The 72,089-nt window shown below is 36.5% G+C and overlaps 3 protein-coding genes across 5 annotated transcripts in view; 1 reads left to right on the top strand and 2 right to left on the bottom strand.

The window, feature by feature from the left end:
• Positions 1-11,716, bottom strand: part of LOC127125656 (cell division protein FtsZ homolog 2-1, chloroplastic) — a 12,007-nt gene extending 291 nt beyond the window's left edge. Inside the window, exons 1-8 of one of the 2 annotated variants that reach the window (XM_051054445.1) lie at positions 11,561-11,716; positions 10,567-11,333; positions 3,181-3,480; positions 2,683-2,773; positions 1,746-1,870; positions 1,009-1,101; positions 252-317; positions 1-176 (exon numbers count right to left, since the gene is read on the bottom strand). The exon at positions 1-176 is cut by the window's left edge and continues 291 nt beyond it. In XM_051054445.1, coding sequence (XP_050910402.1) covers positions 51-176; positions 252-317; positions 1,009-1,101; positions 1,746-1,870; positions 2,683-2,773; positions 3,181-3,480; positions 10,567-11,241 — 1,476 coding nt within the window. In that variant the 5' untranslated portion in view covers positions 11,242-11,333; positions 11,561-11,716 and the 3' untranslated portion in view covers positions 1-50. The remainder of the gene's footprint in view (positions 177-251; positions 318-1,008; positions 1,102-1,745; positions 1,871-2,682; positions 2,774-3,180; positions 3,481-10,566; positions 11,334-11,560) is intronic. The other variant, XM_051054446.1, reaches the window with a different exon arrangement.
• A 23,167-nt stretch (positions 11,717-34,883) lies between these two features.
• LOC127125659 (F-box/LRR-repeat protein At1g67190) lies at positions 34,884-36,824 on the top strand. Its single transcript, XM_051054450.1, has 2 exons — positions 34,884-35,066; positions 35,352-36,824. The coding sequence occupies exon 2, from the start codon at positions 35,389-35,391 to the stop codon at positions 36,649-36,651; it is 1,263 nt and encodes a 420-aa protein (XP_050910407.1). The 5' UTR covers positions 34,884-35,066; positions 35,352-35,388; the 3' UTR covers positions 36,652-36,824.
• Positions 36,825-36,893: 69 nt separating this feature from the next.
• LOC127125658 (protein ABSCISIC ACID-INSENSITIVE 5) lies at positions 36,894-40,677 on the bottom strand. 2 transcript variants are annotated; one of them, XM_051054448.1, is made up of 5 exons: positions 40,474-40,677; positions 37,636-38,732; positions 37,477-37,548; positions 37,348-37,377; positions 36,894-37,266 (listed from the first exon to the last, which is right to left on the bottom strand). In XM_051054448.1, the coding sequence occupies exons 2-5, from the start codon at positions 38,704-38,706 to the stop codon at positions 37,171-37,173; spliced, it is 1,269 nt and encodes a 422-aa protein (XP_050910405.1). In that variant the 5' UTR covers positions 38,707-38,732; positions 40,474-40,677; the 3' UTR covers positions 36,894-37,170. The 2 variants fall into 2 exon arrangements, with proteins under 2 accessions (XP_050910405.1, XP_050910404.1); XM_051054447.1 differs by having other exon boundaries at positions 37,636-38,754; positions 40,474-40,676.
• Between the last annotated feature and the right edge of the window lie 31,412 nt (positions 40,678-72,089).

Genomic DNA, 72,089 nt, shown 5'->3' on the forward strand with positions numbered 1-72,089 from the left:
GATGCAGTGGTAAACAAATGTAAGGAAATAAACAATTTGGGAAAAGAGTATTAAGCTCTTGGATAGCGTAAGCGCCCTTTCTTCTTTAAGAATTCTGGGATCTCAACCAAACTGCCATCAGTGAAAGTGGAAGCTCGCCGACTGACCATGGTATCTCCCTGTGTGAATTGACTGGCCTGCATTTTCGACAAAACCCAGAGTTATGGGTATGGAATCACAGAGGGAAGAAGAGGGTTGGGGGTAATACATACCTGTCCGGGTCTCCCTTCACTTTCCTCTTGACGCTTAAATCCCGTCGCAATCAATGTTATGCTCACCTATATAAAACCAAATGATACGGTTCACCATAGGTATACCATATACACAAATTAAAATAATGAAAATGATTGTTGGTACAACTTTTTCATAGAAGTTTGACATGAGACCCACCATATATGGACGTGTATTCCCTTTTTTGGCACTCAATTTTGTACTTATTCTTTTGTATTAGATAACATTGTTAAACTCATTACAGGACATGGTAGTTTAGTAAGTATTCAGACCTAGTCCTAGATGTCAGTAACATAAAAGAAAAGGAACATTGCAATCACCTCTCCGAAGATATACTTAAATAACACATATCTGACCTCTAAGTAATCTATATAAAACATTGGCTTTTCCTCAATTTCAAACACCTCCCTTCTATTCTGTAACAATAGCGGTGGTGCCTCTGTGTGTCATTTAAACAAACCTAATGAGAGATGGTGCAATTTTTTCGAACAAATGAGGGTGTTGAGTGTTTGATTAAAAATAGGAAGAGTATGACAGGTTTCGGCCAGAAGCTAGATTTCTTTGACATAAGTAACACAACAGAATTAGAGAATACGACTAAAGAATTTAGAACGTCTGTATCCAGGAATGTTGCAGTATATCTTGTGTTTCTTGGCACTCTTAGTCTTGACCAGGGTAATGTTGCCAAATGAGGTCATATAGAAATAACATTTAAGAGGTTTACATAGTTTTACTTACTTGACCACTGAGCGATGGATCTATTACTGCTCCGAATATTAAATTAGCCGTAGGGTCCACAAGATCATATATAACTTCTGCTGCAGCATTTACCTATTCATAATAAAGGCCCATTTTAAATAGAAGAGTATGATGAGTTTAATAGAAAGCAGATCATGAAGTAGCTAATCAGACAGTTCAGAACAGAATGCTTGTTCGCTATAGTTCTTTGGTCACAGCATGGATGTAATTGTATGCTTTAAATAACCATTCACTTCAAAATAATGTATGTAAATAGTTTGCTGGAAAAGTAAGATAATGGAACTAGATTACTGAATTACATGACAGGAGTTTGTTTCCGAGTTATAGAAAAAACATCATTTTACCTTCATGGGAACGACTTTCATGGGATGATCGTAGACCAGGCCAAATAGAAAAAATATTCGAGTAACATTTAAATTCTTGGGAATATTTTATTTTTTTATTTCTGAAATAGCTAGAATATTTATTTGGTTTCCAATGTATGCTCTCATAAATATATGTCATAGTTCTTAAAATGGCCTTATTACATACATGATAATTTATTCTGTTCGAATGTAATTTTCATATATACATTCGCATATTTTGAATGAACATAAAGAGATGCACTTTTTATGTTTAAAAAAAAAAAAGGGAGAGAAACATCATGTACACAGGTGTAACTATCAAATACTACTTAACTAGATAAAACTGTAAGAGCCAGAGGGGTAGCCAGCTACCTCAAACAATGTCAGATCACTTCCACCAGTTATGTTCCACACAATTCCAGTGGCTCTCTCAATACCAATATCTAGTAAGGGCGACTGGATAGCATTTAATGCAGCATCTCTTGCCCGTGTTTTCCCTTCAATGCAAAAAGAAGCGAGAAGATAAATTACAAAAATTAATAATATGTGCAACATTGAACCACAATGAGCTCATAAGTTCTGACCTAAGCAAAGGAAGGTATATGCCAATCAAAGGGTAATACATTCATATATATTTTAGTACAAGTTAACAAAAAGTGATGTAAAGAGATGAAATTTTACTATCGAAGAGCATTAAAGCATATTCATCATCAAAGTTCGTGCTTCTCCAGAATTTTGAAGTGTCTCATGACTCATGAGAGTTAGTTTTACAACCTTTAAATTGTTTTGGTTGGATTCTTTATGTTAAAGAACAGTATCAAGGCAATGCCACCTATCCTCTAAAACAACATTAGAAGAGAAGATACAAAAGATATACCATGAAGATGATAAGCTTGCACTCAAAGCTACCCCAAAGGAGCACTCTCCTTTCACTAGAGCTTTCTCTAGTCACAACTTAATTATTCAAAGCTACCTTTCACCTCTACCAATTGAGGGCCAGTTAAAGACTTTCTAAAAATAACCAGCATAACAACTCTGAACAACCACCTAAGAAACTTATCAACTTATTAACTAACTCTTAACTACACTAATTATCCAATATTCTATATCCTAACAGCTGTAGACATGTGCACCGTATGGTATGCTAATATAAAGTATGGTAGTCCTACATATATAGTTTGAGAATCACACCACACTCTACACATATTGCTTAAGCAAAATACAGGTTTCAGAGTAATTTAGTTGGGTCAACTAGAAGATCTGGAGTCGAGAGCAGCATTGCAATACTACTATTGGTTCACATACATACCAGTTGCAGTTCCTATCCCCATAAGTGAAGAACCTGCATTGGCCATTATAGCTCTAACATCGGCAAAGTCAACATTCACCAATCCAGGAATCTGCAATCAATTAAGGAAATTAACAAGCATATATAACTTTAAAAATCTACACTGTCAACTTTGAATCATGGACAAAGTATAATAAGGACATCTTGTTAGTGGGTTGACAGAGGTTGTTTTATCAAAAATCAAAACACAACTAAATTTGATAGCAAAAAATATCTAAATTCTAGTTAACAAATTAATAAACTGGTAACACAATTTTGAAACAACATTAAGAACTCAGAACCCACATGTGGATCAGGGGACTACCGGATTTGTCAAAACAAATAAAGACAATTAAGATTCCCATTCTTCCGTTCTTTTCCATTTACTACTTTATTACAATCAGAATTAGACTTAAAAAAACTAAACAAAGCAACAGCGGGAAAGTATGTTCTTGTCAAAAGAAATTTATGATTCCATACCGTTATAATATCAGAAATGCCACGAACACCTTGTCGAAGAATATCATCAGCCAGATTGAATGCTTCAGTTACAGGGGTAGACTGAGAAACTGCAGTCAGCAACTTGTCATTTGGAATAACTATCAGGGTATCAACATTATCTCTTAAGGCTGCAATTCCTTCTTGTGCTTGAACTGCCCTTCTCCGTCCTTCAAATGAGAAAGGGGTTGTGACAATACCAACAGTTAGTATACCCATTGACTTTGTGATACCAGCAATAACTGGAGCTGCACCAGTGCCAGTTCCTCCACCCATTCCAGCCTACATAAATAAGTTTTGATATTCAAGTAATACCAAAATATACAAATGATTAACAATTTAGAATTGCAACCAAGTCTGCTCTCAGTTCTGAAAAATTCACATAGGCCTTGACTAATAACCAAAATTCAAAACTATAAAATTATAAGAGAAACTATTTACAAATATTTAGAGTTTAATGAATTGGCTAGAAATATAATAGAAGATAGAACACTATGGCGCTGTTTGATCCATGTAGTTGACCTTACTTAATGAGATAAGGCTTGTTTGTAGTTGTTGTTGTAATCTAATAAGCTTTTTGGACTTCAACCCATCACAGTATTTGAAATTGCAAATGAAGCGAACCCGAAATAGAGAAACAATAAATTAAGAAAAACATATGAACAGAGGAAATTGATGAGTGCATTATTTCTGAAAGGGCAAGATAAATGCAAAAGGATGAATATTTTAATGCCCACAGAGCAAAGCTCCTACAGAGAACGATTCTCTATCCATAACTAACAAATGGTTTTCCAAAAAACACGTAATTTTAATTTGAAAGTGACAGGCTTCGAAAATGATATTTTGATAGCAATTTTTAGATAAGTTGACAATTTAAGCATAGTAATCTGTATGTTATCAATCTCGGATTGCAGCACGGCGTGGCCATCTTCAAAAGTGGAACGGAACAGGAGGTCAAAGCGGAACGGCTGATATTTTAGTGACGCGGATACTAATATAGTTAATATTAATGAACACATAATTGTTAAAAACTAAAAATAAATTAATCAAAATTTATGAAGTACTCATATTTAGAAATAAAAGTAAGAAGTCTTGAGCAAAACACATTTGCAAATGCAAATAAAATTCAATAAAGTAACCTTGTCATCCTTAAAAATGTAAAACTATTATCATTTACGGCTGACGCGGCCGCTATGACGCGGTGTCGTTCTGAATCCAATCCCATTATTGCGGTCGTTTCTGCCGAGTCACCCATATGTGACGGAACGGCACGGCCTGATGCGGTTTTCTTGATTTTGCTGTTCTGTTCCGAGATAACGGCCGGAACAGCCATGTTTAACAACATATCTGTCATGAAATATATTTTCTTTCACAAGTAAATGAGTAAATGACAAAGTGCCTTTTAAACACAAAATGAGCTTCCAATTGAAATGGAGATGCCAGCAACCCAGTTGTATAGAGATTGATGTATAAGGCAGTTTATAATTATATAGCAAGGTGCTCTGCATATAGTAATGTTAAAAAATATGCAATGGTTAAATTCGGTTAAGGGTAGTTTCCTCTAGTTATATTGTTACATATTTTTGTTGTAACCATTATTTTCATAAGTTGTTATTTTCATGTCATTCACATTATTGAAAGTCTAGCCACTTTCTTTTTCTCTATTTTGGCATTCTCTATTGATATTAGTTTTATCAAATATCCGTCGTGGCAGCGTCATGGCGGATATACATGGCGGTTTTTGGGCTCAGCGTAAATGATAAATATCGGCCGATTTAGTAAGTAATCTAAGGACTCCGTAGAAATATAGTAAAGATATCAGCAAGTTGATCCTTAGAACTAGCAAAGGAGGTTTTGAAGACTCCAGTAATAATCTTCTCTTAAAAGACACTCAACTTCTATATGCTTTCTCCTCATGAAAAACTAGATCGAAAGAGAGGTGCAAATTGATTAACACACACAAGTCCCATAGGACCGATTTCACAAAAACGAAATTCCTGCAGTAAATGATTCAACCACAAGAACTCACATGTCGCATGAGTCATGGCTCGATACTCGATCTTTGTACTTGATCGAGCAACGACAATTTGTTTTATGCTCTTCCATGAAATCAAATATTTCCACCAATGAAAACACATTAACCCAAGGTAGACGGTCTATTACTTGCATCTTCTGCCTAATCGGCATCTGAATATCTAATGATAATCTTCTCTCTAAGAAAGTGACACTCGACATTTATATGCTTTCTCCTCTCATGAAAAATAAATCGAAGGAAAAGTGCAAACTAATTAACACACACAAGTCCGATAGGACCGATTTCACAAAAACAAAACTCCTGCACTAAATGCTTCAACCACAAGAACTCACATGTCACATGAGTCCTGGCTCGATACTCGACCTTTGTACTTGATCGAGCAACAACAGTGTTTTTTTTTCTCTTCCATGAAATCCAATATTTCCACCAATAAAAACACAATAACCCAATGTAGACGGTCTATTACTTGCATCTCCGGCCTAATCGGCATCTAAATATCCAATGGTATCACTGTTGCATATATCACTAAAAACAAGCCCCTATCTGAGTTGTTTAACATTTTTCAATTATGATAACAACAACGATCAAGCTTTATCCCACTAAGTAAGGTTGCCTACATGGATCAATTTTCGCTATAATCTTCTATCCAGGACCATGCTTCTATCAAAATCGTTAATCTCGAGATCTTTCTTAATAACTTCTCTTATAGTTTTTTTATGTCTTCCGCTACCTCTAGTTGTTTGACTTCACTCCATCTAATTTACTCACCTTACCACGGAATCTACAGGTTTTCTCTCTACATGCTCAAACCACCTAAGTCTATTTTCCACCATTTTTTCTAATATAGGTGCTACCCCAACACTCTCTCTAATATTGTCATTTCTAATCTTATCATATCTAGTTTTACCACACGTCCAACGCAACATTCTCATCTTTACTACTTACTTTATTCTTGTGTAGACTCTTAATCGCCCAACATTATGTCTCGTACAACTTTCGAGCTCTTAGCGTTGTCTGATAAAACTTTTCCTTCAACTTGAGCAATACCTTTGTGTCACATAAAACTCCTAAAACCCTCATCCATTTCAACCACCCAGCTTGAATTTGATGGTTTACAACTCTTTCTACTCTCCGTTGTTTTGTATTACGGACCCAAGATAATTAAACAGTGTGACTTGTAGGATGATATGGTCTCCAACTTTCACCCTCTAAGTTAAAAACGTTTCCCCTTTTGTTGAACTCACATTCTATATACTATGTCTTACTTCTGCTTATGCGAAAGTCATGCGTTTCTAAAGCTCGTCTCCAACTCTCCACCAATCTCTCATTTAAATTCTTCTTCGATTCTCCACAATGACAATATAACAAAATATTTCCCCTGATTGTTTCAATTATTTCATGCTCCAAAGGCATTATACATTAATCTAGTTGTCCCCATACACCTCAACAAAATGTTGACGCTGAAAGAAAACATAAACATTGTTAACTTGACATTACCCGCATGCTTTTGAATGACAATGTACCTGTCAAGTTTTTGGGTGATGTTGTTCTTACTGCAGGGTATTTAATAAACCAAATGCCATCCTTTATTTTGAATGATCAGGTTCCTCATTCTTTATTGCATCCTATAGACCTCTTATATGTTGTTTCTCCTTCTGTCTTTGGTTGTACTTGTTTTGTTCATGATTTATCTTCAAGTCATGATAAGATGTCTCCTTGTGCTATCAAGTGTGTCTTTCTTTGTTACTCTCGTGTCGAAAAGGGCTATCAGTGTTACTCTCCTTCTACACATATGCAATGTTACAATCTTTGAGGACATATCATACTTTACCAACTCATTGCTCCTCTAATTGATTTAGATCAAGTCTTGTCTATTTCATATTTTGAGTCAGTTGAATCCACTCCTTTTCTTCTGATCCTCCAATTGTGATAGATAAGGCCTGCTCAACCAAGTCTCTACCAGCGTTGAACCAATATGGAATTACTTATGAGAGAAGGTTTGGACCATGTGATTCAGCTCCTGTTCCAGGTGCCTCCACCCGTACTTTGACTTGCCCATTATCAATCGTAAAGATGATAGTTCAAGCCGTAATTCTTATCTTATTTGTAATTGTGTCCTGCCATCCTCTATCTCCCACCTATTATGTTTTGTTTCTGCACTTGCATTTATTTCTATGTGCATTTATTTCTATTCATATGACTATACTGGAAGCATTATTCTATCCAAGATGGAGACAAGCCATACTTGATGAAACGTCAACTTTAGATTCTAATTATACTTGAGAGTTTGTTTCTCTTCCTTCTGGAAAATTTCTTGTTGGTTGTTGGTGAATAATTAATGTTAAAATGGGCCCTGACAGATATGTAGATCGATTAAAAACTCGTCTAGTGGCAAAGGGATATACTCAAGTCCATGGTCAATATTTATAGTGATATTTTTTCTCCTATTGCGGAGATGGTATTTGTTCGTCTCTTCCTGACCATGGCTGCCATGAAACACTGAACAGAATTCCAATTGGATATCAAGAATGCATTCTTGCATAGTGACCTTGAAGAGGAGATTTATATGGAGCAACCACATGGGTTAATTGCTCAAGGGGAGTGTAACCAGGTATGCGAACATGGTTTGGAAGATTACAACAATTTGGGATGACTCGATATGAATCACATCACTATGTTTTTATCGAACGTTCCTCATCAAACAAATATGCCTATCTAGTGGTTTATGTTAACGACATTTTGATTACAAGTGATGATTCTGAGGGTATCAAGGCTTTAAAACAACAATTATTCCCGATTTTTCAAACTAAGGACTTGGATCCTCTTTGTTACTTTTTTAGAATGTGTGGGTTGGGACTATCTCATCCCTATAAAATTGACTTGTAAGGTGAGGATTGCTCCCACTTATAAACAAATGTTCATACCATACATTGTCTGATGTGAGACTCTTAACATACCCCCTCACGCCCAGGACTGAACATCTGGAGTATTAACTTATATGGTGGGTGATCCTATAGCGAAAATCTAATAGCGAATGGCCCAACAGATTTTAATCTAGACCCTGATACCATTAGAATGTGTGGATTTGACTTAACTCATCACTTCAAAACCGACTTGTAAGATGAGGATTGACCCCACTTATAAACAAATAATCATACCATATATTGTTCGATATTAGACAATTAACACAATCAAAGTCAGATATTGTTACCTCTCAAAGGAAGTATGCTCTTTTTATATTTTAGAGGAAACATGTCTCCAGATTGCAAACCAATTGATACTCATATGGATCCTAATGTGAAGCTTTTACCTAATCAGAGGAAGCCCTATACTGATCCAGGTAGATACTAAAACTTGTGAGAAAATTGAATTATCTCACCATGACTAGACTATAGATATATCTTTTCCAGATAGTGTAGTATGTCGGTTCCTCAATTTTTCTAATAACAACCATTAGGATTTTGTTATTCAAATCCTTAAGTATATCAAAAGATCACGTAATATTAGAGCTTGTTTCGATCCTCCTTGAATTATTCATCACTTTCGTTATTGAGTTTCTGCAAAAGTTTGGGAATGTGTTTGTTTAGATTTTGAAGATTGGTTCTATTTAAGGAGAAAAAAAATACTTTCGTTGAATTGCTAAATTATTTATGGCATATCGTTTTCAACATTTTGTGCTTGGAGATCGAGAGTGGATTATATATGGTCTCGTTATATATGGTCTCGGTTGATTCTTTCACCGTTGATTTTGGTATTGATATATACCCCTTGGTTGCTTCTCTCTTCATTCTGTTAGGATTGATTTGGTTAAATTTGGTTTCATTTCATTTAGTATGGTTTGATTTGGTGTGAATCGATTTGGATTGGTTCGATTTTGTTCGGATTTATTCGATTGATTTTATTTAGTCTGGTTTTGTTTCGTTTGTTTGTAGTCCCTCCCCCTTTGGCTTCTACTCCTCTCTCAATCAGTTCTTTTATTTTATCGTTTTTCTCTATTTGTTCTTTTGATTGGTTGCTTCTCTCTCTATGAATTCTTCTATTTGACTGTTTTTCTTTCTATTTGGTTTGGTCTGGTTTCTATCTTTGGATGCTTTCCTCTCTATCTGTTCTTCTCTTTAACTAGGTTCATCTATTTGGTTGTTATAATAGGTATTTTGTTATAATTGGACTAAAGATAGTTTAATCTATTTATGTTTTGTTACATATTTTTGTTGTTTATTTATGTTATTCATATTATTGAAATCATAATCACTTTTTTCTTCCCTGTTTTGTTATCTCTATTGGTAACCATCAATAAGATATATAGTTAATATCTCAATTACAGAATGACAGTCGTTTAAGATTTTTGCACACATATTAAGAAATGCAATGATATTATCATAAGATATTACACTTTTACTAAATTTGTCCTATTAATGCATTGAAAGTAGTGTAAAAAGTAACAATTAAAGGGCATAATTAGAAAAGTAACAATCATTTTTACATTGAAAAATGAGAATGACAGTCATTTTAAAAGAAATTTTATTTACTAAAACAACGGTAATTATAAATCGGAGGGAGTAACAGTTAACAAGTTTTATCATTTTTTATGCGTTAGTTCTCATTGATAAGCATGTGCTCGGGTTCATTTTATTTAAGTGAAGAAGTGTGGACCGGCAGATATCCTGCTATTGTTGATAATTTTGTTACATTGGACAGTATAAACTTCTACTTTACCACTTATTAATATTCTCCTCAACAACAGTAAAAAAAACAGTCCAATACTAGTATTATTTAAAACTCAACATTGAAATGAATAAGAAGATCCTTACTTATAGTTCAGAATAATGGTGAATTATCATCTTGAAGATATATAAAAGTCCTAAAGAATGATTGACACGAGTAGCTAGATAACTGATGCATGATGAGGTATAAAAGTCTTATAACTCATCAAATACTTTAATACTTATACTACTATAGAAAATGTTACAAGAGGCAAAGAACAAACCTTCACACCAAATTGTTTTTAAAAAAATGACATCGCATTAGTGTAAAGCCCTCAGATATAGTCCCTTGATAACCCCTTTGTGGAATATTGAGACCTATTTCTCCTCACACTACACAATATATTAACACATCCATTCTTTTCCTATCAATCATACATTACTCTATCCTCCTCCTAGTCCTAAATTAACAACAACAAAAAAGTATTTTGGTATTGTAATAAATCATATAAATCATGTCTATATGTGGTAATGTTTAGACGTGAGCAGTGTACCAAAATTAAAATTCATAATGCAAAGCTGTAATGCAGTTAACAACAACCATAATAGAAGGAAAGTGATTGAACATACAGTAACAAAGACCATGTCAGCTCCATAAACCGCCTCTTGTATTGATTCTTTGCTTTCTTTGGCAGCATTCATACCAATCTCCGGGTTACCACCAGCACCAAGACCCCGTGTAAGCTCTTGACCAATTGGCAATCGGTTCTCGGAATTAACAGGCGACATTCTCATAGCCTGAACATCAGTATTAACAATCCAAAACTCCACACCATTCATGGAACTCTCAATCATACGGTTAACCGCATTCGACCCACCACCACCAACACCAATAACTTTAATCTTCGCTTCGTTGTAATTACTTGGAACGGAAATGTCTTCTAAGCTCTCCGCCACATCTCCACCCGACGTATCCTTTCTCTGTCTAGTAGGGTTGCTTCCTTCACCTCTAAGCATTGAAACTTCGGGATGAAGATCTAAAAAAGGATCTTTGCTATGATGATAGTGACCGATACTATGGGAATTCGGTAAACCAGTCGATTTCATTTGAAACGAACCGCACTTTCTGTTACCGCTAAAAAATCCACACTTATTCTCATGAATTTTGAAAAAACAGGGTTTGGTAATGTGAATGTGATGATTCTCTAACAACTTTCTTCCTCCATTAACAGCCAACACTCCTGCTGAATTTCTAGAATTCGAAGGTGCAAAACACGTTGCCATTCTTACAGTATCCAAACTCATAAGTTCTAATTAATATACCAAATTAGGAAGAAAAAAAAACAGAAAATCAATAGCAAAAGTTGCAATTCGGTTACAATTGCTTCTTCTAACGCCTGTGCATGAAAATAAAAACAATAATCGAAAAATTAGGGTATGAAAAATGATAATTAATGAAACTACACAATGGTATACGTTAATTAATTACTTAAGAATAACGAAAATTGTACGGTGAAAACGATGATAATGATGAGAATATGAAATGCAGAAAAAGCGATTCGAAATTGAAGAAGCGCAACGCGAAATGGTAAGATAAGAAGAAAAAGTTGAGAAGAAGAAAAACCTGAGAGAGTATGGGAAAGTGAGAGTGGCGTTCGAGTGGTGAAGCAGAAAAAAAAAGGGTTTGTAAGTTGAGAATCACAACAAACAAACACGGCCTTAGCTGTCCGGCTTTGTTGATAATGAAATGAGAAATGGCCTGGGGGTGTGACTCACGTTTTTTTTTTTCATTGTTAAAAAGTAAGTATTTTAATTAAAAGTGGAAGAATATTAAATGTCTTCAATTCAATGCTTTTAAGAAAATTGCATCCAATTAATAATTTTATATTTTATTAATATTAAATTATTTGAATTAAAAGTGCATGAATTTTTTAGAAAGTGTACATTAAAACACTTTCTCTTAATAAACACTACTTTCCCTTGTGTCAAAATAAGTCTCACGCTTAAAAAAATCATTTGTCTTAAAATATTTATAATTTTTATTAATATAATTTTTATTTTTATTTTTTAATTTATACATATAATTTACTATTCTTTTTATTTTACATTAATACTAATTCGAATATATTAATTAGTAAAATATTGCTAAAATTATTATTTTCTCTTATATTTATTACATATTTTAACTAATTGAAAGTGTAGTATCTATATGACACTTATATTTGTTCGGAGTGGGTATTTTTTACTTTCATATGATATCTATTTTTATTGGGTAAATTTTAATTGTTTAATTTTAAGATGTTTATGTTTTTTTAAATAGAGAAAAAATCAATAAAAATTTGTATATTTTTGATGATTCAAAACAAATTAATAGTGCACCACTCACACATGTACAAAAAGATTAGTTGATTTTTTTTCTAAGGCGATTTTTAATAAAGCGTAGCGAATTTTGATAGATTTCTGTTTAGGTTGATAGGGTTCATTTTCACTGATGTATAATTGATCCAATAAGGTTTTAACTCATAATCCAAGGATTAGGGACCTACTTAGAGAGATTCTAGCCAAATTTCACTTTGTAGGGCCATGGGTCGGGGACGGGGGAGGTCGAAGAAAAAAGTTTCATCGCCAACGATTCTTGCCACATTATTGCAACAAAGTATAAGGAAGGATGATTCTGAGGGAGGCTCCAATGTGGAAATCGAATCCAATTCGGTGGAGAGTTGTGATGAGAAAAAGGAAACCCTATAAATTAAGTCACCCGAAGTTATGAAGAATGCCACTACTGAAGAAGAGGAATCAACACATAAATTGTGGGTTGATATCATTATGGGAATAAAATGTTAACGAATGATGCAACTATTGAATTCGTAGCTCCAAATATTATGGAAGGTGAAATTAAAGTTGATATTCAAGAAGCTGATATTGAATTTTAGGTAAAGTTTTAGGACTCAGCCTTAATCATGTATGTTCTAGGTAAAGACCTTAATATGAATCGCAACTTTCACTTATTCAATTTCTAAGGTAAAGACATCATCACACAAAGACAAAGATTTGGTTGTTATGAGCGGGACCTTACAACATTCAAAATATGTCCATGGTTCTTAAGGATTGGAGCCCTAACTTTGATTTCAAAAGGGACATGGTGCGCACATTGTATGTTTAGCTAAAGCTTCCACACTTACCTTTACATATATAGGGGCTAGATGCTTGGGGAAGATAGACGGTGCCTTATGCAACCCCTTATTTACTAATGAGTGCACTGTGAATAAACTGCGAGTGTCGTATGTTAGGATCCTGGTAGAGATTGATGTTACACAGAAATAGAAAAAAAGCATCATCATTAAAGACAGTGCAGGGAAAAAGAGAATCCAACCTGTAGAATTTGAATGGAAGCCAATTTATTGTGAAGGCTGTCAAAAGGTGGGGGGATCAGTGTAAATCTAAGAACAAGAAATAATGGCATGCCAAACCTCCTCAAATCAGTCAGACCAAACCAGTGGAGCCTAAAGAGTACATTGAAGAGCCAAGGACTTCTAATTGGGAGAATATGAAAAGTAATGGGAAATACAAAGGCAAATGGACCCTTATTGACAATTCGAATGAAGACATTACTTGACAAAATGGTTTTGAAGCCCTCGAAAATGGAGGTCCTGGAGGCACACATGAGATGATTACATGATTATGTCATGGAATATGAGGGGGATAAACAATTCAGGTAAGTCTCATGAGGTCAACTCCTGCCTCAATGTATTGAAATCTGAGTTAGCTATTCTTATAGAAACTAAAGTTAAACCTCATAATGCAATGAAGGTTAGGAACAAACGTGGTAAGAATTGGAATGTTGCTGATAATTACTCTAAACAGAATAATGGTAGAATATGAGTCTTATGGGATGATACTAAAGTCAAGGTGACTAACCATGATTGCTCCTCTCAGTATATCCATTGTAGAATCCACCATTCAAACGGTGAGCTGAAAAATTGGCTAACTGTTATATATGCCTTCAACACCCTTGACCAAAGAAATAAGTTGTGGAAGGATATTGAAAACATTCACTCTGGCATCACAGGCCCTTGGCACCTCATGGGTGATTTTAATAATGTTATGAAGGCTCAAGATAGGACTATAGGGAACCTGGTCAGTATGAATAAGTACAAAGATCGTGTGGACATGATGGAACAAACTGGCATTCATGATAAAGATAGTATCGGAAACCATTTCACATGGACTAACAACCAAATTAATTGGATGATATATTCGAGGATAGATAGAGTCTAAGGAAATATGGATTGGAAGCAATATAATAGGGATACCATGCTTCATATTATGAATTATGGGGTCTCTGATCATGCCTTACTCTGCTTGTAAGATCAAGATCTTAGAGGCACTATTAGAAATCCTTTTAAATTGTCCATGCCTTTAGTGGAATCTTCTATGTACATTATTTGGAAGAAACAATGTTTTAGTGTTAAAGTCGCTCAATACACATAATACAATCATTTGGATTTTGAGGTGGGGCAATGCACAGTGGGAAAAAGGTTTCTGAAAAACCGTATTGTGTCAGATCAACACATAATGTCATATGCACATGTTATGAGGTGACCCATTTCAGGGAAGTACAATTATTTTGTTTCGGTGTCGGTCAACTAAGGCAAGGAACAAGAGACTCATAAACTTCATCAAAGTTTTATTTCTTTCCGTATAGCCGTGTGTATGATTCTTTATGAGTCCTTAATTCTTGGATAAGTTGATGGCAGACAAGTGTATGATTATCTTCTCATTTACCAAGTAAATATGAAATAGCTCGATAACCGCAATTACTGTCCCCCTCAACATTGATGATTCGCTCGATGTATTTGTACATAAACATCGACATCTCGTCAATGAATGGAATCTTTGGTGGAGGTAGTGTAAGAGGTAGTTTGCTAATTCTAGCTCATTTAAAAACACTTTTTTGAGATTTTGGAGTTGGTGAGTTCCGAAAAACTCTGTCAACATATTCAAAATACGAAGGAGACTACATCGTTGTATTGTCACTCGGTGTAGGTTTGAGCTTCTTTGGAGCATCTTTTGTTTTTACCAATTGTGAGGGTGGTTTCAAATTGGTGGTTTCCAGATAAGAAATCTTTCTCAATTGTTCTTTGATGTGGAGTTTCATGTTATCATCAACTTTCAAAAAATCTTTCTTGTATCAATTCTCATTCGGTCAAAATAGAGATATTCGATTTACCATCTTTCATTACACCATCATCATCAAACTTAAGTCTCTTCCAATGAGTGCAAACCTCGTTCATTCTTATCGGGCTACCAAGTTTCACCTTTTTTGCAATAACACAAGCACATGGGAGACCATATGTTTTCACAATTGTGCATCCACACTTTGTGCTATCGGAGCCTACATTAGCTCGTTTAGCCTCGTAAAAAATATAATTCAAACCCGCTCAAGATATGTTGTCGACCAACTGAGAATAAAGATTGTTGTCTTTAAATTTGTGTTCCAAAACTGTGATGCTCCGACCAAATGATGTATGTATCTTATTATGCTGGTTCTGAATCAGTTGTTCACGAAGTCCCAATATCTACACAAATCGCCCTTACTATTTCCCAACCAATTCTTCAATGTAGCATGGTCATACTCAACTCGGTTAGTTATTGTATTTCTAAGGTGTCTAATCTGATCGGTCCAAGCACAAACAATTTTCTCATTCACCTGGTCAAGAATTGTGCTTTCAACATATTTCAACAAATCAGAATACTTTTCACACACTTTCCTGAAATGCATAACGAAATTGGCATATAATTCTTTTGTGTAAGAATTTACTATATGATTCCATGCATCCATTATTTTCTCCACAACCACACATGCCTTCACCATTTTTCCATATTCGGACTCTATCTGTCTTGTTCCTACCTACCGCAGGTTTAACCCGACTTCTCACATTCTTTATTATGTGATATCTACAAAGTAATGCATAAGAAGTAGAAAATACCTTTGTAACCGAATTCATCAAGGCAGTATCATGGTCGGTAAAAATAACTTTAGGCATCTCGTATTGGTCCTTCAACATTGCCCAACACACCTCTAAGGACCAAAGTGAAGCTTCTTAATCGATTTAGTGACGCATTATCATGGATCAGAGGTTGCGATCGTGGTGCCTCTTGAATCAGAGACATTAATCTTGAACCGACATTGCCAATTGGTGTCGATCTTGAACCAACATTGATATCCTATAGTATGGCAGATCAAAAGGGGGGGGGGGGGGGGGGGTACCTGTATGGTTAAAACTTTAATGCCCAAATCAATTAGGGTTTAAGATAATCATAGTGAGAGTTGAAATTATAGACTATGTACCTAAAAACCCCATGTGAAGGTATTTATACCTTGGGTGCAATGGAGTAGGCATAATAAGTGCTCCTTTATCTTATTAGGCCTTTGGTCAGCACAGAACAATTCCTTCTAAGACTCATATGACACTCTAGATTCCAAGGGAGCCTTTAGCAGTCATGGTCGACCTTCATGAATGGTTGTCCAAGCGTCAGTTGGCATGCACTGCTTTAGATTTGCCAAAGCATGATGGGGAATCGTGAGCATTAAATGCAGTTCTATCATTGAAATGTTTCACAATTTTCTCTTGAATTGTGACCTGAAAAGGTAGATAGTGGTGTGACACTACTTATTGTGAACTTGAGTGTACTTGAGTTTGGTTATTTTCCTAAGATGAATCTGACTATTGATCCACACTTGCTTCTTACTTTCAATCTGATCCACCTGATTGTCTTTGCTTATATAATGATAGAGGAAGTGTGGAGAAACTTTTCGCAATCTTTTAGACTGAGTTTCCTTTGTTTCCTTTTAGTCTTTATCTCTTCCTTGAGAGTGTTTTTCAAAGAGTAACAGTTGTCACGCATTCAAAGCTTTAAAGCTTTGACTTTCAGACTTTTTTTTTGCTTTACTATCTTCGAATTTACATTTCAAGGTACTTTCTCTTCACTTCATCTTTTCATTCAAGCATTTACTGTATCTTAGTTACGATGGGTGATAACCATATTAACATAGAGAGTGATTTTGAGGGTAGTGTTTCTTCCTTTTAGAAAGTTTTGTCAGTCGATTCTGCTGGAACTCTCCTTTTAGAGAAAACCAGTGGGGGTAAGGATCATTTTGAGAGACCAATGCCACCTTTTGTCTCGATTGAGGCAAAAATAGAAGATGATTAGCGAAGAATGTAACATGTTGATAACTTCATCCGGTTTTATCGAAGGAGGAACGATCGCGAGCCTAGCGATGTTGAGATCATGAATCATCTCGATTATCAGGGGAATATCCTATGTTGTATCTTGGATCAGTTCCAGTGATCACTTTAAAGTTGATGAATGATCCCGAAGGGGACTTCGGTTAGTTGAGTCAAACAACACCGATAGATATCATTGGATGGTCGCAAAAGTGGTTGGGGCTCCTTCTAATCTAAACACTATAAAAGTTATAGAAAATATTGACATTAAGGTCGACAACCCCTTGGATTAGTTTATTCTCCCAGTATGATCGGTGGAGAGGATATGCAACTCTTTTGAAGGTTAATCGGTTCTAATGTATGAATGTCTCTTCACCAGGTTGGGTATACATTTTCCCTTTTCTAATTTCGAGGGGGTCGTGATGAACTGTTTGAGATCTTCCCCATTGAAACTTCATCCCAAAGCTTAAGCTTTCATGAAGATGTTCCAAATCTATGTCGAGCATAAGTCTTGGGAACCTTCTTTGGACCTCTTTTTTTATCTCTTTTATGCGGCCTTCACCTCTCGGGATCATGGACTGATCTTCTTTCGCCCTTAATTCCCTTAGTTTGACCTTTTCACCAATAAATAGGTGACTTCCTTGAACGTTTCATGTTGTTGAAACTCGTTACTCAAGAAGCTCACTTTGCATTCGATTTGTCTTCGACTCCGATGAGATGCACTCGTTATTATAAGAGCGGTTTGTTAAAGTACTGGTTTATAGCTCGTTTCCGACGGCCTCTTCCTTCTTATAACTATGGTTTATATTCTCTGTCCTTCGAGGAAGTGAAATGAAAGAGGATATGTGTGCTTAGTATCAAAGGCTCGTCTATGAAGAAGAATTTGATCTTGACGAAGTATCCCCTTCTCAGCAAAAGAATAAGTGGATTGATGCCTTTGCGATTATCAATGCCCCTAATCTTGCCGAGAGGCGAAAACTCTTTGGTGAGGATGAGGACCTGGTGTAACACCCTGATTTTTTATTTATATTATTTTAATTGAGTTTTGAAATGTTTTTTAGTTATTTAATTATTTAACTATTTTATTTGAGTGTTGGGGTGCTTTATTTGATTTAATTGGCATTTTTGGAAATTATTAGATTTTTGGTAGAATTATTAGAAGTTTTAGTTAATTAAAAATAATAAAATTAATGAGATATTTGCTTTTGGAAGGAAAATAGAATTATAATATAATTAGTGGGACGAAGAGAGATATACCAAGAGTTGAAGGGATGTGGTGGAAATAATAAAATAAGCATGTATGGTGTTTTTGATCAATTGTGTTTATGGTTCATGAGAAATAGATGATATAAATGATGATTTTGTGTCGAATTGATGTGTTCATTACTATATAACTGATGTAAGATGAATTGTTGTGAATTCTGGATTTCTAGGATCAAATTAGGAGCTTTGAAAATGCTTCAATGGTGAAAACGTAGAATTTTGTGTTCTGCACATCGATGACTCTGCGTCACCTTGGGTGATGGTCAGGCTGTCATTATGTCAAGGGAGAAGATCAGCTCGACCAAGATGACGGGCATCGGCGAGGGTGACGGACTGACCGTTTACCCTCTACGATGAACACCCTATGTTTAGATTGTCCGAGTGGGTGACAAGTAGGGGTTTTGGGGGATGACGATCGTCAGCCTTGCGAGGGGTTAACCGTCAGCCCTGTGTTAACCTTTTTGGGTTGTTAACTTGTTTTTTTTATTAGATTTTATTTTTGACATCTTTTTGATGCCGACTTGATGCTTTAGATGAGAAATGGTGAGCTTTATGGAAAAATTGCATAATTTAATTATCTTGATAAATTTTGATTAAAATGTTGAGTTGGGTTGAGATGTGTGGTTCAGAGAAGAACTATGGTGATGGTCTTGCTTTGGCAATGATGTGGATTCAGAGAAGGATTAGTGATGATTTGTGCATTGATATTTTTTTGTTGCATTTCATGCATCATGTATATTGGAGACATGTATACAGACTTCAGTCTAGGGATGAGTTGCTGGTTCAAAAGAGGGGATTAGTGACGAGTCTGGGTTCAGAGAGGAACCATGTTTAGAGAGGAACCATCACTAAATGGATGAATCATTAACATAACTTTGATGTCCAAATTTGATACCACATGCATTGGAGTAGAAGAGTTGATGCATTGCATACATATCTGCACTATGATTGGGTAATTGTTGCGAATGATTCATATGATTGGTGATTATTATGAATTGTGCTATTTTTTGTTGTATTTTTCACTGCTACATTAATGAATGTATTCTCACCCATGGTTGTTTTGTTTGTGGTGTCTTGTATACTCGTGGTACAAATACTTAGGTAGAGGAGTACTAGCTGATGTTGAGCTTAAGGATGGTGTATATGCATTGTTCATTATTTTACTTTTTTAGTTTTAGTTTAGTTTCCGCTATGATATGTAACACTAGGATGAATTAATTTGTACTTTTATGCTTTAGGAGTTTTGATTTATTTTATGAAGTATTTTGTGTTTGAAACAAATAAATGGTTTCAATGTTTTTTTAGTTCCGCTGCTGATTTATGTTATAATTTTGAGGAATATGCATGTTGAAAATGTGTAACACCGATGTTGAGAAAAATTATATGTTTTATTTTCATAAATAAATGGTGTCAGGGTTTTAGGGTGTTACACTTAGGTCAATTTTTTTAACAAGTGTAACTTGTATCTTGCAGCTAACATGAATCAGTTGTAGAAGGTTTTCACGCTCACCAAGGATCAGGGTCTAATGACCGACTTATCTGACCGAGTGATAAAGACTTTTGTTGTTGTTGTTGTTGTTATTCCTACTTCGTCGATTCAGGCACCGATTATAGTTGTTGCTTTGACAATAGTTGTTACTACTATCTCGAGTATAACTCTTGTGGTGGAACAACTGACCACTACGGCTATCGATTTCTCTGTCTGTGAGCCTTCACCATCTCTTTCTCATATCAAGAGGAATCAGGGTGGTAGCCTGCCCAATTTTGTTGAAGGAGGTTCTTCTAAGAAGACTCGTTTGACATATGACACTGAGCCAAAGGCTCTTACTTCTTTCTTTCGGCTTCCTGGTATTCTTCCATCTCGAGTACCCAACACTCAGGAGGAATTGGATGTTGTCGTTGCCATTGAGGACCTAGATTTTGTCTCAAGTCTATTTGAAGCTGACATACGGGGTCTTTTTGCAGATACTTCTTGTAACACCCCGATAATAATATGTATTTATTTAAATTAAATTAATAATATGTTTATTAATTTAATTAGAATATTTGGATTATTATTATTATTATTATTATTATTATTTCGGAATAATAATTATTGGGATAATCATTTAGTGGAATAATATTACTGGAGTATATAAGCTGGAATAATAAAAAGTCCCAATTTTTGGAAAAAGGTTTTCACGTGAAAAGGGAAAAGAGGCAGAAAGGGCAAAAAGCCAGAGAGCGAAGGTTGAAGGAAGGAGAAGCTTAGAGCTCGGAAGCTGCCGGATTAACTCAGGTAAGGGGGTTTATCATCGATTAACGGGTATTATGGGATGATATGTACTGGGTAGTAATAGACCATTTGTTTTACCTCTGATTTGGATGATATATGTTGAATTTGTGAACTTTTGAGATGCACGAAATTTGGATTATAATTGACGAAATTCGTAGGAATTAGAGGTAGAGAGGTTAGCAATTTATGAAATCGAATAGGATATGATTCGTGTAGATGATATGGACGATTATTTTGTGTAAATTGGACTGTGGAAGGTTGGATCGGATAGGTTTCGTAACAGAGAAAACCATAGCAGATCTGAGAATTCTGGTCTCTGGTCATACGCGTATGGCACTAGGCAATACGCGTATGAGATGTTGGTACGCGTATGGGGGGAAGCCTTACGCGTATGGGTGGAAAAGATGACATTTTCGAACGTGCATTGGTCTCTGTTGGTACGCGTAATGGGAAGTTGTTACGCGTAGCATACGCGTATGAGACATGTGGTACGCGTATGAGTTGGGCGAGGAAATGCGCAATACGCGTATGAGAGTGGGTATTACGCGTATGGGTTTGGCCAGGCGTGGGCAATACGCGTATGGTAGAGGCAATACGCGTATGGGCAGAGTTGGGATTTTCCTGCACTGTTGTTGTGCAGTTTTTGGTGGTTTAGGCCGAGTGATGCGACTTAGCTGAGATATGATGTGATAGGGATCATTTCCCGTTGTTTTGAGTGGTATAGGTATTAGTAGAGTGTGCTAATACTGTGTTCGATTATGTGGCATGATATGATATGCTTTTGTGATTAATTATGTTGATAATGTGTGATGGTATACATGATGATGTGAATGTATACCTTTGTGAATAGACTGTATTATGGCTTAGAGTGTGAGCATGTGTCTATTCCTGATTATTGTTGATGTTGCATTGCTAGGTGATTAGCAAGCATGTTGTGGCCCATTTGGGGTGGTAGCTAATTCCCATGGTGAGGAATTAGTGAGTAGATCATTTGATTGTTGTTGTTGTTGATGTTTGCATGCTAGGTGATTAGCGTGCATTTCATGGCCCATTTGGGGTGGTAGCTAATTCCCATGGTGAGGAATTAGTGAGTGAGTCACTATGTCTCAAATGAGTGGGACTAGTGAGCTTGGTAGCCGTGCCTGGATTTGGACGGTGAGGTTGAACTATATGTTCACAAATAGTCGGTACCGCATGCATAGAGTCTCATTGCATAATGAATGTATGGCATATGATATGAATGGATGTATTCCAGTATCATATGTGTGTTATGTGTTGTGTTGTTGTGTGTCGTGTTGTTGATGTTGATTATGGTTGAGAATCTCCTGTTGAGTATGAGGTTGAATTGTTGCTGAACGCGTAGCCTGATTAGGGTGAATTAATGTGTTAATTACTTGGCATTACATATTGTTCTATAATGCTTATTATATTGATTGAGGAACTCACCCTTACACCTATTTTTCAGGTGACGAGAAATGAGTTGAATAGAAGCTAATGCTTGGAGTTTAGAGTAGTTTCTTATGGGTCATGCTCTGATAGATGTAACATCGGGAGGGAATGTTTTTAATTAATTTGATATTGGTTGCTGAATGATTTACATGTATTGTGTTACATGTTTTACATTGATGTTGAATTTTACTCCGCTGCGAATTATGCAAAAGAACCTTATTTTGATTAAATAAATGAGCATGACAGGGTATTCTGATGATTGTTGTGAAATGATTGTGTGACACCCTTCGGGGCATAATTACTCTGATGAATATATTGTTATTTTAATTATATTAATTTGGGGTATTTAGAAGGGTGTTACACTTCTCGCACTCTATTCAAGGTCGGATCCCTGGTTTCAATGGTAGTTATTGAACAAGAGGTTGTGTTAGGCTCTAACAACCTTGATAGGGAGCGGGGTAAGTTGAAGGAGAAGTGTGAGACCCTTGAACGGGAGGATTCTACAACAGAGAAGGAATTGGTTGAGTTACGGGCAAAGGATGAGCTTATTGACTTTTTATAGGAAGAGGTGGATTAGTACAATTTTCCATCAACTTTAGCTGCTCAGATAACGAAGTTGAAGGATTCTCTAGCAAGGGAGAGAAACATTGGAAGAAGACTTCTGAATATGCGGCGAAAGAGTGTCGTGAGTTCGAAGCGGATAAGAAAGCTCTTCAGTAGAATAAGGATTATCGGTTCAACATTCTGACAGGCCTTAAGGAAGAGGTGGTTGTTGCATAATTGAAATCTCTAGAGTCCTTTTTAGTGGTATGTAAAGTCTGTGTATCGGGTCCAAGATCAAAAGTTTGAGTAGACGTGAGGAATTTACCCCGACCTTTCTATTACTGCTAACCAGCTGGATCCTTTTCGACCAGCTCTTGGAGTGGACGTCGAGGCAGTCCGGGCATATTGGATCCATAAATTGGCGTTTGAGGGTCTTTTTGGCCCCCTTTTTCTTCTGTTTCTGTTTTGTTCCTATAAGATTTTACCAAGCTTTTGGGTTTATGCTTGTAAATAGTATTTATATTATGTATACCATTATCTTTTGCATGCTTGTGCTTTTTGGTTTCATAGTGCTCTCTTTTTAACTGAAGTTTTCATCCGGTTGAGAGCCGAGGAAAGTCATAGTTTGCTTTTGAGTCATGCAGTTTGCATAGTTTGTCTATTACAAATAGCGGTAAATAATATTTGTTTAAAGTGTAAATGACCTTAAGCATTTCACGAAGCCATTTGTTTTATTCATGAGCATGTCACGTTAAAATGTACGTGTTATCTTGGTGAGTTGTCGGACCAGCCAAATGTAGAAATAATAAGAATGTGCTTGTGTAGGCGGGGTATTGGCTCAACTTTGTAAGTATAGAATGCACAATCTAAGAGGGGGTGAATTAGGTTTTAAGATTTTTTTACATTCTTAAGCGATGGTGCTTATGTTTTTATTTTTTTGAAATTATTTCTACGAACTTATTAAGTAAAGTGCAAAAATATAAATGCAAAAATGTAAAGAACACAAGGATATATCCTAGTTCCCTTTTCTAGCCATGTGTACATCTAGTACCCTCGCATCCATTGAGATATTTTCTAATATGTTAGATCTTTGCACAAGTCTTACACCAAGTAAAAGTCAAACTATATTTGTAAATGCTACTAGCAAATTCAACAATAAGGAATTAAAAAAGTACAAGTTATAAATCATCACAAAAAGTCTTATGATATAAATAAATTTTATGTCAATAAAAGGAATCATATTTTTAGACCAACTTATTTTTACTGTAACGCAAAAGGTCACACTTTTAATGCTTGTTACATAAGAAATTATGGTATTCCTTATGATGAGTATCTATGGGTGAGGAATGAATCTAACCCAAGAGGACCCAAAGAAAAATGGGTACCTAGAAATTACTATTAATTGATTTGTAGTTACTTGAAGATAATATGCTAGTATTGTCAATTCAAGATTGATCTTTCAAGATACTAGACCATGTGATATGGTAGCTCTAAAAGTTTTATTGAATGAAAGATGTTTTGAAGAAGCATCAACTTTGATATCAACTTTGACTTTAGATGCTAGTATGTGAAAATGATAAATTTCTTTTATGGTTAATGTATCATTTCTCTTATATTATTACACTCATTTAGATTTTACTCTTTTTCTTTTTGATAATGTCAAAAGGGGAGGGGGAGAAGAGAGATTGTTATTTTTGTTATTTTTCAGGGTACCAAATACAATAACATAAATTCCAAAACAAATTGGGAGATATGCAAAATAAGGAGAGATATACAATATAGGAGTAGAAATCAAGTGTTAAACAAAAACTTTCCATCAATATATTTTGTCATTGTAAAAAAAAAAGGGAGATTGTGAAGAAGATGTTCATCATCTATCTTGGTTTAGTTTTGATGAAAAAAAATATGAAGGCAAAGATTGATGAAACTTATTAAAGAAGAAAAAGGTTGAAGTCTATCTAAATTAATTATCAAGATTTCAAAAGTCATTGGATGTTGAAGTAAAAGATTATTTGATCACGAAGAAAGGTATTCAATGTCAATTCATTGTATATAAGCTTTAGGTGCTCAAAAATCTTCATCTATTCTTCTATAAAGTTTCCAAAACATTCATGCATCAAAACATTATATTTCAAGTCTTTTACGAAGAAAAAAAATCAAGATTTACTTGAGTATAATCGATTTCACTATTCATCCAATCGATTGGACATCCATTATGCCATTTAAATTTAAATTTACTTAGTTTTTCGTAAATTGTGGTAGTTTGGAACCGTCACAATTTAGTTAGATTTACTTAGTATTTACAATTTGAATTTATTATGGTTTTTTATGGTAGTTTGAAATTGTTTCATTTTTACTATTTTTTGAAACAACACACTAATTCGTAAACTGTGGTAGTTTAAAATTTCCACAATTTGTAAAAAAAAATTTAAACAACACACTATTTTGAAAAATATGAACCATTGTAATTTCCTTCATAGATGAACAAAATATACTCTTCCGATTTAAAATCCTCCTATTCTTGGATACAATTCATGTTCTCTTTGATTTCAAACAAATTTAGAAGAAAAATCACTATAACAAATTTTATAGAGAAAAATTTAGTAGACTTCCTATTCTGCATACACATAAATCTTCTATTTTGTACTCCGCTTGATAAATCATAAGAGTTTATACAATTTTAAACAACTCAAATTCAATTTATTTAACTGTTTCTTCAGCGGATATTATATTGTCTATATCATAAGAACGTGGATGTCTAAATTGAAGATATAGGAAAATTAAAATGTTATGAAAAAAAATTAAAAATTAAAAATTATAAAGCAAATAATATTTTAATAGTTATTTAAATAAATAAAATTTGTTATTTTATAAATTAATTATTAATAAATAATAATTTGAAGGAAGTTATTAAAAACAACACCCAAAACAAATTTTTGGTTTGAAAGCGTCGATGAATTACTTAGAACATTTTATTGTTTACAAGAATTGCTAAATGAAGTATTAATAAAGTAATGGTGAATAAAACTCAAATAATAAAATAAAGGTTAATAATCCTCAAATTTTATATATAAGATAAGAGTTTTAAGGAGTCACAATAGATTTTTTTTACGTATAATGAATTGCTAGATATTGGTTATATAGAGTAGTTATATAAAAATATCAATATTTTAATAATTTAATCAATGAAAAAAAATTGTTTTTTTTTGAAGTTTGTGGCAGAAAATTGGTGTTTATTAAATAATTAAAAGAAATTAAAATTAAATGAATATAAGAAGTTAATGATAGTGATAATAAATAAATAAATAAATAAATATATAAAATTACAAATTTATCCTTTATTTTAGCGCCAAAAATTGTCTATAAATTTTAGTAACTTTTATATATAAAAAGTTGTCTATAAAACCTAACAAATTTTATATATAAGATGAATATAAGAAGTTAGAGGTAGTTGGTAGGGTGAATGATAATAGATAAATAAATAATATATATATATATATATATATATATATATATATATATATATATATATATATATATATATATATATATATATATATATATATATATATATATATATATATATATATATATATATATTCTTTATTTTGACGCCAAAAATTATCTATAAAATTTAACAACTTTTATATATAAGAAGTTGTCTATAAAACTTAACAACTTTTATATAGATAATAATAACTTTATGATAATAAAATAACAAAATCTATTTTAAAATAATAATAAAAAAAGATTAATTGATTATCATGAAATTTTAAAAGTCAACGTTGTCTATGCAATATGTCAACATTTAAATATTGTCAAGTATATATGGACTTGTCATTTGATTTGACAATAATAAAGTTGTGAAAACCATTCTTAAAAAGATAAATGTGCCTCAATGAGATGCTTCAATAATAACATCAATATACTCTCACATCATGTATAAGACCCCTTGCCTAACAAGCATCTTTAAAGTGTTGAAAACAACATATATGATATTTATATCTTTAAAACATCTCAGAAATTTACAATAATTCAATAAATTCGGCAAGTAATACGATTGACCACTCCATAGATGAACAAAATATAGTCTTCCGATTTAAAATCTTCATTTTCTTGGATACAATTCATGTTCCCTTTGATTCTAAACAAATTTAGAAGAAAAATCACTATAACAAATTTTATAGGAAAAAGTTTAGTAGACTTCCTATTATGCATACATATAAATCTTTTATTTTGCACTCCGCATGATAAATCATAAGATTATACAATTTTAAACAACTTAAATTCAATTTGTTTATCTATTTCTTCAACAAGTACTATATTGTCTATATTGTGGATGTCTAAGCTCAAGATATAAAAAAAATTAAAATATTATGAAAATAATAATTAATAATTATAAAGCAAATAATATTTTAATAATTATTTAAATAAGTTAAATTTATTATTTTATAAATTAATTAATTATTAATGAATAATAGTTGGAAGGAAGTTATTAAAAACAACACCCAAAACAATATATTATATTTTTGATTTACTTAGGAATCCAAAACCACCTATTTTATTTTTGGTTTGAAAGACTCAATAAATTACTTAGAAGATTTTATTATTTATAAAAATTGCTAAATGAAGTATTAGATAAATAAAGGTAAATAACCCTCAAATAATAAATTAAAGGTTAATAATCCTCAAATTTTAGATATAAGATAAAGGTTTTAAAGAGTCACAATGGATTTTTACGCATAATAGATTGCTATAGATTAGTTATATAGAGTAGTTATATAAAAAGTTTTAAAAAATAGTTATTTTATAGAAGTTTGTGGCAGAAAATTAGTATATATTAAATAGTTATGAATATAAAAAATTAGTGGTAGTTAGTGGGGTGAATGATAATAAATAAATAAATAAAAATATATAAAATTATAAATTTATTTTGGTGTCAAAAATTGTATATAAAATTTAACAATTTTTATATATAAGAAGTTGCCTATAAAATTTACCAACTTTTAAATAACCAACATTTTCAACTAAAATACCAAAATAATCAAAATTTCAAAAAACATACCAAAATAATCACCTTTTTTAACTGATGTGCCAATTGAACTGACGCATCCAATTAAAATCCAAAGGAGACGCCATTGGAGTTGGTGCATGCTCCCATTGGCATTGAACTTATGTGTCATGCTTCTTGGCGCATGCATCTGTGGTTCAGTGTGTGCGTCCATGCATTTGGTGCATGCATGTGTGTTTGTCATGTGTATGTGGCGCCTAGGGCATTGACGCATGTATTTCATGGTTCATTTATAAATAACATGTGCATCTCCCATATTTTTGCAGACAACTTCTTATCCTCCAACCCCATTTTCTTTGATTCTACTTCAACCTCCTTCAATTTTTTGTTCTTTAACCATGTATGAATACATTCATAAGAGAAATGTTGATTTAATCTTTTCAGCAGTGAAACCTCCGATAAAGATTCGACTTTGGAATATAAAATCGTTTGAATGTCTTAATCAGGCGTTGAACCATTGGTTAGATGGAGAAATTGCATATGGTGAAAGGATTAAATCGCCTGCACTTTGGGCGCCTCCTTTGGATCTTAATTGCATATGTCAGTTCAACTGGTATATCAGTTAAAAAATGTGGTTATTTTGGTATATTTTTTGAAATTTTGGTTATTTTGGTATTTTAGTTGAAAATGTTGGTTATTTAAAAAAAATCTATATAAGAAGTTGTTTATAAAACTTAACAACTTTTATATATAAGATTAGTAAAAAGTGACACAATATCAAAATTTTCTATATGAAAGCCTTTTTATGAGACAATTTGAAATTTTGCTTTAAACTTTTTAGTTTGGTGGTGTTTTAGAAAGCAGTAAAATGCAGAAATATAAAGAACACCAGAGATATATCATAGTTCTCCTCATAATTCAATAGTGCTTCAATCCCTTATGTAGTAAGAGATTTCAATAAATGTTAGAATCTTATACAAGCCTATCCTAGTCACTATACATAAGTTACTAACTCAATCAATAAGGACAATCCCCTTATGATTTTTACAAAGTGAAAGAAGAGAACAATCCTCTCTTTTCCAGTCTCTTGCTTCCAACAATCTTGGAGAGCAAGGTATTCACACTATTATGAATTTTCATATAAGGAATTGAAGTTGAATGATATGTATCAATTGCTAGAATTGATCTTCTATTTCAGTAAGCAATTCACAAGATATTATACAAGTGTTCAAAATTAATGTTGAAACTTTAAATGATGCAATGTAAGTTTCATACAAGCTTGTATCACAAGACACTTGTTTGAAAGTTTGAGAGAATAAAGAATTTGAATTGCAATGAAAGAGGTAAGAAAATAAAATATGATATGTAAGGTATTTATACTACCATAATACCTTATATGAAAGTGCATGTAATCATGAAAAGATGCCATGTTAAAGGGATGTAAAAATAAGTTTGTTATAATTAGATTTTGAGTGAAAAAATATCACTGCTTCAATGATAATCGGTTAACACGATAAGCGTAACCAAATACACTTAAAGCAGTATAACTTAAAAGTTAAAATTTTCGTATGTGTTACCGGTTATCAAAAATAGTGTAACCAGTTACACTTAACATTGCAAACCAAAATATTCCAAAAATGTGTTCATGTAATCGGTTACAAGAAATGGTGTAACCGATTACACCTGACTTGTTTTTGAAAAATGCTTAAGAAATCAGTTCCAAACATGTGACATATGAAGCAAAAATGAATGTATGCAATATGTAAAATAATCAACATGATTTTTTGTAAATTATATCTCAAAAAGATGTGATCAAACATTAAGTTCGAAAGCTAGTCTTCAATAATGTTGAATGTGATAGAACACTTAATGCCGTAGCTTTGACCATAAGGCTTTTTCCATTCTTTGGCTATAAGCAATGTCTTCTAAGTTGTCTTCATCAAAACCAATAATTGGAGAAACTTAACTTCACAAAAATAACAGATGAACTATGTTAACGAGAAAACTTCATGTAATCTCATAAAAATATAATATAATCTTCAGTTATTTATAGATAAATAATAATATAATATCTTTTTTATCACGTAAGTTTAACTCGGGATTCATTTTGGTCTTTTAACTTAAAAAAATATTCATATTGATCACTTAACTCTTCAAAACGTATCAAGTTAATCCTTTTCATCTAATTAGCGACGAAAAATCTCAAAAATCAATCGCTAAATTCGTCGCTAATTAGACAAAAATGACTAACATGATACACTTTGAAGATTTAAGGGATAAGTATAAAACTTTTTTAAGTTAATGGACTAAAACAAACCCCGAGATTTGTTAAATATGTAATTCATTGTGTTAAGCATACTGTAAGATTCGATATAGTCGAAGTTGATTATATTCGATAGTAGTCGAAGTAGATAGTTGTCGAAGGAGTTAACCTCGACATAGTTAAACTTAACATTTATTTTGTCTAGCTAGTTAGTTAGTAGTTAGTTAGAGATTACTTATAATTCGTGAGGTACACTATTATTGTAAGAGTACAGAAAAGCATAAATTCAGTGAGAATAAACGCAGAGAGAAACTCTGCAGAATTTGACATATCTTCTTCCACTTTCTCCCAAAATCCTAATTTTTATTTTATTCCCCAATTCACTTTTCAAATCATTGTGCGGCAGAATCAACTTACAATCAAGGTATGGTTGAATCGCTCAAGTGATGGGTGAGGAACAAGAGGAACGATCAATCAGAAAAATCAATTCTTTTTTATCAAGATTGATTAAAATTATCTCCAAGGTTAGAGTTAATTTTAACATCTGGTATGTAGAACTCTGATTGTGGTTCTTGGGAGGCATAACACAATGAACGATCATTTTCCAGCAAATCTTCCAATCTTGAATGGTAAGAATTATGAAAATTGGTGTAAGTAGATAGGTGTTATTTTCTGTTATCAGGATCTTTGGGATCTTGTGAAGAACGAAGTAACACCAATTAGAGATAATGCTACATATGAATAAAATACGCACACAAATATTTGAAGAAGAAAGATTATAAAGCTCTATCTATAATCCATCAATATGTTGATCCATACAACTTTGAGAAATTTGATGATGTAGACTCAATAAAGGAAGCATGTGACATCTTGGAGAAATCGTTTGGAGGCGTTGAGAAGGTGAAAGAGGTGAGTTTGCAAACTCACAAAAGAACATATAAATTACTTCAGATGGAAGAAAGTGAAATCATCATTAATTTCTTCACTAGGGTAACATGGCTGGTGAATTAAATCAAGGTGTGTAGAGAAGTGTTGACATCAAGATAAATATTTACAAAGATCTTAAGGTAATTGACGTTAAAACTTGATAATGTGGTAGTAGCCATAGAAGAATCAAAGGATTTTTCAAGCATGACAAAAGAAGAGCTTCAAGGGATGCTTGAATTTCATGAACTAAGAATGGCTAAAAGATCTGCAAGCAAGACAAATAGCGATGTAACTCTATAAACGTATTCAACAAAAGAAAAGAAAGACAAAGGAAGATGATGTGGTAACAAAGGTAGAGGAAGTTACAATAATTTGACTAATAGAAGGAACCACTACGAAGGTAGTTCATCAAATAAGAGACAATCTTCAAACTAAAGCAATCACAAATGTGGTGCTGCAGATTAAGGAAAGAGCATGGAAGAAAACCTGATAAAAGTCATATTCAACATTACAACTGATAGAAGTATGGACATTATGCAAGTTAATATCGAGGAGGCAAGAAAGAAAATTAATAAAGTGATGCAAGACTTGTAAAACACAAAGAATAAGAGACGTTGTTGATGGTCACAATGAAATATGAAGAAAGATTCAAGGATAAATGGTACTTTGACTCAAGTTGCTCGTCACACATGACTGGAAGGAAAGATTAGTTTGTCAACATAAGTCCCTCGATGAAGAACAAGGCAAAATTTGCAAATGACAATATCCTGACTGCTGAAATTATTGGTAATGTTTTGATTATGAGGAAAGATGACAAAAGGTCAGTAATTTTCAATGCATTATACATACCATACATGAAAAATAATTTTTTCAGCATATGGCAAATGATTGAGAAGAATTACAAAGTGTTGATCAAAGATAAGATGAGGGAGGTTCTCGACTCAGGTGATAGGTTAATATTGAAGGCACCCATGTCTCAGAATATAACCTTAAAGATTAAACTAAATATGATGGAGCACAAGCGTATGACAACCGTAACTAGCAGAGATGAATGACTATGGCACCACAAACTTGGCCATCTCAATTGTAAAGACATCATAAATCTAAAGAGAAGAAACATGGTTTTAGGATTACCATAAATTGACATTCCAAATAAAGTGTGTGAAGAATATGGTCAAGCAAAACAACACAAGAATAACTTCAACAAAGATGCATGGAGCAAGTCAAAGGAAATTCTTGAAGTTATATATTCGGATTGTGTGATCCTATCCAGGTAGATTCGATTGAAGGTAACAAATACTTTGTCACATATGATTTCAGTAAAAAACACCAGATATATCTAATCAAGAAGAAAAGTGATGTGATTGAGGTGTTCACAAAGTTTAAATATATGATGGAGAGACAAAATGGTCTAAAGCTTAAAACTTTGAGGACTGATGGTGGTGAAGAATATATGTCAAAAGATTTTGATGAATTATGTGAGAATAAGGGGATTGTGCATGAGGTGTTTGGATCTATAACACATAGACATGTGCCCGATCAATTGAGAAGGAAACTTGATAGCAAGTCAAGCCAAATGATCATTATACGATATAATTATACTGGTGGATATAAATTGTTTGATCCATTGGACAAGCAAGTTGTGATCAATAGAGACGTGATCATAGATGAATTTAAGGAATGGGATTGGAAAGATAACGTCAAGAAGGATTCAATGATAATTTTATATGATGAACCAGCTAGTGAGGCTGATAGACAAGTTCGACAAGAAGAAGTCAGAGGTCAAGCAAACACAAGCAGACCTTAAAGAACAATAAACATCACTATAAGGTTGAAGGAATGTGTGATTAGATCAGATGATATGGCTAATGATGAAGGCAAACTTATTCATTATGCTTTATATGCATATACTAAGCCATTTAATGTAATTGAGGCATTTAAGGACTCGAAATAGATGCAGGCGATGAATGAAGAACTGAAGTCCAAAGAAGTTAATAATACTCGGTCACTAGTTGAATTGCCATAAGGAAAAATGAAATTGATATGAAATGCATATACAAACTAAAGCTGGATCCAAAAGGAGAAGTAACCAAACACAAAGCAAGACTAGTAGCCAAATGATTTCTTCAGAGATAAGGAATCGACTTTGATGAAATCTTTGCGCCCATTTCTAGGATTAAAACAATCAAGTTGGTCGTTGGTCTAGCAAACATGAATAACTGATATATGTGTCAAATGGGTGTGAAATATGCATCCCTGAATGACCCTTTAGATGAAGAGGTTTATGTAGCATAACCAGTTGGATTTGTGAAGCAATGCCAAGAAAATAAGGTATACAGGCTGCATAAAGCCATGTATGGACTCAAACAAGCTCCAAGAGCTTGAAATAAGAAGATATATGGCTTTCTAAGAGAGAAGAAATTTGTGAAGTGCATGAAGTATATGTCAGAAGAAGTAGAAGTGAACTGCTTATACTATGTCTCTATGTCGATGACATGTTGATAACAGGAAGTTGCAAGAAGGAGATCAAAGACTTTAAAGGTGATCCGAGCAAAGAGTTCAAAATGCCTGACCTGAGCAATATTTCATACTTCCTTGGCATTAGATTCTACAAGAGCGGTAAGTGCCTTATGATGCATCAAATAAAATATGTAAGTGAAATACTCAAAAGATTTGAGATGAAAGACTGCAATGCAACTTCGACACCTGCTAAACCAAGATTGCAACTATCGAAGGACTTAAATGAAGATGATGTCGATCCAACTCAGTACAAAAGACTCATTGGATGACTAATATACATTTGTCACACATGGTTTGATCTAGCATACAATGTAGGTATGATGAGTAGATTCATGCAAAAGCCAAATGTATCACACCTTTCAGCCACAATGAGGATACTAAGGCATCACAAAAGAACTCTCGGCTATGACATTTTGTTTCCTGCAACAAATGAAGGAAAAGAATGCAAACTACTGAGATACACCGATTTGAGTTGGTGTGATGATGCTAAGGATAGAAAATCCACATTTGGGTATGTGTTTATGCTAGGTGGTGCACTAGTTGCTTGAAGTTCAAGAAAGGAACCAGTATTAGTGATGTCATCATGTGAGGCTAAGTACATAACTGTCTCTCTCTGTACATGTCAAATAACATGTATGGTGAACCTGATTGATGAGATTTAAGGAGAATACCATAGATTAATAACCATGAAGATCGACAACATGCCTTATATCAACCTAGCCAAGAATCCGATAACACATGGAAGAAGCAAACACATTGAGATGAGGTTTCATTATCTTCGAGAGCAAGTAGCGTATGAGAAACTGAACTTAGAACTCTGCAGAACTGAGAGTCAGATTGCAGACATCATGATAAAAGTTGTGCATGTTGAATTGTTCAAGAGATTGAGAATAATGGTGAATGTAGATAACTTATACACAATGAATTAAATGGTGTGTTAAATATATAATTCTTTGTGTTAAGCATGCTATAAGATTCGACATAGTCTAATTGATTGTATTTGATAGTAGTCAAAGTAGATAGCTGTCAAAGGAGTTAACCTTGACAAAGTTAAACTTAACATTTATCTTGTTTTGTTAGCTCGTTAGTTAGAGATTACTTGGTGTGCAAGTAATCTCATATATAAATATGGAGGTACCCTATCATCGTAAGAGTACATAAAATGAGAAATTTAGTGAGAATAAACGCATAGATAAATTCTGCAGAATTTGACCCATCTTCTTCCCCTTTCTCCCAAAATCCTAATTTATATTTTTTTCCCCAATTCACTTTTCAAATTATTGTGCAGCATAATCATTTTACAACTAAGATGTAGTTGAATCACTCGAGTGACGAATGAAAAACGATAAATCAAAAAGATTAATTTTTATTCATTAAAATTAATTCGGATTATCTTCAAAATTAAGATTAATTATAGCCACTGTTACACCATAATTAATATATAAAAGAATGTAAGTACAATTTGTCAAGATATTTCGTGATACGTATGATTGATTTGTCACGTGACATTGCACACGGTTTGGTTTGAAAACCCACTCAGTATGACCTTTGCACGCACACACTCTAGGGAAAAAGCTGCTTCTCTCTATTTTCTACGTTCTGTTTGATCGGTTTTCAATTTTTCCGACGACCCTTTTCATCATTCACCAAGTAAGCCCCTTCTAACGTTTCTCTTCCGTTTAATCTTTTCCCTTATTACACCGTTCTCTTTAATTCTTCACTTCAATGCTAACTTCATATCCTCTGCAACAAAAATTGCTCAAATTTTTAAATTTTTAATGACCCAGATATTCATTCACTCGTATAACTCTCCTTTACTTTCTATAATCTCACTCCCTTGCTGTTTCACTCATAAAGTTGCGATTTTTACTCAATTTACCACACCTTTATGAATTTATACTTACATTGAGTTTTTTGTGATTTTGTGTGTGTTAGGTTTTGGTAAATTCTGTTGATTATTGTTATTATTACTATGGAGAACCTTCCTGTTGAAGTGATTGGTATCATATTATCCCGTGTTGGGTCTGCTAGGGATGTTGTGATTGCATCCTTAACTTGCAAAAAATGGACTGAAGCTTGGCACAATCACCTTCACACTCTTTCATTCAATACATCTGATTGGCCTATATATAGTGAAGTTTGCTCTAGTCACTTGGAAATGATCATCACTTGTACACTTTTTCAGACTAAAGGGTTGCAGTGCTTAACTATTTTATTGGACGATGAGCATGAGTTTATTGTTACTTCTGTCATTGCTTGGCTTATGTATACGAGGGATTCGTTGCGCGAGCTGCGTTACAATGTGAGAACATCTGCAAATTTCAATTTCAATATAATCGAGAAATGCAGCAGGCAGAGATTGGAGGTTTTGTCGTTGGCTCGTAATCCTATCCCGCGCGTTGAACGGTATCATAAGTTTCCTTGTTTGACGTCGTTGTCGTTGAGTTTTGTTAGTATATCGGCGTTGGATTTGAGTCTTTTGGTTTCTGCTTGTCCGAAGCTTGAAACTTTTTCTATAGTTGAGCTGGTAATCACTATGTCAGATTCAGAGGCTTCCTTAGAGCTTAGTAGCTCTTCTTTGAAGAGTGTCTTTGTTGATTCATTTGGTTTCGATAAATTTGTACTGGAGGCGGATTCGCTCGAGGAACTTCATCTTAAAGATTGTACCTTTGACGTTTTCGAATTGATTGGTAAGGGAAAGTTGAAAGTCTTGAAGATTGATGATGTGAGTGTGATCGATCTTGACATTGGGGAAAGTACAGAGAACCTCGAGGTTGTAGATGTCTGTAACTTCACAATTATGTGGCCGAAATTCTATCAGATGATCGCGAAAGCGTCGAGGTTAAATAATCTCAGGCTGTGGAGTGTGGTTTTCGCGGACGAAGATGAGGTTGTTGATATTGAGAACATTTCTGTTTGCTTTCCTAGACTGACTCACCTTTCCTTGAGCTATGATTTGAAAGATGGAGTGCTTCATTATGGCTTACAGGGTTTGTCTTTTCTGATGAATGTGACTGTGTTGGAACTCGGATGGACTACAATCAGTGATCTTTTCTCAGTATGGGTAGCAGGACTCTTGGAAGGATGTCCCAATCTAGAAAAGTTGGTTATTTATGGTTATGTTGCCGAGGTTAAAACACTTGAAGAGTGTCAAACTTTTGCTAGATTTTCTGAATTCATGCTTCAACTAGGAAAGAAATATTGTCATGTAAAGTTTGAGTTTGAATATGAGTAGTAGGTTTTGCCACACTCATTCACTAAGAAGAACATGAAGGTACTTCCATGTCCCATGACTTGTGTCGTTTTTCTCAAGTAGTTGAAGCATTGTTCAGTTGTAAAGTTACAGTTTTTTGTTTAGTTTTGTTTATGATAAGCATGTTGACTATGAAGCACAGACACGTCTTTTCAGACTCGGTGCTACGTAAGTGTCAGTCATATATCATAGGTGGTAATATATTGCAACTTTAAACAAAACAGTTCACACATAACAAGTTAACTTCAAACATTAACACTACTATATTGTACAAATCTGAGTAACTAGTTATATATCAGTTGAAAAGAGTCATCCAAATTAGATGATTCAATCCTTGCAAACAGTGCAAAATTTGTTCACTGAATAACTTCACATCACCATCCAAATTAGATGTTTCTGTCTCTTTTATTTTAACTTTCTTGGTTCTTGATTTGCATCATGCGCCATTTTCTCAGTTAAACTAAACAAGAAGATCCACTCATGCAACATGTGATGATTTCTTCACAGATGACAGCTTGTGTTCCTTCTTAAGCCTCTCAGTTTCTCTCTTGCTTTCTGAGCTTTGGTTTGAACCGTCGCGTTTGTTTCCTCTAAACACTGCACCAGGTAGTCACAAAATAGAAATTTAGATGCAATTTCTAGTTGATAGTTTTTAGTTTGGATTATCTCAATTGTTACCTGCTGTCTTCTTCGCGCCTCGAGTTCGGCCTGAAGAATAAAAGAATCATGATCCTTGTCAGTATAATTGAATCACTAAAGAAAAACTATCAACCTTTCTGCAAATGTGTTTATGTTGTTTGGCAGTACCAGTGCTTGTTTCAGTTGAGAATTCTCTTCTCTTAACTGGTTCAGTTCTGCTTCTAATTCAACTGTATATGCCTAATAAGTTAAGAAAAAAAAAAGTTTCACAAACGAATCTAATTCACAATAATTGCTTAAAAAATAATTGCTTAAAATTTCAGGAACCTGTTTTCTGGCTCTAGATCTTGCTGCTGACTCTCTATTCTTAATCATCCTTCTCTGCCTTCTCTCCACTACCCTTTCAACAGGACCATCACCCATCCTCTTTCTTCCTCTTAAACCACTCATGTCAAGTCCAAATTGACCACCCGAGTTTTCGTTACCAATCCCGTCGGACGAAACCGGACTAACTGGTCCGCCCATTCCCATAGTTTGTGCCACTGGCATTCCATAACCACCCACTCCTCCGTTCACCACCCTCCCTCCGAAACAAACGGCCGGTGGTGCTGGATATCCGGTACCTATATTATCTCTTTTACTATTCCCAGGATACCCCGAACCCGAAGGCTCTCCAACTGCCCCACCCCCTTGAGCCACCGCTTGGTAAGTTGGTACAACCACATTCCCACCGCCTCCGCCAATAGCGAAAGGAGCAGCCTGAGCCATTGTAGCGGTGTTATTCGGATACAACGCAGTGTAATGCTGCTGCGGCCGGTGAGATGATACTGCAGGAGGTGCCATTGCAACCTGCATAGCAGCCTGTTGTTCCCTAACCACACCTGCTTTCACCAAGAAATCCTCCAATGTCATCTCTCCAAAAGTCGGTTGTCGAGGGGTAGACTCGGTATTATGAGCAACATTGCTGTTGTGATGGAGTTGTTGCTGTTGCTGTTGTTCTCGGTGTATCTCAGACCAAACCTGTTCTACAGTCTTCCTGCAAAGAGGTGCAGGAATCGACAACGAATTTTGCCGAGGAAGACTCACCTGTTTACTAATCCCCTTCTGAATCACAGACAAGTTGTTATTATTATTGGAACCAGCTTGTTGCTGGTTTTCTTCTGCATTCCAAATACTACTCAGAAACTCATCCATATTCATGGAACCGAAATTCTTGCCACTTTCACATAGACTATGCTGAAACTCGTCCAACGTGAGCGAGTATATCGACGACGACTGTCTTCCAAGTGACGAAGACATGACATTATTAACATCGTTCCTGATCGCTTCTTCTTCCTCCCTCTGCAACGATTCCACCTCGCCTTGTTGCCAATTCATCTCTCCCTCCCTTACCATCATTTTCCTCTGCTGTGATGTGATCAGCACTGCATACACCAGATCATATACCTGTCAATTCTCATAAACAACATAATATAAGAATTTGAAATCAATGCATTGCAAACTTAATAAAACCAGAAAGAAAAAGCATGGTTAAACGACAAATAAGTCAACATAAGCTTTTTATTTCTTGTTTGATTTTATAAAAGAAAAACAACAAAGAACCTTAACAAATGTTAGATTCCTTTGTCAAGTTGCGAAAAAGTGGAATACTTGAAGACAATAATACTATAATACAGCCATTTTGCTTCTGTCATGTATTTGAATAAGGACTTTTAATATTTTCCAACTCTTGATTTATTGTACATTAATAGGATGAGAAGTTGTTGAATGGTATTAAATATTGTTGACATTGTAACTTTTTATTTATTTTATGACAATGAATTATTCTTTTTACAATTAAAAAAATAAGTTGAATTCCAAATAAATAGTTATAAATTTGTAGAATTATTTTGATATTTTCAATATTGAAGTTTGGTGAATAAGTTAAGGGTTGGTGAGGTGGGGCTTAACTATGTCACACTCATTCATTTTTCTCTTCTATGATGGATGCAAAAAGATGCCCTTAATTCTAATACATCTTTTATTCATATATATTTTTTTTAAAATTATTTAATGGAAAAAAACGAAAATCCAATTAAAATGTCAAGAAATTTGAAATTCTCTCTCACATGTATTAGTTATTTTTGAATTTTTTTATTTATAAAAAAAAATCAATTTTAGAGATAAAAAGAAAATTAAGTAGTTTTTTTCTTTCAAGAAGATATATATAATTTTTTAAATGAACAAATAATTTATTCAAAAGCTAGATAATATTTAAAAATAATAACAAATTCTTAAAAAATTAAAATATTCCATTCTAATTTAAAATAAAATTAACTATAGAGACAAAACTAATTTTATTTAAAAAAAATCAAACATAATAAAATTAATTCCACCTAAAATTATTTGTCTCTATCAGAAGTGAAAAAAAAACTTCAAAATCAAATATGCTCAACCAAACACATTATTAAACTATCACATCAAAAGTAAAAGTCCCAACACAAAGTCCATTTTGCTCATAAGTTTTAGCAAACTATGGTATTTATTGATTTAGACATATCAAATCAAAATTTAAATTAAACTTTAATATAAAAATTCTATCTGTGAATCCGTCTTCTGGAACAAACTGATCTACTCGAACAAACTATAAAAATTTAATCTAACCCAAATCAATATGTTATTATGTACAATTCCAATTCATATATATTTGATCGATTTGGATATCGAATTATTCTAAAATCAAACTGAACTAAACTAAATAAGCATGCATGCGTGCATGTTTCCTTTTGCCACCCTAATCAAAAGCACTTAATCTTAATCCTATAATAACTTGAGCTTTATCATAGTGAAAAAAAATCTCTATTCACATGCATTGAAAAAACAAAGAATTTTTTTCTTGTTTTTCCTAAATTAAGTAGTGAGGAATATTTGGTGTATAGTAACTTAGTGGCCAAATTAAATCTATATACTTCTATTCTACCACTATTATAAACAAATATTTTCTCTCAGATTTATTAAATTAACTAATATATCTAATCAATAAGTCAAATAGCTCAATCACTCCACAAACCTGTAAAATGAATAGCATCTTAAACCATAACAAAAAAGAAGCATTATTAGTCAAAACTAGAAAGTTGATCCCAAGATCTTGAAGCACATAACAAAGTATATAGAAATAAAAAGTACCTGGAAATGCTAGGAAGGTAGATACTAATAACTTGTTTTTCCAGCAATGTCAAAAGTCTTAAACCTTGCTTAAAAAACTCATGACATAGAAATTGAGAACTCTAGGTAGAGTCTGAATATAGTGAGCAAAGAGTGTCCTAAAAAATATATATAGAAAACATAGTTTAGTAACTATCTTAAGGTATACCCCACAAAACAAGACATTGAAATGAATATTTAGAAAGAAAGAACGCTATAGACAGAAGAAAATTCAGAGGGCAAGTTCCCAAGTTCGATCACATAGTTTGCCACGTAAAGGCCAAGTGTCGATTCTGCACCTTCAAACATGTCTTTAACTCAACACGTATCATGTTCATATTTTTATATTCTAAAAAATTCTTCAACAATATTGTTTAGACTCTATTTTTATTCATATTTTTTAATAGAAAGTATTAAGAAGAAAATTTATCATTTAAGTTTTAAGTCGTTTAAAATTTATTTTTATAGTTAATTCTAAATGTTTTGTAAATAAAAACAAATAGCACACATTTCGAAACACTATAGGTTAAATAAGACATGCTAGATTAAAAGTTACATAAATTATACATAAAAAATATGGATATTATATTACATTCTTCTATATTTTCATTTTAAATTTTAGATTTTTTTTATAGAAGTGTTTATGTAGTTGGAGGAAAGAGATTATTTTAAAATTTAGATATTTAAATCGATTCTTTTAGTCATTTTAAATTGTCATATAGATCAAATTGTCACTCATAGTCTATAAACCATCGCACGAGCAGTAAAAACATATGATTGAATTTCTAATTGCTATTCCTTTTTATTCACGGATGGACTTGCAAGTTCATCCCGCAACCGCATCAGAGAGTTGTCTGCAACGTTACATTAAGAGTTTGTATTAATATATGAATTTAATTGATATGTATTGATAATGTAAAAATCGCAATTGTAAGACTCCAATTTTGACCCTAAGATCCCTCATGCCATCTCATTATTTGCATTGACTTTAGGATCACACCTTGACATCCTCCTTACCCCCCATTCATTGGATTTGCATTAGGAGAGATCACCAAACACTTTTGATTGTATCAGATTTGTTTTTATTTGTTTACTAACCAAAATAGCAAAAATATGTCTGTGTAGTTTTGTTTCTTTTGGAGATAATGTGTGTGTCCACTTATGCCTCATTAAGCTCATATCTAGGGTTTGAGACCCTCAATGAAAGAGATCAATCAAGGAAATCTTCACAATGGTTATAAGTATCATATATGGATTCCCATGTTCTTTATTTATCATTTTAATCAAGAATTCATCAAGAGTTTGAAGCTTGTTTGCCTTGGAAGCCCTAATTCATCTGGGTATCTTGTGTGAATTCCTCAACAAGTTTCTTCATCAATTGATCAAAGATCTCAAGTGATACTTCATTACACATCATATTATGCATATATGATTCTCCATAAGCCCCAAAGATCAAAGGAACTTCAAGTTTGCAAGTTAGTTCAAGGAGGTTGACTAGAAAAGTCAATTGGTCAAATCTAGAGTTTCCTAGATCCTATCTCCTACAAGTTTTATGATATGAAAATTATTCAAAGATAAAAGTTACTCTTTATGATATTCCAAACAACTTTCATGTTTGCATCAAGATCTAATTTTGCTTGGAAAGCCATTTTTTATGGTGAAAGATTATAGGCCATTTTGTCTGTGTCCTAGATGGAAGGTCCACTTCCAAGAATCATAACTTGCTCAATTTTTATGATATGAAGGCCATACAAGTTTCATGATAAATTTAAATATTTCTTCTCCAACTTTGATTCTTTGAGAAATATTAAAATATACTTCCAAGGGCATGTGCTAAGAGGAAACATTATAGGTCATTTTGGGCCATCATCATTGAACAAGCAATTTTCCTCAACTTCTAAAATCCATAACTCCCTCATGCAAGATTCAAATGATGTCAAGTTTGTGACCAAATTAAATAGAAATGAAATAACTACAACTTTTATGAATGAACCATTTTTATTTGAAGCTCATAGCAAAAGTTATTCAAGGTGGAAAAAATGCTCATTTGGCTTTGTACTTAGAAATTTTTTCAACTATGTTTGATTTCTCCAACTTCCACCTCAAACTTCATCATGATCCAAGCTCCAAATAGAAAATTATTCAACATAAAAGTTGTTCCCCTTCATGTCACCTTTCCAAAGAGTCCAAGATCATGACATTTGGAGCATTTTTGAAGGACTTGCACATGGTTACGTTGCATGGTCCCATTTGGATGATCCTCATGACCAACTTTCAAATACTTTTGCATGGCCTCATGTTAAGATTTCAGCATCACTTATGTACAATATTGGACCTTTCCCAATCATTTCATGGGCCTATCACACGCCCATGCAAGCATGCACACTAACATTTCCATTTTTGACAATTTTTTGGAAGTGTGTAGAAATGAATCTTGGAGCCTATAAATGCAAGTCTTTCTGCTCATAATTGAGGACACCTAGCAAAGCTTTGCTCTTGAAACCTTCCCACCCTATATTGATAGGATAATCTTGAATATTTCATTATAAATCGAGTTTCAATTTCACTTCTGTTTTGAAGTTGAAACTCCAAGAGTCCAAGCCATTTGAGCTCTCATTTCACCTCCTATAAGCAAGTAGAAGCAAGCCCAAGGAAATTGAGATCCAGATCGAGCTTCATCACTGCAAACAGAAAGTGAATTTTGTGAAACTTTCTCTCTTCGATTCTCTCTCAATTCTACATCATTTCAATTAATTTTTGATTGGCTGAAGTCCTACCAATGTAGGCAACAAGATTGAGTTGCTTTGAGGTCAAATCGAAGTAACTCAGATCACACACCTCAAATTTCAAATCCATATATCTTTCAATATACATGGAATTGGAAGAAATTGAGGTCAGATTTGGACTCCTGAGGATTTTTCCTTTAAATTAGTGTATTCACTTTCCATTTTTGTAGAGGTTGGTGGTGGACCAGTTTGGTGAGGTCCACCGGAGAAGAAGACCGGAGCTAGGGCTCCGGTGGTGTGTTAGCATCCTTCTAACCATTTGATTATGTTTGAATGTTTTAATCATATCCCTTGGTCCTGATTACCATGCGTGTGACGCATTTGACTTGGTGTATCGTGGACAACACACACATGGCCATCAGATCTGCCACCTAAATTAATGAGGGAGATCTGATGACCCTTGTTTTTTCTAATTTTTTTTATTTTGTGATTTTTCTTTTAATCCACTTCTTTTGTAAAGACTTCAAGATTGCACATCATAATTCTTCTCCCTACAAACCTAAGATGAATGGGGCTATTGAAGCTGCGAATAAGAACTTCAAGAAGATTAATGATCAAGAGTTGGTAGAATGATTAATGATTATTGTATTCAGTGTAGCCCTTTTCCATGTAAATTACTATTTTCAAACTTTTGTAAAGATCTATGAAGTCTTGCCATTTACAAACCACCATTCTATTAAATAAAGTTTAGCTTTTGTCCAATTGTTTCTACTCTTATTTAATTCAGTCAAATAGATTTAAATTTTATTATGATCATTTTTTGAAATTAAATTTTAATCAAAATCATATTTTCTTAAACATATAAAAGCGTTAATTTTAAGCAATCGATTTCATTAATTGGAATATCAAAGGTGGTTTGAAAGCGGTAAGCCCTAAGTGTGGGACATTATTGGGTTCCCCAAGCAGTTGGCATATTTCCTCTTTCATCTCCGGCAATATGCTATCATCCGATGTTTGTTGATTTCCCCAGCCGGTTAATTCACCGCTATCCCCATCTGAGTTTGTGATTGTCCTCCCTCGTGTTGCAGGCACTTTATTATAACAAATTTTGGCAGAATTTTGATTCCCCGCAAGTCGCCATCAGATTCGTTCCCATTCAGAGTTTCATCCTGGTTTTTGAGCAGCTATTTATGTTTAGCCCCTACAGGATTGTCCCTCATTTGATATGGTGTCGACCTAAAACTCCCCGCAGAGTTGATAACAACTTCCTCAACAAATCTCCTCCTTTCCTCCCTAGCTAGGGTTGAGCCTGTGATATGTTTGAACTTTTATCCAGCAGTTGTTTCCCTCTTTAGTGGATTGGCTAGGAATTGCGTCGATGATTCAAATCAGCGATATTTTTGCATCCGTTGTGCTCGTTTTGTCGGCATAAACATCATATATACATATACATATACATATACACCCATATAACTCAATTACTGCATTATTACATCTTATGATTTTTGTCCTCTGCTATGGTGGTACTTCATCCTCATACAAGTTTGGTGTGTCTGTCCTCCTTCAATCATAAAGTATCATCCCCCTAAGCAAAAATACTTTAACCTTTCTCCTTTCCCCACTGAGTTATTTCCTCATGGATGATTGTTATTTCAGTTTCCTCCCCAGTTGATTATCTGGATGGAACCACTCCCTTTGAGTTAAATCCTCATTGGGTTGAGTCTTGATTGAACGTTTCTTTCTAGATCTTACCTAGATAGATGCTTTTGTTCCTCTGAGAGTTCATTACCCCATAACTGGTAATATTCTTCCCAGTTGGCAGTTTTGTTATTTCTTGCCCAATACCCGGCAAAAGTAACCCCCTTTTTCCCCAGCGGAGTCGTTTTCACGTTTCCCAGGAAATATATCCTTGATATGTTCATCCTAACCAATGACGAATATTTTCTTCCCCTAATTTGAGTCTATTCTTGATATGTTCATCCTAACCAGTGACGAATATTCTCTTTTTGGTATTCTACCCAGTAAAAAGGTGGTTGTAATCCCTATTTTGTTTCCCAGAGAGTTAATCTTTGATATGTTCATCCTAACCGATGACGGGTTTCCTTCTCTTTGCGGTCTTCTGCCCAGTAACCGGTAGTTGTAAATCCTGCTTTCTCCTCTTTGCAAAGTTTATCCTTGATATGTTCACTCTAACTAATGACGAATATTCTTTTATGGTTTTCTATCCAGTAATTGATAGATATAATTCCTATTCTTCTCCCGGAGTCTATCCTTGATATGTTCGCTCTAACTGGTGACGGATATTCACTTTTTGGTATTCTATCTAGCATTTGATAGATGTAATTCCTACTTTTTGTTCAGGCAGTTTATCCTTGATATGTTCATCTTAACCGATGACGGGTATCCTCCTCAACATCCTCAAGCAAGTCTATTCTTGATATGTTCATCTTAATCGATGACGAATTTTATTTCCTCTGAGTCTATCCTTGATATGTTCACTCTAACGAGTGATGAATATTCTCTACGTTTGGTCTTCTGCCCAGTAACTAGTAGTTGTAAAGCCTATTTTTAGCTTTTCCGCAGCAAGTCTATTCTTACCCAGTAACCGGTAATGAATATACCTCTTGGCGACCCTCAACGAGTCATCCTTGATATGTTTACCCTAACCGGTAATAGATGCCCTCCCTGTCAGATTTTGTCATCTCCGTACCCAGTAACTGATAGTGGATAATATATCTCTTCTCCTCCTATGTTGAAGGTATTTTTCTTCCCCATTCGAGTTGAGTGCGTGCTTCGTAGTGAAATCGATGTTCCTGCATGGTTCGAGTATTTCAGCTTTGTTTTGATCTACCAGTTTCCCCTGCAAATGTTCCTTTTATCCCACGGGCCGAGTCTTTCCATTTTTCATGGAATCCCTCGTGTTCCCCAATAGTTTTTAAGTCATAGTCTGGCCTACGCATAACCATTTACTCCCCTTAGAGTCTCTGTCTCCCTAGTGAGTTTTCCTTATGGAATGCATTACGCTCCTACGGATCTTCGGTCTCTCTGAATTCTTTCCTTTTGTGGCAACATTTCCCCACAAATATTTCTTTTAACACTCATATCATATGCATCATGAGGTCTCTTAGGGACCAAGATTTGTTCATATATGTTGTTATTTAATCCCATTCTACTGAGTCGATACAAAGATTTTAACCTTCACCTCCTCAGTTAGAATGTCTGATACGTCTCGTGACTGTATATAAAATATAGTCTATCGGGTACTTGACTGCAAGTGCACAGTCCAATCGTTTTAGTTTTAAAAGATATCGAACCCACATGGACCGATGGTCAAACTAATGCTATCGATGTTACTATGTTTAGATAAGGAGATGCTTTCTAGAGGTTTGGTTGAATAAAAATTAAATCTAAAGGAAATTAAGTTTTTAAGAGAATATTAATAGAGGGATATCAGTATGCAACATATTAATCGTCAGGGTTTCGATAAGTCACCGGTGTTATTCTAATTACCAAATATCTTTTAGTAGAAAATACTCATTTAAAAGGCTTTATCTCACACTCTCGTGATTGTTGACTCGGACTATACTTTTAAGTAAGAATGTATGCTCTCGCTGTCCCATTTAAAGTTAAAAATACTTTTTGAAAATAAATAAGTTCTAATTGCTTTTAAAGTGCTCTCGCTGTTTTTATAATCAATGCCTAGTTTTTACTATCCAGTTCACCCCTCACGCTCTCGCGATTGTCGGTTCTAACCTCAATTAATTTCCCACTCTCGTGGCGAAACCGTATTAAATAGCTTCTCACTCTCGTGACAAAGTTAATTAAATTTAAATTAAAAACCACAACCAAAAAGATTATTTGAGAAAATAAGTTCACACCGATTATTATTAAATCCCATCTAATTAAATTGTTTACATACTGTAATACCCCAAAATTTACCCTTCATTTTTTCTTGGAAGCATGGGATTATGTTTTACATTTCATTGGCATCATATTAGGTCATACTCATTGCATACTGCATTAGTGACTTGGAAATCAGGTTTTGATTGATCACTCCTTAACAGAAGGAGCCCACACAAAACAAGATTGAGAATTGGACCCCATTCTCTAAATATACAAGTCTCAAGGGTCTTAGGGGGCTCCAGGAATCTTGTTATGGTCCTCAGTTCACCAGTGAAGGATTCAAAGCTATAGAGTGTTTAGCTGGATTTAATCAGGAAACTAGGGTTTCATGGCTACTTGCAACAGGCAATGTTTGGTTGGAAGTAGAGGGGCTCATCCATGTCATGATTGGAGAGGCATCTTGGCCTAGGAAGACTCACAATTATCTCAGAAAGATCCATTGGCAAGCAATGCAACCAGTTCCCAATCAATTTTGCCCTAAAATTAGGGTTTGGTATAAAATCAGTTTATTTCTGATACTTTGGGTGAAACTCTTTTCCATGGCCCCCCATATGTCCACAAAGGTCTACATACAAAAAATCAGCTTTTTATTTGAGCCAGAGGTGCTTCAATTGATCACTGGAATCGGGAATCAGACAGTTTGGGAAAAGTCAACTGTAGGGCCAGAAAAGTCAACTCCTGACATTTTGAGAGTGGAATCTCAAAATCCATGCCTAGGGGAGCCTACATGTGAAATTTGATCAAGGTTGGATAATGGGTTCTGAAGGAGAATTGAGGTCCAAAACGCAGCGAAAATTAAAATTTCTCCTTTAGAGATCCTTACGAATGGTCATGATCAGTGATAGAATATTTACCTCTTGTGACGATTGAAACCTTTGGTGCAGATCTCTTGTGATGATCAAAACCTTTGATGCAGATCCACAGAGCGATCACGAATGTTGAACGATGACAACGTCTCTACTCAGTCCACACGAACGGATTCCTTCAATCTCAGTGCTAGCTGGTACGAATGAAGGCTTTGAGTGAGAGAGAGAGAGAAAGAAAACGAAAATAATGCAACCGCAATGAATGCTTCTGCACAAGGGTTCTATTTATAGAACCACTTGTGTGGGCTTCAAGCTAAAAAAGCTCACTTAAGTGTATTTTGGCCCATATCTTATAATATGCCCAAAATCACTTAAGCCCATGGTACCTTACCATATTTCGTATTCTACTTAAGTACACCGTACCTTACGATGTTCCATACTTCACTTAAGGGCACCGTACCTTACGGTATTCCTTAGTTACTCTATCTCTCATCAATCCGTCCTTTGTGTGTGACCCTGTAGGTTTTCGCGACGTTGGCAATCATATTAAATTACACATTTAACATAATAAACAGTGAGCGGTATCTAGCAACACATCACTGCTACCCAAGACACGAAAATCTCATGTGATCTGACAAATCCTTCTGTGATAATACTTATGTGTATAATTACCCCTTTGCCCTTATGTCTATATTGAACACGAGGCATAAACCGTGTCATCCTTGTCCAATTCAATATTGGGCCCATAGACATTTATCCTGTTAGGTAGGATGGGCAAATTCCATCTAGGTCACTCATGTCCCTCAGCATGCTTCGTGGAGTACCCATCAACTGTCTTTATGGTTATCCAGTTACGGACAACGTTTGATCAGCAATAAAGCACTCGACTCTACATCTAGGGTCCATAGTGGTTTCAGGTCGAAGAGTGGTATACACCATTATCACCATGAGAATAACTTATGACACTTTGCATAACTTTCTATATAGTATTCTCATAGCGGGTCAATCCGGTATAAATATTACTCTTAATATTCATACCTATGTGTAAGACTTGATAACTCCTTATCCATGATCCATGAGATGTGATCATCAGTCTATATACATAATAGTCTTAATGCTTTAATGTTATCCCACTTCATAATAAAGCTCGACTACGGATACTTTAATAATAATGTCCTTATGTTTAATGTGATCTCATGATTAAGTCATACTTGATACATTAAACAGACTAGCTATTCTAGGGACTTTATTAAACAAACATAATAAAGAAAAAGCCTTTTATTATTAATAAATAATTCGATACAAGTACCAAAAGTATTGGCCTCTAGGGCTTACACCAACAATCTCCCACTAGCACTAGATCCAATCAGGCATACCCTTAATACCCATAGATCTAGTATGACCATCATGCTTCTGCTACGCAAGAGGCTTTGTCAGTGGGTCAGCAATATTGTCAAGTGTAGGTACTCTGCATATTTTCACATCTCCTTTATCTATTATCTCTCGAATGAGATGATAATGCCTAAGTATGTGTTTGGATCGTTGGTGAGATCTAGGCTCCTTAGCTTGTGCGATAGCACCATTGTTATCACAATAGAGACCAATGGGATCCACAATGCTAGGAACTATGCCAAGTTCACTAATGAACTTTTTGATCCAAACAACTTCCTTTGCTGCACTTGAGGCAGCAATATACTCGACCTCAGTTGTAGAATCAACAACTGTATCTTGCTTTGAACTTTTCCAGCTCACAGCGCCACCGTTTAAGCAAAACACATAACCAGATTGCGATCTAAAGTCATCCTTATCTGTCTGGAAGCTAGCATCGGTGTATCCAAATACAGCCAGCTCTTCCTGACCTCCATATATCAAGAATGAGTCCTTAGTCCTTCTTAAATACTTAAGGATATTCTTGACAGCTATCCAGTGAGCATCACCAGGATCAAATTGGTACCTACTCGTTGCACTTAAAGCATACGAGACATCTGGTCGAGTACATAACATGGCATACATGATAGATCCTATTGCAGATGCATATGGAATCTTATTCATGCAATCCCTTTCTTCCTTAGTTGAAGGGGGTTGTGTTTTTGATAGACACAGGCCATATTGCATAGGTATGAATCCTTTCTTGGAATCATGCATATTAAAGCGTCTCAGCACTTTGTCTATGTATGTACTCTGACTTAGGCCAAGCAGTTTTTATGATCTATCTCTATAGATTCTGATTCCTAATATATAGGCTGCTTCACCTAGGTCCTTCATAGAAAAGCATTTCCCCAACCAAGACTTGTTGTAGGGTAGGGATATCGTTTCCAGTGAGTAATATGTCATCTACATATAATACCAGGAAAACGATCATGCTCCCACTAACCTTCTTGTAGACATAAGGCTCATCTTCGTTCTTGATGAATCCATATTGTTTTACTGTTTCATCAAAGCGAAGATTCCAGCTTCTGGAAGCTTGCTTCAATCCATAGATTGATCTTTGTAACTTACATATCTTTTGGGCTTCCTCTGGTATGTCAAATCCTTCAGGCTGTGTCATGTACACATCCTCAAGAAGATTTCCATTAAGGAAAGCAGTTTTGACATCCATCTGCCATATTTCATAATCATGATATGCAGCGATAGCAAGTAAAATCTGAGCAGATTTAAGCATTGCAACTGGTGAAAAGGTTTCATCATAGTCAATCCCATGAATTTGTTTATATATTTTTGGAACCAGTCTTGCCTTATAGGTATGTACCTTACCATCCATGTCAGTCTTCTTTTTGAAGACCCACTTGCATCCTATAGGGTTAACTCCTACAGGAGGCTCTACCAAGGTCCAAACCTGGTTTGTGTACATGGAATCCATTTCATATTTCATGGATTCTATCCACTTCTCAGACTCGGGACCAGTTATGGCCTCTTGGTAGGTCACAGGCTCATCTTGATCCATGAGTAATACATCACCTTGATTAGTTATGAGATATCCATATCTCTCAGGTAGTTGACGTATCCTGCCTGACCTACACTGGTCTTGTTCTACTTGAGCAGGTTGCTCTTCCACAACTACTTGTGTTTCTTGCTCTAATTCCTCCATAGGTGTATCTATGCTTTGTGATTCTTGAATTTCTTCAAGCTCTACTTTCCTCCCACTGGTTCCTTTGGAAATAAAATCCTTTTCTAGGAAAAATCCAGTTCGAGTGACAAACACTTTGCCCTCAGAAGGATTGTAGAAGTAGTACCCTCTTGTTTCTTTAGGATACCCCACAAATAAGTATTTGTCAGATTTGGGCTCAAGCTTAGTTGAAATTTGTCGTTTCACATAAACTTCGCAACCCCAAATCTTCATGTAAGACATATGTGGTTTCTTACCATGGTGTCTTCTCAACCTTTTTGGATGGAACACGGTTAAGTGTGTAAGCTGCTGTCAATAGTGCATGTCCCCAAAAGGAGTTTGGAAGATCGGCGTGACTCATCATGGATCAGACCATGTCTAACAGGGTTCGATTTCTTCTCTCAGATACACCATTCCATTGGGGTGTTCTAAGAGGAGTAAGTTGGGATAGGATCCCACACTCTTTCAGATGGTCATCAAACTCTAGGCTTAAATACTCACCACCTCGATCTGATCGAAGAGTTTTAATATTCTTACCTAGTTGGTTTTGTACTTTATTCTTGAATTCCTTGAACTTTTCAAAGGACTCTGATTTGTGTTTCATTAAATACACATAACCATATCTACTGAAATCATCAGTGAATGTGATGAAGTACTGAAAACCTCCTCGGGCTGGTATGTTTAGTGGTCCACATACATCAGTATGTATGAGGGCCAAAAGATCATCAGCTCTTTCACCTTTTCTTGTGAATGGAGATTTTGTCATCTTCTAAGTACTTTGGGCAGTTTCTCTTCCAGTGTCCGGTCTTACCGCAATGGAAGCAAGTGCCTGCCTTTACTATGCCTCCACTAGGCTTCAAAGCAGCAACCGTGGGTCTGGGTTTGGCAACTTCCTTGCCCTTCCCTTTATTAGCCTGCTTGGTGGGCCTTTTGTTCTGTCTCTTTCCATTTCTGATCATCAGAATGGAATTCCTTTTTGTCTTCATATTCTGCTCAGCAGTTCTTAACATGGCTAGCAATTAAGGAAGAGATTTGTCCACATCATTCATATTGAAATTTAGGACAAATTGACTAAATCCATCTGGCAATGATTGTAAGATCAAATCAGTCGTAAGTTCATTTCCGAGGGGAAAACCCAACCTCTCAAGGTTTTTCACATACCCAATCATATTGAGCACATGGGGACCTACAGGGGCTCCCTCAGCTAACTTGCCTTGAAAAAAGGGCTTTTGAAACTTCAAACCTTTCATGCCTTGCTTGCTCTTGATAGAGCATCTTCAGGTGTTCGATCATATCGAACGCTGTCATGTTCTTATGTTGCTTTTGCAACTCTGAGTTCATGACATCCAGCATGAGATAAGCAGTTTCATTGGCATCATCGACATGCTTCTTATAAGCATCTCTTTCTGCCTTAGGTGCAGAACTAGGAGGTTCCTCTTCAGGAACATGTGTCTCCAAGACATACATCTTTCTATTATGTTTGAGGACAATCCTCAGGTTTCGGTGCCAATCCAGAAAATTTGTCCCAGACAATTTTCCTTGTCAAGGATTGATCGGAAGATGTTTGTTAGAGGTGTTTGTTGAGATTAATGAAAATATAAGTATCATTGACATATTTAATTAGGCCTTTAATTAAATATGCTCCCACTATTTTACTCAAAACAAATGACCCTCATCATTTGATTCGGAAAATCCCGTTGGAAGATTTTCTAGTGGGTCGAGATCCATATTTTACTTCGTTCTAAGTCCGCGTAGGCGGATTGCACAAAACTAGGTTATTTAGGTAGGAACTCCTTCCAATTGTATCTCATACAACTCTAAAAAATTTCAGTTGGGTGAATAACTCCTTATTCCAATCCATCATATGGATCATTCCCAACTCTTGCTTCTAAACATATATAATATTATTATAATTAAGTTTGACCCATCATTTTAGCAGTTGGATATTACAATTATCCCATCGCATCTTACTAATATAGAACATGCACCTCGCGTAGGCGAAACCTACATTATCCGATACCAGTCTTGATGAGTGCTAAAACTTGGAAAGCAAACATATATAATATTATTATAATTTGTTTAGTTAAGTTTGACCCATTGTCTTAGCAGTTGGATATTACAATTATCCCATCGCACCTTACTAATATAGAACATGCACCTCGCATAGGCGAAACCTATATTATCCGATACTAGTCTTGATGAGTGCTAAAATTTGGAAAGCATAAACTTAATATTTAGTTTGAGGGAATTGCAATTGTTCTGATCTCACCGGCTTATTTATCATATAAATCGTCTCTCACATGCATCAATATATATTCACATGCATTAACATACATACACATGCATCAACATACATTCACATGCATCAACATACATTCACATGCATCAACATACATAATGAAACAGTTATGGCCCCTAGCGCAATTGTTCTCCCAAGCCAATGAGAGAACCTAAGCTAACCTAATAATGATCTAAGCTTCTCCAAGCAAGATCTTCAAGGTTGTCCTCCATTGATATTGAATTCTTCTCTTTCTTCATAACATTGTCCTCCTTTGATATTGAATTCTTCTCTCTCTTCATAACATTGTCCTCCTTTGATATTGAATTCCTCTCTTTCTTCATAACATTATATTACAGAAGAAACTCGTTTTACATACGAGGGAGTGAGATGAGAAAAGAAGTTACATTAAGAGATTAAAAGGAGAGGCACGACTCGCAGGTCGTATTTTAAAACCCAAAACAAAATAAAGGATAACTAAGGCCATAACTGATCACCACAAGGCAATAATAATAAACACATTATTATTATTAATTTTAATTCCTTTAATTAATTAAAACCAAATTAAATTTCGGCGACCAATCACACTACGCAGAGTTAGCCGGGGGTTCCGCTACCCGATCAACGGACGGGGGTCAAGGGGGCAGCGCCCCTGTCCAAAATTTTTAATGAAAAATTCATTCGAAATGGACATCGTTTTGCATCAACACAACTCTTGCACAGTCACAAAACAGAAACCCCGAGAATTCTGACTCTGTGAATGTGACGACCGTCACAAAGCCCATGACGAACGTCACGCCCAGCTTGTTACGACTGTCATAGGCCCATGACAAACATCACGCGGCCAAAATAACAGAAATGCCTAGAATTATGGATCTGTGAATGTGACGACCGTCACGTTCATCTTGTTACGATCGTCACAAGTCCATGACGATCGTCACGCGGTCAAAAACCCAGCGCTTTGAAACAGTCAACAAACGTGTTCCAACAAGCCCTAAATTCACAACTCCATGACGACATAACCCTTGCGCCGTCACTAACCCTAATGCACCAATTTCAGACCGTCAAACACACCTAGATTGTTGATTCAGTATGATTGATCAACAGGTCATTGCTTCACTATACTAATGTCGGATTCCGAAGCAAATGACCATTGATCGCTAAAAGGAAAACAACCATTTAGTGTTTGAATGAACGAAACAGAAACAGTATATCATATATACCGTACTTTGCATTAGGATTACTTATATCATATATAAGTTGATCGGTCTAAATTGCGTAACCTATGGACGATCGATGTATCGCTGCTTCACCATACTAATGTCGGTTCCAAAGCATAGTCAATATCAATCATCCAACTCGTACACTCATGATGCCAAATTTAATTACCCGTTTAATTAATTGATTCATTCTGTCTTTTAATCATATTAATACAGAAAATAAACAGCTATCCGAGTCATGGTTTCGTAAGTGGCTCTGATACCACTGAAGGAGAATTGAGGTCCAAAACGCAGCGAAAATTAAAATTTCTCCTTTAGAGATCCTTACGAATGGTCATTGTCATACGGTGAACTGACTTGGGGTATTTTGCTTTTTATCGCAATGTCGCGGTTAGCAAGAGTCACCACCGACTTTTCTTTTATCCCATAAGGAAAGGTGGAAAAGAACAGGAAAGACCTTAATTTAGATTCTTAGGTTCGGGAGGTACATTATACAAAGGGAAGGTATTAGCACCCTTTGTATCCATGGTTATCCATGGGCTCTTAATTGCTCAATCATTTATGTTTTCCTTGTTTGAAAAAAAGGTGGTTGAGAAATGTGTAGGAAATGTTTGGGAAAGGAGAATTTAACTTTGTAATGATTCTTGCATGAATGTATACAAAGTGGTTATCTCATTTAGATTTGAAAGTTATTTAGAAAAATATAACTCAGCAGTGATCCTAGTACGGATGTATGCTAAGTGGTGATTTTCCGAAAGGGATGTTTGAAATGTGTAAGGTGGGAAAAATATTTTAGGTTATGAATGAGCAATTAAGGGTTATACCCGTCCGAGGTCTTTACCGTCATTTTCTATCCTTGTGAGGGTAAAACTGTCCTTACTATTGAGAAGTAAGTAGTTTTATTCTTGGGATGTAGAAGGGTCATCGTAGGGTCATCGATAGGTCATTGAAGGCAACAGTTATAAGGATACCTTAGCATTCGAAGGGACTATCATCATTTGGCCATAGGCTACACCGGAGGGTCATCGAGGGACAAAATCGTATTTTCGAAGGCAACATCCGAGGGACCATGATTTATTTTATGATGATTTAATCGAAGGGCCATTGCTAAGTGTATCCCCACATTCGTGGGACATGACCGTATTACGTAATCGTGGGGCAACGAAGAGAGGTCCGATACCATTTATTTAAAGTCCATATTTTAACGTTCATTAGGTAATTATGATGAATCTCCACATTAAAATCAACACATCAAAATCAATACATTAAAAATTAATACATTAAAATTAATTAGGCAATCAATATGAATCTTCACATTAAAGTGAAGTAATTTAGAATCCATCTCCACGAAGGTCTCCCACACGTAAAGTGGAGTACTTAGCCGGCCGCTTCATTGAGGATATGGAAGCCTTTACACCATTCAACACACGGGTTAGAGCATTGAGATAAAATATGATTTGACAATTGCACCATAAAATAGACATAACAGTTATGAGTTCAGGCCAAGTGATGCAAAAATCGCAATTAAATAAACATAAGATAGAACAGCAAAGAGACAAAGCAGCCACTGCCCCGTTCGCCTCTGCTTCGCCTAGCGAAGGCTCAGCGAATGCTCGCTGCAGGCTCGCTTAGCGATGAGCTAGCGAGCGGCCACGGGTTTGGAATTTGACAGCAGCATGACTTCCGAAAACCTGCACTCTTATGGCATTTGATCACAGGCATAGCATAGACAATTATACAGGATGTTCATACTTAGATTCCCGTACGAAATCGAATTACATATCAAAACTTTAATCGGAATGCATCATGTATGTAAAGAATATCAATTGGAAACGTAAAACAGCGGTGATACGCAAACCTGTGTGCAATTGCGATATTGAAAGGGACTGATTGCTTGGAGGCCGGATTGAGTTGGGCGGCGGTAGCTTCGGCGCGGATGGGCTGCCTTCAGGTTAGCGGGGTTTTTGCACCAGGGTTTCCGTCCTTCGTCCTGGTCTCTCCGTTTCGGTGTCCGTCCGTCTGTGTCTGTCTTTTTCGTGGCTGAGGAGCTGGTATTTATAGTGGTAGAGGTGACCTAATGGGCTTAAAATGAGGTCCAAAACTTCAGATTTTCGCCAGCTTCGCTAGGCGAAGGAATTGCTCGCCTAGCGAGCAAGCCATTCTGGGCTTTTTTTTGGATCTGGTGCTTCGCTGGGCGAGTGTCATGATGAAGTGTTCGCTAGGCGAAGGAATTGCTCGCCTAGCGAGCAAGCTATTTTGGGCCGTCTTTGGATTGGGCCTGTTGTGAGCTGGGCTTTTGTTTACTTGATGTCAGTGCCTTGCAGAACAAGTCAGAGGAAAGCTTTGTAATATCGACGGGCAAATTTTGGGGTATGACAGCTGCCCCTGTTCAATATTCTTGAACCGAGAGAGTAGAATGGTATGTGCCGTTCGTGGTCTGGAGGTGAAAGATTATTGAACACTAGAATGCCCCAAAAATTTGCGCTTGTCAATCAGGAGCTAGTGTTGATGGAGATGGGCTTAGAGATGCCATCCAGGAGGTTTGATGACGAGCTTCCGATTGCGTCGTACGTTAGACGATGTCTGAAGACATGGATGTCATACCGGGTCATACGCTAAACCGTATAGTGAATCATCCATCATGCTGTTGACTTCGCTGGGGAGTCAGAGTATGCTATATACTGCTGGGGATAAGGGATCAGAATGGATCATACACTGGACCGTATCTGAATACCAGAGTGAGCTGTTCGTTAGGCGGATGACTTTGCCGAGGATGAAAAATCAGAACGGATCGTACGCTAGATCGTCTCTGAGTTGAAGATCCAAATGGGTCTTATGATAGACTGTATTGGAGTTGCAGGATGAGCCGTTCGTTAGACTGAATCTGCTGAAAAGGGAGTAGTCGTATACTAGACTACCATTCAGAAATGTACCTGTCCTAAGGTAGCATCTGAGTAACAGAATGAGCCGTCCGTTAGGCTGAATCTGCTGAAAAGGGAGTAGTCGTATACTAGACTACCATTCAGAAATGTACCTGTCCTAAGGTAGCATATGAGTAACAGAATGAGCCGTCCGTTAGGCTGAATCTGCTGAAAAGGGAGTAGTCGTATACTAGACTACCATTCAGAAATGTACCTGTCCTAAGGTAGCATCTGAGTAACAGAATGAGCCGTCCGTTAGGCTGAATCTGCTGAAAAGGGAGTAGTCGTATACTAGACTACCATTCAGAAATGTACCTGTCCTAAGGTAGCATCTGAGTAACAGAATGAGCCGTCCGTTAGGCTGAATCTGCTTAAAAGGGAGTAGTCGTATACTAGACTACCATTCAGAAATGTACCTGTCCTAAGGTAGCATCTGAGGAGATGAAGGTCTAACTTGGTCGTACATTAAACCATACTTGAGTTGTTGAAGATCAGAATGGATCGTACATTAGATCGTATCTGAGCTGAAGATCCAAATGGGTCGTACGTTAGACCGTATTGGAGTTGCAGAATGAACCGTACGTTAGGTTGTATCTGAAAAAGAAAGTAGTCGTACGCTAGACTACACCCCGGAATGTACCGTACGCTAGGCAGCATCTGAGGATTTGAGTATCCAAATGGGTCGTACGTTAGACCGTATTGGAGTTGGTGAAAGTCAGAATGGATCATACGTTAGACCGTATCTGAGCTGAAGATCCAAGTGGGTCGTACGTTAGACCGTGTTGGAGTTGTTGAAAGTCAGAATGGATCGTACGTTAGATCGTATCTGAGCTGAAGATCCAAGTGGGTCGTACGTTAGACCGTGTTGGAGTTGCAGAATGAGCCGTACGTTAGGCTGTATCTGAAGAAGAAAGTAGTCGTACGCTAGACTACACCCCGGAATGTACCGTACGCTAGGCAGCATCTGAGGATTTGAGTATCCAAATGGGTCGTACGTTAGACCGTATTGGAGTTGTTGATAGTCAGAATGGATCGTACGTTAGACCGTATCTGAGCTGAAAGAGTCATATGTTGGGCCGAATCAGAATGAACCGTACGTTAGGCTGTATCTGATGATATTTGTTGTATTTGGAGTGAATATCTGGGGTGGGCTTAGAAATGCCACCATTGGGAGGATGTCAGAACGTTCGTCAGATGGATTATATCTGAGAGCTGTATTCGAATCTTGAATGTGATCAGGAGGATAATTAGCCTGAAAAATAAAGTTAGTTTCATGCAATGTCATGATGCATGAGATGTTTTATGCTTTCGAAAATAACTGCGAACGATGTATGCATGCGTATGCTGTGAAATGATGTGATGAGTGAATTAAGCGTCTGGAATAAATGCGAGCATTGTATGCATGTATATGTTACGAAATGATGTCATGTATATGATGCGGTATGTGATGTGAAATGATGTAATGAATGCACTATGCGTCTGAAACGTTCCTCCAGGGAACTCTACTGGGGAGATAAACCTCAGTCTGCTGGTCGGAGACATTGGTATTGATGACCCTGTCTCGGCTGGGGGATACTTGATTTCTGTCTGACGATGGAAACACTGAACAGAGCCTGGCTGGGGATGGAAGAGATGACCCATTTGTCTAGTAATGCCACTCTCTTCTGGGAAATAATTGGCGTTGCCGGGGAATCGAATTAGCAACGGATTCATTGGAAAGCGTGGTTAGACCTTCTCCTTGGTCCTGAAGTCTCGTAGTAGTTGCAATTTCCATTTTAGGCATGTATTTTTGATAAACATTGATCATATTCAAATGCATATATCAATTCAAATTAAATCAATGGACGTTTATGCAATCAAAATAGAGGAAGTAAAACAAAAGCATCTTTTTGGGAATAAAATTGGATTGATTTTGAAAGAGGGCCTATAAACAGGTGTAGCACCTCAAATTTGCACCTACCATTATACATACATTTTCATATTAGGTCATGGCATATCATGATCCATTGCATAGCATTTGCATTGTTCCCAGTTGCCTCAAGAGCAAGCAATCAAGAATTAGGTCAAACTGATCTCCTGATCAGTCAACCAAGCAAGCAAAGGAATTTCTCATTGAATCAAGGCCTTGGGGTTTGTCCAACAAGTTCACATGGCTTGGAGGTCTATTTGAAGTATTTTGGTCAAGGGTTAAGGGCTCAGAGGTCAGCAGTTCATGCCCAGACAGTCAAAAACCCTAAGAAAGTCAACTGTCGGTCAAGGCAATGGTTGGTGGTCATTCTTGTGGAATTTGGGCACCATGGTCAATAATCAAGAGTTCAAACAACTTGGGACATCATTTGAAGTCAAATTCTCAAGGAATTAGGGTTTGGAATTCATCAGTCAGTGCATAATCAGACAAAAACCCTAATAGTCAACTGTTGGTCAACTGTCCATTTAATCGGTGATTTGATGATTGGAATTGGTTTGTGAGGGTTCATTCATGTCCAAATGGTCATCATATATCATGCCAAACACCATCATGGAAGAATTTGAAGCCAGATCATGAATTTCCCAAATAGAAACAGGGCCTGTAACTGAAACCTGCCATAAATGGAAAGTCTTGATCCTCAAACTTACATCATGATATAAGCCTCAAATGAATTTTTGCCCAACATGAAAGTTGAAGATCTTGTTCTCCCATTTCCAAAAAGTCCTAGAACTCTCAATTCCCATGTGTGGTTGACAAGTTATGATCGAATCGATTTCAGAAAATCTTGAACTTCAAAGGGCCATATCTCCCAAACCGTTTGGCCAAATTTGGTGGGGTTTTTTCCTACAAACCACATTTTTCATCCTCTCTCCAAAAATATAAATTTCATGAGTCAAAACTTCACCAATCAAAATGGCATATTTTGACCTTTTTCATTTAAAAGTAAGTTTGACCAAGAGTTGACTTTTTGACTCAAGCATTTTTTCAACATTTGGCCAATTGGAACAGCTCATAAATATCATTTTAAGTGTGTTTGCAAAGCCAAATTATGCAGAACATGTGAATCTTGTTTGGTTGCTTGAATTACAAGAAAAGTACCATTGCACCATGCTTGTCCTTGCTTTCCATAACCATGCTTTGTACCAGCACCATTATGCAGCATTCTTAGCCATTTTTCTGTCATGTTGAAACCTCATCATGCAGCCATACACCAGCAAGTACATATGGCCATGTTAGCATACTTGAATTTTGGGCAAAAGGACATTATTTCAAACATCCAATTGTTGAGCCATACCTTGTACTTACATAGCAGACCTAGTGGCAATGGTGTGCAGCATTGTGTCATGGTTTGGATACACATAGAAAACACACTTCACTCATTCCCTAAAGGCATCACCATGCTGTGCACTTAAAGGAAACACCATGCCTTATTGAAAGCAGCAGGATTCAGGCCATGTTTGTCTGTCATGACAGTAACAGCAATTAGCAGCATGGCACAAAAACCACTTGGCCAAGGCAAATGAGGCAAGGGCATGCTGATTCAAAAAAGACTTGGCAACAAAAGAACCCTGTCATAAAACCTGCAGCAGCCTCTAACCATCACTCAAGCTTCACTTTGGATGCATGAACCAAAAATCATTCCCAAACCTCCAATGAACAATAACCTGGCCATTTTGATTTGCATTTAAAAAATTCTGCCAAAGTCCATAGTTCCAACAGAACTGCATTCATTTTCTCAAACATGATCTCACTTACAATTACCAAACCAGTCCAAACTTCAAAGAATAAAAAAAACACTGGCCTTTGTTTTTCACTATCCTTTCCTCGTTCTGAACTAAATTGCAGCCACCAACATAACAGCTGACCAACCACTTCACTGAGGCAAAGGATTGATTTTCTTGGCATGCTGTCCAGGAAATTTCAAAAGACACAAACCTTGTTCTGATTGATACCTTGTTCCCTCACCCTTTTTCTGTTAAAACCAAAACACTAGTTGCAGACAGCAAAAAAAACACCAAATAGCCAAAACATGCCCTTACCTGGCTGCTGCACTGAAAAAGACTGATCCTCTCATTTGGCAAAGACAGCAAATTCCACCAAGACCAACTACACACACCCTTAACCTAACCTGCATTTTCCACCATTTTCCTGCCATTCAGAAAACCTACAGCAGCAGGACAGCAGAAGAGGATTGGATTGACTTGGCTTTGGCATTTTATCAAGCAAGCTGTCAAACTCCAAAGAGGAGAGGATTTTTGCACAATACAAAACAGCATAACTTGCTGTCCAATTTGAAAAAGAATCATGACCAACCAATCTTCCATTTTTTCACCTTGCTCTCACTTGGCCTTGGCATTCTAAAAAAAACTTGGCTATGACCTAACCTCCTTCACTCATGCTGAACCTGAGTAGCATTATCAAACCTCAACCTTGCTTTGCTTTGGCAAAACTCCAAAAATCCTGCCTAACTCTAAACACTGCTTTGCCAACCATAACAGTTTGGTTCATCTCCATTTCTCATCATTCCTAAACCTTGCTAGCATGACCTAAACCCTGCTAGCTGCAAGAGAACCAACATAACTTGGCATCTCATTTCTTCTGCCTAAACAAAGCAGCAGACCAACTTCACATTGCAGAAAAAGCACCAAGCCTTGCCTTGCATTCTTCTGTCAAAACCTGGGCCAAAAGACTTCAAGAACCATCATTCCAAAGAATAAGGAAGGGCTGTTTCAGACTGCAACATCAAAACAAGCACTGCATCTTGGTTTTCTTCACAACCAAGTAAAAAACTCGAATCCCTTTTTTCTCTTAACCATGCTATACTTTTTGTAATCCTTGCCTTGCTGATTGTTGTAAGCTTTTATATTATTTGATTTAGTTAATAATGTTGGAAGAAATCTGGAATTTCGTTTTCATGACCAAGATTGTTTTCCTTCGATTTGGCTTGTTTAGTTTGTTTTAATGGAAATGAATATCATATCTGTGATGCTTGAAGTATGCTGGTGCTATTGGTACTCTTGATTTAGACTTCTAGGCACATTAAAATTTCGATGCCTTATGGTGATGATGAGTGCTGACTGCTTGCTGAATGTTGTTGCTGTTGTTTGTTTTGTCTGAAGAATGATGAATGAATGTTGCTTACTGCTGTTCTAACCCTAAAACCTGCCAAGAAATCTCATGAATATGATGTATGCTGTTGCTCATGATTGGTTTTTGAATGCAAATTGATGATGAATACATGATACCATGCTGCTTGCTTGATGCTTATTTTTAAATGAGTTCATAATGATGGATGTTGCTGTTGACTGCTTGTTGATAACCATGCTGCATATGCCCTGCTGCTGTGATGAAACCTATTTGTTTTTTCAGCATATTTACATGGATTGTGTTTAGGGTATTTGTTTGACTGTTGTTGCATGATCATTATTGTATCATTGCCATTTGTTTGATTCCAATTGGTTGATGAACCATGAAGTTGGAACATAAACTTTGCTGCTTGTTTTGAAAAACCTAAGGCTCACTTCTGGAAATCTTCATGCTCATGTTGCTTTGTTGTTATGTCATGAAGAATGTTGATCATTTTACTACTGCCAGGTTGATTGTTTGAGTTTGTTTATGATTTTACATGATGATGAAGCATGCTGCTGTTTGAACTAACCCTGTCCAAATTTCCATGATCAATGTTTTTGGTTGTTGGTTAATGTTTGCTTGATGTTTATTATACCTTGCTATTGAGTGCTTTTGCTCAAAACCTGTTTGATGTTAATGATGAACATGAAGATGTATGTTGGTTGCTAGTAGAAACCTAGTATTGCATGAACACCCAGAAATTTCAAAGTTGATTGACTGCTGTTTGTGTGTTACATGAACCTGCTGCACCAAGGCCATGACATTATGTGTTCGTGCTTGAAACTTGCTTGATGTTAATGAACCATAAACATGAAATTGATACTGCTAATGCCATGCTGTATGGGTTTTGTTGGTTTGATTTTCATTTGTTCATGTCGATTTTGAACCATGAAGGTGGATTGAATACCTTACTGTTTGCAACCTGCCTTGCCCAGAAATTTGCATAAGTTTGTGCTTTACTTGTTTGTGTTTTGAGGTTGCGTGATCATTGTTGCTCCTGTTATGTTTGTTTGTTCATGACTGGTTTTTGGATGATGAAATTGATGATACCCTACTGCTGTCCAAACTTATGCCCTGAACAGAATTTTTTCTCATGATTTTGTTGGTTGGTTGTTAGTTAATATTGCTTAATGATGACAGTTGTTTCCTTGCCATGTTGAATGCTGTTGTTGTTTGTTGGATGATCATTACTTTTGCCATTTGTCTACCATGTTGTTTGAATTTGGCATGCTGTTAATGAACCATGAATTTGAATGGATCCTACTGAATGTTCAAACCCTGCTGCAGTTTTGAAATCCCATAAGCATGCCCTGCTGCTGTTATGCTTGAACCCAAAAAACCATATGTTTTGTGCTGCCATGCTGATTAAACATTGCTTGCTATTATCCTATGCTGCATGAATATCATTTATGTTACCATGTTGGTCTGCATGTTTCTGTTTAAGATTTGTTGGCCATGATGATCGATTAAAGTTGAGCATTTGAGCTGCCCTGCCGTGTTTAAACCTTATCATTTCCAGATTTCCCATGTTTGTGTTTGTTTGGTTATTAGCTGGTGTTGTCTAATGATGAGGTTACATGGCTTTGTTTTGGATTGTTGATGTTGGTTACAGTTGATGCTTGAATGATGATTATTAAGGTTGGTTGTGTTTGTTCGTGCATGATGATGATGAATGTTGAGATACCATGGTTGTTAAAACCCTAGGGTTTTAGAACCCAGTTTTTGAAATCATTTGGCCAAGTTTACTGTTCTATTGGTGAGGACCAATCAGAACATTTCATTTCCTCCCCCCAAAACGCACAGTTTGGTTTAGTGAGCCCAGAATTACACTTTTGCCATCCGCTGACTTATGTTGACCAATTGCCATACCATTTTGTTCATGTTTGCATCATAATTTCATCCAATTTCCACAATTTATTTCTCATTCAATTTTCATCAAAAAATTATGAAATTTTTTCCACATGTTCATGAATGTGTCCTTTATTTAATCATGATTTTTAATTAATTTTCCATGGTCTGGATCTTAAATGATAAATATTTTCTTGACATGTATGCCAAAATGATACATTGTGCCAAATCTTTTGTGAAATTGTCATTTTGTATCCAATGAGCTTGAAATTTTTTGTTGTGAAACTAGACACCTTGACCTTCATTTCCATATAAAGTTTGTGCATTTATCATTTTTGGATTGTGAGCTTTGAATTTTTGAAGTTATGTGTTACATTTGGTTCTATACCATGATCATGTATTTTCCTAATTTTCATTGCCATACTTCCTTATCTCCAAATGACTTGATTTTTTGCATGAGCCTACTTTTGTATGTCTAGTTTACATGTGAATTTTCTTGGAATTATTTGTGGCATTTCCTAATTGTTTGAGATTTTCTCCCCTGTTGACCAAAATGTTGACCTTGTGTGACACATGTTCCCATTTCATTTGTGAAATTCTCATACTTTATTAGATGGACATGAAATTTTACATGAGATAACTAGACATCCTCATCTTTGCCATTATTTTAGTCCCATTCATTTATCATACACCATCCCTGATTTATGATTTTTCTAAGTTGATGCATGTTTGGTTGGCTTCATTGAGCATGTTCAAAATTGCCTTGACTTTCTGATTTTCATTGACTGCCTTCCACCTGTCCAAATGGGATGAAATTTGACATGATTACCATGCTATGTGTTAGGTTTGATCATGATTTATTTGATGATTTTTGGAAAATGTTTAGATTGCTTTTGAGCTAAGTCTTGCTGTTGACTTCTGTGAGCTTCTGTTTGCCATGTTTTGACCTAAATGGTTCATGAAATGATGTTAATGATTGATATGAGTGTGAATCCAATTGGTTTTGTTTCCTAATTGTTTGAACATGATTTTGGATGCTTAACCCTTGCTGTTTTGACTTTCTCATTCATCTTTGACCCTAGGCTTGTCCTAGTGGTCCTGTTACTCACCTTTGAGCTTGTGTTTTCAGGTTGACCATCAAATGGCCATTGAGACCAATTCTTTTGATTGAGCTTGCCTAAATACCATGACTAACTTGTGTGTTTTGTAGGTGGCTTGGCTCACATGCCTTAGGCCTTGTGCTTTGCACATCCATGTGCCTCTAATTGACTGTTGGTATCTGTTCCTGTCTGCTTTGTCTGAAGTGGTATACTAACATCTGCTTGACTGTTTCAGGTGCTTTAGTTGCTTAGTTCCTTGTGAACTTTTTGCTTTGCTTTGCTTGTATAAGCAATTTGCATTGAGGTATGTCTCTTTTACTTCATGTAGTCTGGAAGACCTGGCCTGTTACTTGGCCAGGCAACTGTCTGAAGTCCTCCTTAAGAGGCAATGTTTGTGGATGTTTAACTTTGTCCTTGCATAGAGTCAAAGTCCTCCTAAGTGAAGAGGCAATTGGTGGAAGGTAGGGATATGCAATCTATCCCCCACTATTCAGTGTGTCATCTGCTTTGCTCACACCACTGTGTTGATGCATTGAAGATACAAACCCAAGATCTTGTACAAACTGTACAGTTGAGTCAGTTTTAATGTGTAGAAGGGTTCCCACTTTCTGAACCCACACATTCTTGTCTTAAGCTCTCCCAGGCCAGGGATAAGAGCTGTGAGGTCTCATCCTCACTTCACCTTTCATCTGCTTCACCTTAGCCCCTCAATGGCAAGGTTAAGAGCAACATTCACCCAGTTCCAGAGGTTTGTTTGTTGAGGTTGATATGACCCCTTGACTAAAACCTAACCCTTGTTTGAGCCACTTGTTTGTGTATAGCGTGTGCTATCTGTGCTTGTAGGATTGTTTGACTTGCTTCCTGTGCAAGTTAGGATAGTTTGACTTGCTTCCTGTGCAAGTTAGGATTAGTTTAGACTTGCTTCCTGTGCAAGTAGGTTTTACTTGGCTTGCTCCCTGTGCAAGTTAAGTGTGTGTGTGGCTTGCTCCCTGTGTGAGCCATACTTAGGATAGGTTGGCCCTTAGGGTTGATTTTGCATGACAACATCTAGGCTCGAGTCGTAGTCTCCCTAGTTGTGTCTCCCTCTGTTATCTGGTTAGGCTAGTCCTTTATCCCTGCGTAGGGGAACTACATCGCCCTGATCTTCATACCAGATGAAGTATGTAGGCAGGAGATTGAGCTGATCTCTCCGGGCGCCTTTCCCTTTTCTTTTGTGTGTGTTGTTTGATCTTTGCTAGGCTCGAGTCCCCGTACTCCTTAGCGTTTGCTGTCTGTTTGTGTGCGTTCGACAGTTATAGGCTGAGTCCCCGACTCCCTATCTATCTGTTGTGTTGTTTAGGTTCGGATGTCAATGTAAGTCCAGTGATTGGCATTTGGGCTCCACGTTTGCCTCTTTGCGTGTGTTTAGGTTCGGATGCTGACATAAGTCCAGCGATTGGCAGTCGGGCTCCACGTTTGCCTTTGTCTTGTTTTGTTTGTGTGCGTGTCAGCCGAGCTACGAATGCTCTGATTCTTCTCTCGTCCGAGAAGATACGTATGCATAGGATGCGATATCCTAGCGAGCATGTGTTGTTTCCCCAGTCCGAACTACTTGGACTCTGATGTCTATGCCTGATAGACTAAGTAGGCCCAGGATGCGACATCCTGCCGAGTTCAGTTTCAGTCAGTCTCTTGCGTTTCTTTCAGCCAGTGTGTGTGAATATTTGAGCAGTGTTTAGCAACCAATTTCCTTTCTAGTGTGCGTGGATCCCGTAGAGTACTACGGATGCGTAGGGGTGCTAATACCTTCCCTTCGCGTAACCGACTCCCGAACCCATACTCTTTGGTCGCGAGACCATGTTCTTTTCCAGGTTTACTCTGAGCGTTTCCTTTCCCTCTTTTGGGATAAATAACGCACGGTGGCGGCTCTGTTGTTCTTGTTTTCCCGCCGGTTTTTCGCGCGATGCGACAGCTGGCGACTCCACTGGGGAATGAGAGAAGTTGACCTGTGCTGGTCCGTCTTCCCTGAGCGAGTCTCTCCTAGCGCTCTCTAGGTTAGGGTTTTGGTTGCTTTGTGCTGTGTTTATTTATTGCATTCATTATTTACTGTTTGCATTCATTGTCTATTGTTTGCATTTATGTTTGCATTAATGTTTGCATTTATTCATCTGTTCACCTGGCTGGTTGTTTGTTTCTCTCTGTGTGGGGGGGAAGAGTCAGTTGAGGTAAAAGGTCCAATACCCAGACCATGAGTGCAATCTAGGATACCTAGGAATAGAGTGATTCATGGGAAGCGGGTGGTATGGCGCCACTTAGCGGAACATTGATATCACGAGCAGTTCAGACCCTGGTGGGATACTGTCGTTACACACTTCGGGTGTGTATATGACAGTATTCTGCGAAAGGTTATTTATGCTGCGTTTCTCTCAAGCTTTACCCTGGCCTAGACTACACCCGTGAGTGGGGAAGGGTTATTCGTTATTACAGGTACCGTTGGTGACTCAGTTCTGTTGGTGACTTGGTTCTGATGGTGACTTTGTGTTCAGACAGTGTTCAGTTAACCTTAAGTGGGATTTATGTTCTGATTTTGACTGAAGCTTCGACCTAGTATCAGAGTTTGCACAACCAGCCAGTCCAGTCTGCATCATTTGCATCATAGCATATTTATTTTTCAAAAGAAACGCATTGAAAAAAAAAAAAGAAAAGAAAATGAAAAAAAATCAAAAAAATCAAAAAAAAAAAAGAAAAAAAATTAATCTCTGCATGCATATCATTTCTCAGGTACATTCCCGAGCTTGTCTACTGATAGAGATGGCAACGGTCCCCGAGCCGAAGCGGAAGACCTGTTCCTACAGTTTCCACCGTGAGCCGTTGACTCCGCTAGCTGAGTTGGGTAGCCTCGTGACAGACGATCGACTGAAGAGTTTTGTCGGGCAGTATGGAGATATCTTGACAGTACTGAAGACGGTAGTAGATCCAGTGCCTCTGCAGACGCTACTACAGTTTTATGATCCAGAGCTCAGATGTTTCACGTTCCAAGATTATCAGCTTGCACCCACTCTCGAAGAGTATTCTATCCTATTGAGTATCCCTATTCAGCATCAGATTCCCTTCTTAGACGTCCCAAAGGAGGTTGACTTTAGATTGATTGCCAGAGCTCTCCACTTGGGTGTCAAGGAAGTCAGTGATAGTTGGAAGTCCAGTGGGGATGTTGTAGGATTGCCTTTGAAATTTCTGTTGAGGGTAGCTAGAGAAGAAGCAGAGAAGGGGAGTTGGGAAGCCTTTCATGCTCAGTTGGCCGTCATGATATATGGGATCGTCTTGTTTCCGAGTATGCCCAATTTTGTTGACTATGCAGCTATCAGTATTTTCATTGGAAGGAATCCAGTCCCTACCCTTCTAGCTGATACTTACTATGCCATCCACAGTAGGCATGGTAAGGGTGGAGCCATCAGGTGCTGCTTACCTCTTCTGTTCAAATGGTTCATGTCTCTTCTGCCAGCTAGTGGACCATTTGTAGATACCCAGAGCACTCTTAAGTGGACTCAGAGGGTTATGTCGCTCACCTCTTATGACATCAGATGGCAATCTTACCGGATGAATGTGAAGAATGTTATTATGAGCTGTGGAGAATTCCGGAATGTGCCACTCGTGGGGACCAAGGGTTGTATAAATTATAATCCAGTTCTTTCTCTTCGCCAGTTAGGTTTTGTTATGAGTAGAAGACCACGTGAAGCTGAGATAGCTGAGAGTGTGTACTTTGAGAAGAAGGATGACCCTGTTAGGTTGGAGCAGATTGGGAGAGCTTGGAAGTCCATTGGCGTCAGAGATGGATCCGTCTTAGGGAAGAAGTTTGCTGTTGCTATGCCCGATTACACTGATTGGGTCAAGAAGAGAGTAGAAATTTTGTTGTTACCCTACGATAGGATGGAGCCGTTGCAAGAGCAACCACCTTTGATCCTTGCTGATAGTGTGCCTGCTGAGCACTATAAGCAAGCCCTGATGGAGAATCGTCGTTTGAGAGAGAAGGAGCAAGACACTCAGATGGAGTTGTACAAAGCTCAGGCTGATAAGCTGCACTTGGCCCATCAACTCAGGGAGGTGCAAGGAGAGGATGCTAGCAGAGCAAGAGGTGAGAAGAGGTCATATGAGGAGATGGAGAGCATGTTAGATGCAGAACATCGGGAGCGCTTAAGGCTGCAGAGAGCAGAAGCCAACTATCAGAAGAAAATCAGAGACTTGGAGAAGCAACTCAGAGATAAAGACATCCAGTTGAAGAAGGAAGTAGAGTTGAGACAGAGATCAGAGGACCACCTTGGAGGAGAAGTCTTGGAGCTGAGAAGACAGTTGAAAGAGAAGATCACTCCTTTACCAGATTGTTCAGAATGCTCACTGTTGATCGACCAGTGTCATTACCTGAAGACCCTCATTCCGGAAGACCGTCTGTCTTAGTTTGTGTCTCTGATTGTATTTTGTTGAGAATCACCTCCAGGCTTGTTGGATGGGATTCATTTGCGTGTAAGCCATCTCTTGGATCTTTTTGTTAAGAATCACCTCCAGGCTTGTTGGATGGGATTCTTTTTCTTTGTACGTTGTTTATTCAGATATTCTGTTGACATTGGTTGTATGCCTTTTTACCCTTATGTATGTCAGCATCTCCCTGTATCTGTTTGTCCTCTTGTTGCTGCAGGTTGCCATCTTTTCAGGATGGGTCAGGCTCTTTGAATGCCTGAGAAATGAGCATATCATGTGCATCATACGCATCATTAGCATCATACTCATATCATTTTGCATAACAGGTGTTCTCGGTCATGACTTCTCACTCTTGGTTCCTGTTCAGGCAGGATAGCTGATCAACGTCCGCACCGCTACTCAACAAGACTGAATCAACAGAGAAGTATGGATCAATTTCAAGCTGAGTTGGCTGAGATGAAGGCTAGCATGGCCCAGTTTATGAATATGATGCAAGGGGTTGCGCAAGGTCAAGAAGAACTTCGAGCTATGGTTCAGAGACAAGAGGCTGCAAATCCACCGATCAACCATGCTCCGCCAGAGGGAGGTCCGGTCAATGATAACAATGTTGCTGCTGCTGTACCCGTCAACAACTATGCTGTAGGTGATGAGTTGGGGGGTATTCGAATCAATGGTCAACCTATTGTTCCAGATGCCGCTAATGCCAGAGTAGTCCGTGCTCCGGCCCGTAATCCTGTTCCGATTGTTGACAGACAAGAAGATATGTTCTCTCTGCTCAGCGAAGACGAAGACGTTCTGGGAAGGGTCAATGAGAGAGACCGCAAAGTTGAAGCTCTTGCTGAGAAGATCCGTGCTATGGAAAGTCAGAATTCCCTTGGTTTTGATGTTACTAATATGGGGTTGGTTGAAGGTTTGAGAATCCCTCACAAGTTCAAAGCACCGTCATTCGACAAATACAACGGTACTTCTTGCCCTCGCACCCATGTGCAGGCTTATTATCGAAAGATCTCTGCGTATACCGATGATGAAAAGATGTGGATGTATTTTTTCCAAGATAGTCTATCTGGGGCTTCTTTGGACTGGTACATGGAATTGAAGAGAGATTCGATCCGATGCTGGAGAGATCTGGGTGAGGCCTTCTTGAGGCAATATAAGCATAACATGGACATGGCACCGAGCCGGACTCAGCTGCAGAGTCTTTGTCAGAAATCCCATGAAAGCTTCAAGGAGTATGCCCAGAGGTGGCGTGAATTGGCTGCTAGAGTTCAACCCCCTATGCTGGAGAGGGAGCTGACAGACATGTTTATTGGTACTCTTCAAGGTGTGTTTATGGACCGGATGGGGAGCTGCCCGTTCGGTAGTTTTTCTGATGTTGTCATTTGTGGAGAAAGGACTGAGAGTCTAATCAAAGCTGGTAGGATCCATGATGCTGGTTCCTCGTCTTCATTAAAGAAACCCTTCTCTGGGGCACCTCGCCGTAGAGAAGGAGAGACCAATGCTGTACAGCACAGAGGGGGTGTGTACAGAACAAATGCTAACAGAGATCAATATCGTCCAGTAGCTGCAGTGACTATTCCGGCACCTCAACCTCGTCAACAACAACAACCAAGAGTTCAACAACCGCAACAACAACAACAACAACAGCAACGTCCTTATCAGCCCAGACAGAAATTGCAGGCTGATAGAAGATTTGATCCTCTGCCCATGTCTTACACAGAGTTATTACCCGAACTACTCAAGTTGGGGATGATTGAGTTGCGTACAATGGCTCCGCCTACAGTGCTGCCTCCTGGCTATGATGCTAATGTTAGATGTGACTTTCATTCTGGGGCACCAGGCCACCATACTGAGAAGTGTCGAGCTCTCCAGCACAAGGTTCAAGATTTGATCGATGCCAAGGCGATCAACTTCGCTCCAGTGCCCAATGTCGTAAACAACCCTATGCCTCAGCATGGTGGGCATAGAGTAAACAATATTGAAGGGGAAGAAGCTGAAGATCTGGTTGTTAATGTTGATGATGTTCAGACTTCTCTGCTAGTTGTGAAGGGTCGTCTGCTGAAGGGGGGTGTCTACCCGGGCTGTGAGGAAGATTGTTTGGGCTGTGCAGAATCTGAGAATGGTTGCGACCAGTTGAGGACCG

Source organism: Lathyrus oleraceus, chromosome 3, assembly GCF_024323335.1.
Source record: "Lathyrus oleraceus cultivar Zhongwan6 chromosome 3, CAAS_Psat_ZW6_1.0, whole genome shotgun sequence".
Taxonomy (NCBI): domain Eukaryota; kingdom Viridiplantae; phylum Streptophyta; class Magnoliopsida; order Fabales; family Fabaceae; genus Lathyrus; species Lathyrus oleraceus.

Excerpts from the sequence above, each read along its gene's own strand:
- LOC127125658 (XM_051054448.1), bottom strand. The coding sequence starts at position 38,706 with ATGATGGTAAGGGAGGGAGAGATGAATTGGCAACAAGGCGAGGTGGAA. Across the intron at positions 37,549-37,635 it reads GATCTAGAGCCAGAAAACAG|GCATATACAGTTGAATTAGA; the intron begins GTTCCTGAAATT and ends TTAACTTATTAG. Across the intron at positions 37,378-37,476 it reads CTCAACTGAAACAAGCACTG|GCCGAACTCGAGGCGCGAAG; the intron begins GTACTGCCAAAC and ends TTTATTCTTCAG.
- LOC127125659 (XM_051054450.1), top strand. The coding sequence starts at position 35,389 with ATGGAGAACCTTCCTGTTGAAGTGATTGGTATCATATTATCCCGTGTT.